The sequence below is a fragment of the Bufo gargarizans genome, unplaced genomic scaffold, assembly GCF_014858855.1.
Source record: "Bufo gargarizans isolate SCDJY-AF-19 unplaced genomic scaffold, ASM1485885v1 original_scaffold_1067_pilon, whole genome shotgun sequence".
In the NCBI taxonomy this organism is placed as follows: Eukaryota; Metazoa; Chordata; class Amphibia; order Anura; family Bufonidae; genus Bufo; species Bufo gargarizans.
The window spans coordinates 10,735-82,823 of record NW_025334222.1 but is presented as its reverse complement, the minus strand read 5'-3'; the positions used below and the strand labels follow the sequence as shown (position 1 = coordinate 82,823).

Genomic DNA, 72,089 nt, shown 5'->3' with positions numbered 1-72,089 from the left:
TCTCCCTCTACATGGTGCAGTATCACCTGATTCACACACTTACCTCGCGGATGGTGGACTTCTCCCTCTACATGGTGCAGCATCACCTGATTCACACACTTACCTCGCGGGTGGTGGACTTCTCCCTCTACATGTGGCAGCATCACCTGATTCACACACTTACCTCGCGGATGGTGGACTTCTCCCTCTACATGGTGCAGCATCACCTGATTCACACACTTACCTCGCGGGTGGTGGACTTCTCCCTCTACATGTGGCAGCATCACCTGATTCACACACTTACCTCGCGGGTGGTGGACTTCTCCCTCTACATGTGGCAGCATCACCTGATTCACACACTTACCTCGCGGATGGTGGACTTCTCCCTCTACATGGTGCAGCATCACCTGATTCACACACTTACCTCGCGGGTGGTGGACTTCTCCCTCTACATGTGGCAGCATCACCTGATTCACACACTTACCTCGCGGGTGGTGGACTTCTCCCTCTACATGGTGCAGCATCACCTGATTCACACACTTACCTCGCGGATGGTGGACTTCTCCCTCTACATGGTGCAGCATCACCTGATTCACACACTTACCTTGCGGATGGTGGACTTCTCCCTCTACATGGTGCAGCATCACCTGATTCACACACTTACCTCGCGGATGGTGGACTTCTCCCTCTACATGGTGCAGTATCACCTGATTCACACACTTACCTCGCGGATGGTGGACTTCTCCCTCTACATGGTGCAGCATCACCTGATTCACACACTTACCTCGCGGGTGGTGGACTTCTCCCTCTACATGTGGCAGCATCACCTGATTCACACACTTACCTCGCGGGTGGTGGACTTCTCCCTCTACATGTGGCAGCATCACCTGATTCACACACTTACCTCGCGGATGGTGGACTTCTCCCTCTACATGGTGCAGCATCACCGGATTCACACACTTACCTTGCGGATGGTGGACTTCTCCCTCTACATGGTGCAGCATCACCTGATTCACACACCTTACCTCGCGGATGATGGACTTCTCCCTCTACATGGTGCAGCATCACCGGATTCACACACTTACCTCGCGGATGGTGGACTTCTCCCTCTACATGTGGCAGCATCACCGGATTCACACACTTACCTTGCGGATGGTGGACTTCTCCCTCTACATGTGGCAGCATCACCTGATTCACACACTTACCTCGCGGGTGGTGGACTTCTCCCTCTACATGGTGCAGCATCACCTGATTCACACACTTACCTTGCGGATGGTGGACTTCTCCCTCTACATGGTGCAGCATCACCTGATTCACACACTTACCTCGCGGATGGTGGACTTCTCCCTCTACATGGTGCAGTATCACCTGATTCACACACTTACCTCGCGGATGGTGGACTTCTCCCTCTACATGGTGCAGCATCACCTGATTCACACACTTACCTCGCGGGTGGTGGACTTCTCCCTCTACATGTGGCAGCATCACCTGATTCACACACTTACCTCGCGGATGGTGGACTTCTCCCTCTACATGGTGCAGCATCACCTGATTCACACACTTACCTCGCGGGTGGTGGACTTCTCCCTCTACATGTGGCAGCATCACCTGATTCACACACTTACCTCGCGGGATGGTGGACTTCTCCCTCTACATGGTGCAGCATCACCTGATTCACACACTTACCTCGCGGATGATGGACTTCTCCCTCTACATGGTGCAGCATCACCGGATTCACACACTTACCTCGCGGATGGTGGACTTCTCCCTCTACATGTGGCAGCATCACCGGATTCACACACTTACCTCGCGGATGGTGGACTTCTCCCTCTACATGGTGCAGCATCACCTGATTCACACACTTACCTTGCGGATGGTGGACTTCTCCCTCTACATGGTGCAGCATCACCTGATTCACACACTTACCTCGCGGATGGTGGACTTCTCCCTCTACATGGTGCAGAATCACCTGATTCACACACTTACCTCGCGGATGGTGGACTTCTCCCTCTACATGGTGCAGCATCACCTGATTCACACACTTACCTCGCGGGTGGTGGACTTCTCCCTCTACATGTGGCAGCATCACCTGATTCACACACTTACCTCGCGGGTGGTGGACTTCTCCCTCTACATGGTGCAGCATCACCTGATTCACACACTTACCTTGCGGATGGTGGACTTCTCCCTCTACATGGTGCAGCATCACCTGATTCACACACTTACCTCGCGGATGGTGGACTTCTCCCTCTACATGGTGCAGCATCACCTGATTCACACACTTACCTCGCGGATGGTGGACTTCTCCCTCTACATGGTGCAGCATCACCTGATTCACACACTTACCTCGCGGGTGGTGGACTTCTCCCTCTACATGTGGCAGCATCACCTGATTCACACACTTACCTCGCGGGTGGTGGACTTCTCCCTCTACATGGTGCAGCATCACCTGATTCACACACTTACCTCGCGGATGGTGGACTTCTCCCTCTACATGTGGCAGCATCACCGGATTCACACACTTACCTCGCGGATGGTGGACTTCTCCCTCTACATGGTGCAGCATCACCGGATTCACACACTTACCTCGCGGATGGTGGACTTCTCCCTCTACATGGTGCAGCATCACCTGATACACACACTTACCTCGCGGGTGGTGGACTTCTCCCTCTACATGTGGCAGCATCACCTGATTCACACACTTACCTCGCGGGTGGTGGACTTCTCCCTCTACATGGTGCAGCATCACCGGATTCACACACTTACCTCGCGGATGGTGGACTTCTCCCTCTACATGTGGCAGCATCACCGGATTCACACACTTACCTCGCGGATGGTGGACTTCTCCCTCTACATGGTGCAGCATCACCGGATTCACACACTTACCTCGCGGGTGGTGGACTTCTCCCTCTACATGGTGCAGCATCACCTGATTCACACACTTACCTCGCGGATGGTGGACTTCTCCCTCTACATGTGGCAGCATCACCTGATTCACACACTTACCTCGCGGGTGGTGGACTTCTCCCTCTACATGGTGCAGCATCACCGGATTCACACACTTACCTCGCGGATGGTGGACTTCTCCCTCTACATGTGGCAGCATCACCTGATTCACACACTTACCTCGCGGGTGGTGGACTTCTCCCTCTACATGGTGCAGCATCACCGGATTCACACACTTACCTCGCGGATGGTGGACTTCTCCCTCTACATGTGGCAGCATCACCGGATTCACACACTTACCTCGCGGATGGTGGACTTCTCCCTCTACATGTGGCAGCATCACCTGATTCACACACTTACCTCGCGGATGGTGGACTTCTCCCTCTACATGTGGCAGCATCACCGGATTCACACACTTACCTCGCGGATGGTGGACTTCTCCCTCTACATGGTGCAGCATCACCGGATTCACACACTTACCTCGCGGATGGTGGACTTCTCCCTCTACATGTGGCAGCATCACCTGATTCACACACTTACCTCGCGGGTGGTGGACTTCTCCCTCTACATGGTGCAGCATCACCTGATTCACACACTTACCTCGCGGATGGTGGACTTCTCCCTCTACATGTGGCAGCATCACCGGATTCACACACTTACCTCGCGGATGGTGGACTTCTCCCTCTACATGGTGCAGCATCACCGGATTCACACACTTACCTCGCGGATGGTGGACTTCTCCCTCTACATGGTGCAGCATCACCGGATTCACACACTTACCTTGCAGATGGTGGACTTCTCCCTCTACATGGTGCAGCATCACCGGATTCACACACTTACCTCGCGGGTGGTGGACTTCTCCCTCTACATGGTGCAGCATCACCTGATTCACACACTTACCTCGCGGGTGGTGGACTTCTCCCTCTACATGGTGCAGCATCACCGGATTCACACACTTACCTCGCGGGTGGTGGACTTCTCCCTCTACATGTGGCAGCATCACCTGATTCACACACTTACCTCGCGGGTGGTGGACTTCTCCCTCTACATGTGGCAGCATCACCTGATTCACACACTTACCTCGCGGGTGGTGGACTTCTCCCTCTACATGGTGCAGCATCACCTGATTCACACACTTACCTCGCGGATGGTGGACTTCTCCCTCTACATGGTGCAGCATCACCGGATTCACACACTTACCTCGCGGATGGTGGACTTCTCCCTGTACATGGTGCAGCATCACCTGATACACACACTTACCTCGCGGGTGGTGGACTTCTCCCTCTACATGTGGCAGCATCACCTGATTCACACACTTACCTCGCGGATGGTGGACTTCTCCCTCTACATGTGGCAGCATCACCTGATTCACACACTTACCTCGCGGATGGTGGACTTCTCCCTCTACATGTGGCAGCATCACCTGATTCACACACTTACCTCGCGGATGGTGGACTTCTCCCTCTACATGGTGCAGCATCACCTGATTCACACACTTACCTCGCGGATGGTGGACTTCTCCCCTCTACATGTGGCAGCATCACCTGATTCACACACTTACCTCGCGGATGGTGGACTTCTCCCTCTACATGGTGCAGCATCACCTGATTCACACACTTACCTCGCGAATGGTGGACTTCTCCCTCTACATGGTGCAGCATCACCTGATTCACACACTTACCTCGCGGATGGTGGACTTCTCCCTCTACATGGTGCAGCATCACCGGATTCACACACTTACCTCGCGGGTGGTGGACTTCTCCCTCTACATGGTGCAGCATCACCTGATTCACACACTTACCTTGCGGATGGTGGACTTCTCCCTCTACATGGTGCAGCATCACCTGATTCACACACTTACCTCGCGGATGGTGGACTTCTCCCTCTACATGGTGCAGTATCACCTGATTCACACACTTACCTCGCGGATGGTGGACTTCTCCCTCTACATGTGGCAGCATCACCTGATTCACACACTTACCTCGCGGATGGTGGACTTCTCCCTCTACATGGTGCAGCATCACCTGATTCACACACTTACCTCGCGGATGGTGGACTTCTCCCTCTACATGTGGCAGCATCACCGGATTCACACACTTACCTCGCGGATGGTGGACTTCTCCCTCTACATGGTGCAGCATCACCGGATTCACACACTTACCTCGCGGATGGTGGACTTCTCCCTCTACATGGTGCAGCATCACCTGATACACACACTTACCTCGCGGGTGGTGGACTTCTCCCTCTACATGTGGCAGCATCACCTGATTCACACACTTACCTCACGGGTGGTGGACTTCTCCCTCTACATGTGGCAGCATCACCTGATTCACACACTTACCTCGCGGATGGTGGACTTCTCCCTCTACATGTGGCAGCATCACCGGATTCACACACTTACCTCGCGGATGGTGGACTTCTCCCTCTACATGGTGCAGCATCACCGGATTCACACACTTACCTCGCGGGTGGTGGACTTCTCCCTCTACATGGTGCAGCATCACCTGATTCACACACTTACCTCGCGGGTGGTGGACTTCTCCCTCTACATGGTGCAGCATCACCTGATTCACACACTTACCTCGCGGGTGGTGGACTTCTCCCTCTACATGGTGCAGCATCACCGGATTCACACACTTACCTCGCGGATGGTGGACTTCTCCCTCTACATGGTGCAGCATCACCGGATTCACACACTTACCTCGCGGATGGTGGACTTCTCCCTCTACATGGTGCAGCATCACCTGATACACACACTTACCTCGCGGATGGTGGACTTCTCCCTCTACATGTGGCAGCATCACCTGATTCACACACTTACCTCGCGGATGGTGGACTTCTCCCTCTACATGGTGCAGCATCACCGGATTCACACACTTACCTCGCGGGTGGTGGACTTCTCCCTCTACATGGTGCAGCATCACCGGATTCACACACTTACCTCGCGGATGGTGGACTTCTCCCTCTACATGTGGCAGCATCACCTGATTCACACACTTACCTCGCGGATGGTGGACTTCTCCCTCTACATGGTGCAGCATCACCGGATTCACACACTTACCTCGCGGATGGTGGACTTCTCCCTCTACATGGTGCAGCATCACCGGATTCACACACTTACCTCGCGGATGGTTGACTTCTCCCTCTACATGGTGCAGCATCACCTGATTCACACACTTACCTCGCGGATGGTGGACTTCTCCCCTCTACATGGTGCAGCATCACCGGATTCACACACTTACCTCGCAGGTGTTGGACTTCTCCCTCTACATGTGGCAGCATCACCTGATTCACACACTTACCTTGCGGATGGTGGACTTTTCCCTCTACATGGGGCAGCATCACCTGATTCACACACTTACCTCGCGGATGGTGGACTTCTCCCTCTACATGGTGCAGCATCACCTGATTCACACACTTACCTCGCGGATGGTGGACTTCTCCCTCTACATGGTGCAGCATCACCTGATTCACACACTTACCTTGCGGATGGTGGACTTCTCCCTCTACATGGTGCAGCATCACCGGATTCACACACTTACCTCGCGGATGGTGGACTTCTCCCTCTACATGTGGCAGCATCACCTGATTCACACACTTACCTCGCGGGTGGTGGACTTCTCCCTCTACATGTGGCAGCATCACCTGATTCACACACTTACCTTGCGGATGGTGGACTTCTCCCTCTACATGGTGCAGCATCACCTGATTCACACACTTACCTTGCGGATGGTGGACTTCTCCCTCTACATGGTGCAGCATCACCGGATTCACACACTTACCTCGCGGATGGTGGACTTCTCCCTCTACATGGTGCAGCATCACCGGATTCACACACTTACCTTGCGGATGGTGGACTTCTCCCTCTACATGGTGCAGCATCACCTGATTCACACACTTACCTCGCGAATGGTGGACTTCTCCCTCTACATGGTGCAGCATCACCTGATTCACACACTTACCTCGCGGATGGTGGACTTCTCCCTCTACATGGTGCAGCATCACCTGATTCACACACTTACCTCGCGGATGGTGGACTTCTCCCTCTACATGTGGCAGCATCACCTGATTCACACACTTACCTCGCGGATGGTGGACTTCTCCCTCTACATGGTGCAGCATCACCTGATTCACACACTTACCTCGCGGATGGTGGACTTCTCCCTCTACATGGTGCAGCATCACCTGATTCACACACTTACCTCGCGGATGGTGGACTTCTCCCTCTACATGGTGCAGCATCACCTGATTCACACACTTACCTCGCGGATGGTGGACTTCTCCCTCTACATGTGGCAGCATCACCTGATTCACACACTTACCTCGCGGATGGTGGACTTCTCCCTCTACATGGTGCAGCATCACCGGATTCACACACTTACCTCGCGGATGGTGGACTTCTCCCTCTACATGGTGCAGCATCACCGGATTCACACACTTACCTCGCAGGTGGTGGACTTCTCCCTCTACATGTGGCAGCATCACCTGATTCACACACTTACCTCGCGGGTGGTGGACTTCTCCCTCTACATGGTGCAGCATCACCTGATTCACACACTTACCTCGCGGGTGGTGGACTTCTCCCTCTACATGGTGCAGCATCACCTGATTCACACACTTACCTTGCGGATGGTGGACTTCTCCCGCTACATGTGGCAGCATCACCGGATTCACACACTTACCTCGCGGATGGTGGACTTCTCCCTCTACATGGTGCAGCATCACCGGATTCACACACTTACCTCGCGGATGGTGGACTTCTCCCTCTACATGTGGCAGCATCACCTGATTCACACACTTACCTCGCGGATGGTGGACTTCTCCCTCTACATGGTGCAGCATCACCGGATTCACACACTTACCTCGCGGATGGTGGACTTCTCCCTCTACATGTGGCAGCATCACCTGATTCACACACTTACCTCGCGGATGGTGGACTTCTCCCTCTACATGGTGCAGCATCACCTGATTCACACACTTACCTCGCGGATGGTGGACTTCTCCCTCTACATGTGGCAGCATCACCGGATTCACACACTTACCTCGCGGATGGTGGACTTCTCTCTCTACATGGTGCAGCATCACCTGATTCACACACTTACCTCGCGGATGGTGGACTTCTCCCTCTACATGGTGCAGCATCACCTGATTCACACACTTACCTCGCGGGTGGTGGACTTCTCCCTCTACATGGTGCAGCATCACCGGATTCACACACTTACCTCGCGGGTGGTGGACTTCTCCCTCTACATGGTGCAGCATCACCGGATTCACACACTTACCTCGCGGATGGTGGACTTCTCCCTCTACATGGTGCAGCATCACCTGATTCACACACTTACCTCGCGGATGGTGGACTTCTCCCTCTACATGGGGCAGCATCACCGGATTCACACACTTACCTCGCGGATGGTGGACTTCTCCCTCTACATGTGGCAGCATCACCGGATTCACACACTTACCTCGCGGATGGTGGACTTCTCCCTCTACATGTGGCAGCATCACCGGATTCACACACTTACCTCGCGGGTGGTGGACTTCTCCCTCTACATGGTGCAGCATCACCGGATTCACACACTTACCTCGCGGGTGGTGGACTTCTCCCTCTACATGGTGCAGCATCACCTGATACACACACTTACCTCGCGGATGGTGGACTTCTCCCTCTACATGGTGCAGCATCACCGGATTCACACACTTACCTCGCGGATGGTGGACTTCTCCCTCTACATGTGGCAGCATCACCGGATTCACACACTTACCTCGCGGATGGTGGACTTCTCCCTCTACATGTGGCAGCATCACCGGATTCACACACTTACCTCGCGGATGGTGGACTTCTCCCTCTACATGTGGCAGCATCACCGGATTCACACACTTACCTCGCGGATGGTGGACTTCTCCCTCTACATGGTTCAGCATCACCTGATTCACACACTTACCTCGCGGATGGTGGACTTCTCCCTCTACATGGTTCAGCATCACCGGATTCACACACTTACCTCGCGGATGGTGGACTTCTCCCTCTACATGTGGCAGCATCACCGGATTCACACACTTACCTCGCGGATGGTGGACTTCTCCCTCTACATGGTGCAGCATCACCTGATTCACACACTTACCTCGCGGATGGTGGACTTCTCCCTCTACATGGTGCAGCATCACCTGATTCACACACTTACCTTGCGGATGGTGGACTTCTCCCTCTACATGGGGCAGCATCACCTGATTCACACACTTACCTCGCGGATGGTGGACTTCTCCCTCTACATGTGGCAGCATCACCTGATTCACACACTTACCTCGCGGATGGTGGACTTCTCCCTCTACATGGTTCAGCATCACCTGATTCACACACTTACCTCGCGGATGGTGGACTTCTCCCTCTACATGGTTCAGCATCACCGGATTCACACACTTACCTCGCGGATGGTGGACTTCTCTCTCTACATGGTGCAGCATCACCTGATTCACACACTTACCTCGCGGATGGTGGACTTCTCCCTCTACATGGTGCAGCATCACCTGATTCACACACTTACCTCGCGGGTGGTGGACTTCTCCCTCTACATGGTGCAGCATCACCGGATTCACACACTTACCTCGCGGGTGGTGGACTTCTCCCTCTACATGGTGCAGCATCACCGGATTCACACACTTACCTCGCGGATGGTGGACTTCTCCCTCTACATGGTGCAGCATCACCTGATTCACACACTTACCTCGCGGATGGTGGACTTCTCCCTCTACATGGGGCAGCATCACCGGATTCACACACTTACCTCGCGGATGGTGGACTTCTCCCTCTACATGTGGCAGCATCACCGGATTCACACACTTACCTCGCGGATGGTGGACTTCTCCCTCTACATGTGGCAGCATCACCGGATTCACACACTTACCTCGCGGGTGGTGGACTTCTCCCTCTACATGGTGCAGCATCACCGGATTCACACACTTACCTCGCGGGTGGTGGACTTCTCCCTCTACATGGTGCAGCATCACCTGATACACACACTTACCTCGCGGATGGTGGACTTCTCCCTCTACATGGTGCAGCATCACCGGATTCACACACTTACCTCGCGGATGGTGGACTTCTCCCTCTACATGTGGCAGCATCACCGGATTCACACACTTACCTCGCGGGTGGTGGACTTCTCCCTCTACATGGTGCAGCATCACCGGATTCACACACTTACCTCGCGGGTGGTGGACTTCTCCCTCTACATGGTGCAGCATCACCTGATACACACACTTACCTCGCGGATGGTGGACTTCTCCCTCTACATGGTGCAGCATCACCGGATTCACACACTTACCTCGCGGATGGTGGACTTCTCCCTCTACATGTGGCAGCATCACCGGATTCACACACTTACCTCGCGGATGGTGGACTTCTCCCTCTACATGTGGCAGCATCACCGGATTCACACACTTACCTCGCGGATGGTGGACTTCTCCCTCTACATGTGGCAGCATCACCGGATTCACACACTTACCTCGCGGATGGTGGACTTCTCCCTCTACATGGTTCAGCATCACCTGATTCACACACTTACCTCGCGGATGGTGGACTTCTCCCTCTACATGGTTCAGCATCACCGGATTCACACACTTACCTCGCGGATGGTGGACTTCTCCCTCTACATGTGGCAGCATCACCGGATTCACACACTTACCTCGCGGATGGTGGACTTCTCCCTCTACATGGTGCAGCATCACCTGATTCACACACTTACCTCGCGGATGGTGGACTTCTCCCTCTACATGGTGCAGCATCACCTGATTCACACACTTACCTTGCGGATGGTGGACTTCTCCCTCTACATGGGGCAGCATCACCTGATTCACACACTTACCTCGCGGATGGTGGACTTCTCCCTCTACATGTGGCAGCATCACCTGATTCACACACTTACCTCGCGGATGGTGGACTTCTCCCTCTACATGGTGCAGCATCACCGGATTCACACACTTACCTCGCGGATGGTTGACTTCTCCCTCTACATGGTGCAGCATCACCTGATTCACACACTTACCTCGCGGGTGGTGGACTTCTCCCTCTACATGGTGCAGCATCACCTGATTCACACACTTACCTCGCGGGTGGTGGACTTCTCCCTCTACATGGTGCAGCATCACCTGATTCACACACTTACCTTGCGGATGGTGGACTTCTCCCTCTACATGGTGCAGCATCACCGGATTCACACACTTACCTCGCGGATGGTGGACTTCTCCCTCTACATGGTGCAGCATCACCGGATTCACACACTTACCTCGCGGGTGGTGGACTTCTCCCTCTACATGTGGCAGCATCACCTGATTCACACACTTACCTCGCGGATGGTGGACTTCTCCCTCTACATGGTGCAGCATCACCTGATTCACACACTTACCTCGCGGATGGTGGACTTCTCCCTCTACATGTGGCAGCATCACCTGATTCACACACTTACCTTGCGGATGGTGGACTTCTCCCTCTACATGGTGCAGCATCACCTGATTCACACACTTACCTCGCGGATGGTGGACTTCTCCCTCTACATGTGGCAGCATCACCTGATTCACACACTTACCTCGCGGATGGTGGACTTCTCCCTCTACATGGTGCAGCATCACCGGATTCACACACTTACCTCGCGGGTGGTGGACTTCTCCCTCTACATGGTGCAGCATCACCTGATTCACACACTTACCTCGCGGATGGTGGACTTCTCCCTCTACATGGGGCAGCATTGTCTGGCCGGTTGCTGCCCTCGCTCTCCGGTTCATCCTCCCGCTCCTCTACTTCTCGTGTTTCCTTCCAGTATTTTATTCCTTTCCCTTTCTTTCCTCCTTTGGTTATTCTCCTCTGTGTATTTGTTATCAGGCAGTGGGGTGATGTCACTTCCTCTCCCTTGTGATGTCACTTCCTCTCCCTTGTGATGTCATCTTCCATCTGTTTGTAGTATTCTTACTATGTTGAGGTTTCTTATGTAGATTATTATCCTGGATTTGGCTTTATTTTTTCCTGCATTACTTTTGATTCTTCACCACCTTCTTCAGGGTCATGACTGTGATGAGTCAGCCTGAAGAAGACGCGGACCGCGCTTGAAATGCGCAGCATATGTCGTTTTTTATGTCTGTATTATTTTAAAAACTAAATTTTACATGAAAATTCTGGTGCAGCAGTAATAGATGTTCCTGTAGTATAAGGTGTGGATCTCATGGCTGATCACATGTCATTATATCAGTGATGTCATCAGCAGGGGGAGGGGCTGTGACAACCTCTCAGACAGGATATACAGGCAGGTTGTCAGCAGTAATAGATGTTCCTGTAGTATAAGGTGTGTGATCTCATGTCTGATCACATGTCATTATATCAGTGATGTCATCAGCAGGGGGCGGGGCTGTGACAACCTCTCAGACAGGCTATACAGGCAGGTTGTCAGCAGTAATAGATGTTCCTGTAGTATAAGGTGTGTGACCTCATGTCTGATCACATGTCATTATATCAGTGATGTCATCAGCAGGGGGCGGGGCTGTGACTACCTCTCAGACAGGATATACAGGCAGGTTGTCAGCAGTAATAGATGCTCCTGTAGTATAAGGTGTGGATCTCATGTCTGGTCACATGTCATTATATCAGTGATGTCATCAGCAGGGGGCGGGGCTGTGACTACCTCTCAGACAGGATATACAGGCAGGTTGTCAGCAGTAATAGATGTTCCTGTAGTATAAGGTGTGATCTCATGTCTGATCACATGTCATTATATCAGTGATGTCATCAGCAGGGGGCGGGGCTGTGACTACCTCTCAGACAGGATATACAGGCAGGTTGTCAGCAGTAATAGATGTTCCTGTAGTATAAGGTGTGGATCTCATGGCTGATCACATGTCATTATATCAGTGATGTCATCAGCAGGGGGAGGGGCTGTGACTACCTCTCAGACAGGATATACAGGCAGGTTGTCAGCAGTAATAGATGTTCCTGTAGTATAAGGGGTGGATCTCATGTCTGATCACATGTCATTATATCAGTGATGTCATCAGCAGGGGGCGGGGCTGTGACTACCTCTCAGACAGGATATACAGGCAGGTTGTCAGCAGTAATAGATGCTCCTGTAGTATAAGGTGTGGATCTCATGTCTGGTCACATGTCATTATATCAGTGATGTCATCAGCAGGGGGCGGGGCTGTGACTACCTCTCAGACAGGATATACAGGCAGGTTGTCAGCAGTAATAGATGTTCCTGTAGTATAAGGTGTGATCTCATGTCTGATCACATGTCATTATATCAGTGATGTCATCAGCAGGGGGCGGGGCTGTGACTACCTCTCAGACAGGATATACAGGCAGGTTGTCAGCAGTAATAGATGTTCCTGTAGTATAAGGTGTGGATCTCATGGCTGATCACATGTCATTATATCAGTGATGTCATCAGCAGGGGGAGGGGCTGTGACTACCTCTCAGACAGGATATACAGGCAGGTTGTCAGCAGTAATAGATGTTCCTGTAGTATAAGGGGTGGATCTCATGTCTGATCACATGTCATTATATCAGTGATGTCATCAGCAGGGGGAGGGGCTGTGACTACCTCTCAGACAGGATATACAGGCAGGTTGTCAGCAGTAATAGATGTTCCTGTAGTATAAGGTGTGGATCTCATGTCTGATCACATGTCATTATATCAGTGATGTCATCAGCAGGGGGCGGGGCTGTGACTACCTCTCAGACAGGATATACAGGCAGGTTGTCAGCAGTAATAGAGGTTCCTGTAGTATAAGGTGTGTGATCTCATGTCTGATCACATGTCATTATATCAGTGATGTCATCAGCAGGGGGCGGGGCTGTGACTACCTCTCAGACAGGATATACAGGCAGGTTGTCAGCAGTAATAGATGTTCCTGTAGTATAAGGGGTGGATCTCATGTCTGATCACATGTCATTATATCAGTGATGTCATCAGCAGGGGGCGGGGCTGTGACTACCTCTCAGACAGGATATACAGGCAGGTTGTCAGCAGTAATAGATGTTCCTGTAGTATAAGGGGTGGATCTCATGTCTGATCACATGTCATTATATCGGTGATGTCATCAGCAGGGGGCGGGGCTGTGACAACCTCTCAGACAGGATATACAGGCAGGTTGTCAGCAGTAATAGATGTTCCTGTGGTATAAGGGGTGGATCTCATGTCTGATCACATATCAGTATATCAGTGATGTCATTAGCAGGGGGCGGGGCTGTGACAACCTCTCAGACAGGATATACAGGCAGGTTGTCAGCAGTAATAGATGTTCCTGCAGTATAAGGTGTGTGATCTCATGTCTGATCACATGTCATTATATCAGTGATGTCATCAGCAGAGGGCGGGGCTGTGACTACCTCTCAGACAGGATGTACAGGCAGGTTGTCAGCAGTAATAGATGTTCCTGTAGTATAAGGTGTGGATCTCATGTCTGATCACATGTCATTATATCAGTGATGTCATCAGCAGGGGGAGGGGCTGTGACAACCTCTCAGACAGGATATACAGGCAGGTTGTCAGCAGTAATAGATGTTCCTGTAGTATAAGGGGTGGATCTCATGTCTGATCACATGTCATTATATCAGTGATGTCATCAGCAGGGGGCGGGGCTGCGACTACCTCTCAGACAGGATACACAGGCAGGTTGTCAGCAGTAATAGATGCTCCTGTAGTATAAGGTGTGATCTCATGTCTGATCACATGTCAGTATATCAGTGATGTCATCAGCAGGGGGCAGGGCTGTGACTACCTCTCAGACAGGATATACAGGCAGGTTGTCAGCAGTAATAGATGTTCCTGTAGTATAAGGTGTGGATCTCATGTCTGATCACATGTCATTATATCAGTGATGTCATCAGCAGGGGGCGGGGCTGTGACTACCTCTCAGACAGGATATACAGGCAGGTTGTCAGCAGTAATAGATGTTCCTGTAGTATAAGGGGTGGATCTCATGTCTGATCACATGTCATTATATCAGTGATGTCATCAGCAGGGGGCGGGGCTGTGACTACCTCTCAGACAGGATATACAGGCAGGTTGTCAGCAGTAATAGATGTTCCTGTAGTATAAGGGGTGGAACTCATGTCTGATCACATGTCATTATATCAGTGATGTCATCAACAGGGGGCGGGGCTGTGACTACCTCTCAGACAGGATATACAGGCAGGTTGTCAGCAGTAATAGATGTTCCTGTAGTATAAGGGGTGGATCTCATGTCTGATCACATGTCATTATATCAGTGATGTCATCAGCAGGGGGCGGGGCTGTGACTACCTCTCAGACAGGATATACAGGCAGGTTGTCAGCAGTAATAGATGTTCCTGTAGTATAAGGGGTGTGATCTCATGTCTGATCACATGTCATTATATCAGTGATGTCATCAGCAGGGGGCGGGGCTGTGACAACCTCTCAGACACAATATACAGGCAGGTTGTCAGCAGTAATAGATGTTCCTGTAGTATAAGGTGTGTGATCTCATGTCTGATCACATGTCATTATATCAGTGATGTCATCAGCAGGGGGCGGGGCTGTGACTACCTCTCAGACAGGATATACAGGCAGGTTGTCAGCAGTAATAGATGTTCCTGTAGTATAAGGTGTGATCTCATGTCTGATCACATGTCATTATATCAGTGATGTCATCAGCAGGGGGCGGGGCTGTGACTACCTCTCAGACAGGATATACAGGCAGGTTGTCAGCAGTAATAGATGTTCCTGTAGTATAAGGTGTGGATCTCATGTCTGATCACATGTCATTATATCAGTGATGTCATCAGCAGGGGGCGGGGCTGTGACAACCTCTCAGACAGGATATACAGGCAGGTTGTCAGCAGTAATAGATGTTCCTGTAGTATAAGGGGTGGATCTCATGTCTGATCACATGTCATTATATCAGTGATGTCATCAGCAGGGGGCGGGGCTGTGACTACCTCTCAGACAGGATATACAGGCAGGTTGTCAGCAGTAATAGATGTTCCTGTAGTATAAGGTGTGGATCTCATGTCTGATCACATGTCATTATATCAGTGATGTCATCAGCAGGGGGCGGGGCTGTGACTACCTCTCAGACAGGATATACAGGCAGGTTGTCAGCAGTAATAGATGTTCCTGTGGTATAAGGGGTGTGATCTCATGTCTGATCACATGTCATTATATCTGTGATGTCATCAGCAGGGGGCGGGGCTGTGACTACCTCTCAGACAGGATATACAGGCAGGTTGTCAGCAGTAATATATTTTTTAATGCCCGAAGCTGGCACAGCACAGCAACCAATTAGAGCACAGCTTTCATGTCATTTTCTGGCTCTGTTAATTGAAAGCCGTGCTGTGATTGGTAGCTGTGCGCTGCTCTGCTATTGGCTACTTTCAGAGATCTGCCCTCCCCCGGATATGTGGCGTTGCTGCCTTAAGAGCAGGGGCTGTGGCTGGTGGCCGCTTTAAGAGAAGGCTGAACCGCGAGAGAGGAAGTGATAGCGACCCAGAGACAGAGAGAGAGACGGGGCAGGTGGGAGAGACAGACAGGGAGAGAGAGAGAGAGACACACGGACAGGAAGCAGGTGGGAGAGAGAGGGGCAGGAGACAGCCGGTGAGTGCAGGCAGCGCCGCTTGGTGCGGACGGGCGGCTCCGGACAGCTGGGGGTTACTTCCTGCTATGCGCTGATAGCCGAGGGGCCGCACAGGTGAGCAGCTCCCATTCCTACCAGCAGGAGGCGCCGCCAGGATGAGGTGAGAGCCGAGCGGGGGCGTCCTCTACACCCCGAGCCTGTGTGATAGAGAGATAGATATATATACTGTACTGTGTGTGTATATACTGTACTGTGTGTATATACTGTACTGTACTGTGTGTGTATATACTGTACTGTGTGTATATACTGTACTGTACTGTGTGTGTGTGTGTACTGTGTGTGTGTATACTGTACTGTGTACTGTACTGTGTGTATATAGTGTACTGTGTACTGTACTGTGTGTGTACTGTGTGTATACTGTACTGTGTGTGTACTGTACTGTGTGTGTATATAGTGTACTGTACTGTGTACTGTACTGTGTGTGTACTGTACTGTGTGTACTGTACTGTGTGTGTACTGTACTGTGTGTGTATATAGTGTACTGTGTGTGTACTGTACTGTGTGTGTACTGTACTGTGTGTGTACTGTACTGTGTGTATATAGTGTACTGTGTGTGTACTGTACTGTGTGTGTACTGTACTGTGTGTGTACTGTACTGTGTGTGTATATACTGTACTGTGTGTATATAGTGTACTGTGTGTGTACTGTACTGTGTGTATATAGTGTACTGTGTGTGTACTGTACTGTGTGTGTATATAGTGTACTGTGTGTATATATAGTGTACTGTGTGTATATACTGTACTGTGTGTGTACTGTACTGTGTGTGTGTACTGTACTGTGTGTGTATATAGTGTACTGTACTGTGTGTATATACTGTACTGTGTGTGTACTGTACTGTGTGTGTATATAGTGTACTGTACTGTGTGTGTACTGTACTGTGTGTGTACTGTGTACTGTACTGTGTGTGTACTGTACTGTGTGTATAGTGTACTGTACTGTGTGTGTATATACTGTACTGTGTGTGTATATAGTGTACTGTACTGTGTGTGTACTGTACTGTGTGTATATAGTGTACTGTGTGTACTGTACTGTGTGTATATAGTGTACTGTGTGTACTGTACTGTGTGTATATAGTGTACTGTGTGTGTACTGTACTGTGTGTGTATATAGTGTACTGTGTGTATATACTGTACTGTGTGTGTACTGTACTGTGTGTATATAGTGTACTGTGTACTGTACTGTGTGTGTATATAGTGTACTGTACTGTGTACTGTACTGTGTGTGTACTGTACTGTGTGTATATAGTGTACTGTGTGTATATAGTGTACTGTGTGTATACTGTACTGTGTACTGTACTGTGTGTGTACTGTACTGTGTGTATATAGTGTACTGTGTGTACTGTACTGTGTGTATGTACTGTACTGTGTGTGTATATAGTGTACTGTGTGTATATACTGTACTGTGTATATACTGTACTGTGTGTGTGTACTGTACTGTGTGTGTATATAGTGTACTGTACTGTGTGTATATACTGTACTGTGTGTGTACTGTACTGTGTGTGTATATAGTGTACTGTACTGTACTGTGTGTGTACTGTACTGTGTGTGTACTGTACTGTGTGTGTACTGTGTGTGTACTGTACTGTGTGTGTACTGTACTGTGTGTGTACTGTGTGTGTACTGTGTACTGTACTGTGTGTGTACTGTACTGTGTGTATATAGTGTACTGTGTGTGTACTGTACTGTGTGTATATAGTGTACTGTGTGTGTACTGTACTGTGTGTATATAGTGTACTGTGTGTGTACTGTACTGTGTGTGTACTGTACTGTGTGTGTACTGTGTACTGTACTGTGTGTGTACTGTACTGTGTGTATATAGTGTACTGTGTGTGTACTGTACTGTGTGTGTACTGTACTGTGTGTATTTACTGTACTGTGTGTATATAGTGTACTGTACTGTGTGTATACTGTACTGTGTACTGTACTGTGTGTGTACTGTACTGTGTGTATATAGTGTACTGTGTGTACTGTACTGTGTGTATATAGTGTACTGTGTGTATACTGTACTGTGTACTGTACTGTGTGTACTGTACTGTGTATATAGTGTACTGTACTGTGTGTATATAGTGTACTGTGTGTATACTGTACTGTGTGTACTGTACTGTGTGTATATAGTGTACTGTGTGTGTACTGTACTGTGTGTGTACTGTACTGTGTGTGTACTGTACTGTGTGTATATAGTGTACTGTACTGTGTGTGTACTGTACTGTGTGTATATAGTGTACTGTACTGTGTGTATACTGTACTGTACTGTGTGTGTACTGTACTGTGTGTATATAGTGTACTGTGTGTACTGTACTGTGTGTATATAGTGTACTGTGTGTATACTGTACTGTGTACTGTGTGTGTACTGTACTGTGTATATAGTGTACTGTGTGTACTGTACTGTGTGTATATAGTGTACTGTACTGTGTGTGTACTGTGTGTGTACTGTACTGTGTGTATATAGTGTACTGTGTGTGTACTGTACTGTGTGTGTACTGTACTGTGTGTACTGTACTGTGTGTGTGTACTGTACTGTGTGTGTATATAGTGTACTGTACTGTGTGTGTATATACTGTACTGTGTACTGTACTGTGTGTGTACTGTACTGTGTGTATATACTGTACTGTGTACTGTACTGTGTGTGTACTGTACTGTGTGTATATAGTGTACTGTGTGTGTACTGTACTGTGTGTGTACTGTACTGTGTGTGTACTGTACTGTGTGTGTACTGTACTGTGTGTGTATATACTGTACTGTGTGTATATAGTGTACTGTACTGTGTGTATACTGTACTGTGTACTGTACTGTGTGTGTACTGTACTGTGTGTATATAGTGTACTGTGTGTACTGTACTGTGTGTATATAGTGTACTGTGTGTATACTGTACTGTGTACTGTACTGTGTGTGTACTGTACTGTGTATATAGTGTACTGTGTGTACTGTACTGTGTGTATATAGTGTACTGTGTGTATACTGTACTGTGTACTGTACTGTGTGTGTACTGTACTGTGTGTATATAGTGTACTGTGTGTACTGTACTGTGTGTATATACTGTACTGTGTGTGTACTGTACTGTGTGTATATACTGTACTGTGTGTGTACTGTACTGTGTGTGTATATAGTGTACTGTACTGTGTGTGTGTATACTGTACTGTGTGTATACTGTACTGTGTGTATATACTGTACTGTGTGTGTATATACTGTACTGTGTGTGTACTGTGTGTGTATATAGTGTACTGTACTGTGTGTGTACTGTACTGTGTGTGTACTGTACTGTGTGTGTACTGTACTGTGTATACTGTGTGTGTACTGTACTGTGTGTGTACTGTACTGTGTGTATATAGTGTACTGTGTGTACTGTACTGTGTGTATATAGTGTACTGTGTGTACTGTACTGTGTGTATATAGTGTACTGTGTGTACTGTACTGTGTGTATACTGTACTGTGTGTATACTGTACTGTGTGTATATACTGTACTGTACTGTGTGTGTACTGTACTGTGTGTGTACTGTACTGTGTGTGTACTGTACTGTGTGTGTATATAGTGTACTGTGTGTGTATATAGTGTACTGTGTGTGTATATAGTGTACTGTGTGTATATACTGTACTGTGTGTGTACTGTACTGTGTGTGTACTGTACTGTGTGTGTACTGTACTGTGTGTGTACTGTACTGTGTGTGTACTGTACTGTGTGTATATACTGTACTGTGTGTATATACTGTACTGTGTGTATATACTGTACTGTGTGTGTATATACTGTACTGTGTGTGTGTACTGTACTGTGTGTGTATAGTACTGTGTGTGTGTACTGTACTGTGTGTGTGTACTGTACTGTGTGTGTGTACTGTACTGTGTACTGTACTGTGTACTGTACTGTGTGTATATAGTGTACTGTGTGTATATAGTGTACTGTGTGTGTACTGTACTGTGTGTGTACTGTACTGTGTGTGTATTGTACTGTGTGTGTATATACTGTGTGTGTATTGTACTGTGTGCTGTACTGTATGTGTATACTGTACTGTGTAGTGTACTTTGTGTACTGTGTGATAGAGAGAGAGATATATGTACTGTACTGTGTGTGTATACTATACTGTGTGAGAGATGTGTATAGATATATATACTTGTCTGGGTATACTGTACTGTGTGTGTGTGTGTGTATATATATATATATATATATATACACACACTGTACCTGCGCGGTGCGTGTGTGTACTGTACCTGCGCGGTGCGTGTGTGTACTGTACCTGCGCGGTGCGTGTGTGTACTGTACCTGCGCGGTGCGTGTGTGTACTGTACCTGCGCGGTGCGTGTGTGTACTGTACCTGCGCGGTGCGTGTGTGTACTGTACCTGCGCGGTGCGTGTGTGTACTGTACCTGCGCGGTGCGTGTGTGTACTGTACCTGCGCGGTGCGTGTGTGTACTGTACCTGCGCGGTGCGTGTGTGTACTGTACCTGCGCGGTGCGTGTGTGTACTGTACCTGCGCGGTGCGTGTGTGTGTACTGTACTGTACCTGCGCGGTGCGTGTGTGTGTACTGTACTGTACCTGCGTGGTGTGTGTGTGTACTGTACCTGCGCGGTGTGTGTGTACTGTACCTGCGCGGGTTATGGTCCGTGGTAGCAGAATCCATAGCGCAATTCAGTAAAAAAAACAACACAAACTGAAAACAAATTTCAAAATATAAAATTCACTTATCCCTACCATTGACCTGACGCCCCCGCAGTGTAACCCCCGGGTGAGGGTGACCTGACGCCCCGCAGTGTAACCCCCGGGTGAGGGTGACCTGACGCCCCGCAGTGTAACCCCCGGGTGAGGGTGACCTGACGCCCCGCAGTGTAACCCCCGGGTGAGGGTGACCTGACGCGCCCCGCAGTGTAACCCCCGGGTGAGGGTGACCTGACGCGCCCCGCAGTGTAACCCCCGGGTGAGGGTGACCTGACGCGCCCCGCAGTGTAACCCCCGGGTGAGGGTGACCTGACGCGCCCCGCAGTGTAACCCCCGGGTGAGGGTGACCTGACGCGCCCCGCAGTGTAACCCCCGGGTGAGGGTGACCTGACGCGCCCCGCAGTGTAACCCCGGGTGAGGGTGACCTGACGCGCCCCGCAGTGTAACCCCCGGGTGAGGGTGACCTGACGCGCCCCGCACTGTAACCCCCGGGTGAGGGTGACCTGACGCGCCCCGCACTGTAACCCCCGGGTGAGGGTGACCTGACGCGCCCCGCACTGTAACCCCCGGGTGAGGGTGACCTGACGCGCCCCTCACTGTAACCCCCGGGTGAGGGTGACCTGACGCGCCGCTCTCTATAACCCCCGGGTGAGGGTGACCTGACGCGCCGCTCTCTATAACCCCCGGGTGAGGGTGACCTGACGCGCCGCTCTCTATAACCCCCGGGTGAGGGTGACCTGACGCGCCGCTCTCTATAACCCCCGGGTGAGGGTGACCTGACGCGCCGCTCTCTATAACCCCCGGGTGAGGGTGACCTGACGCGCCGCTCTCTATAACCCCCGGGTGAGGGTGACCTGACGCGCCGCTCTCTATAACCCCCGGGTGAGGGTGACCTGACGCGCCGCTCTCTATAACCCCCGGGTGAGGGTGACCTGACGCGCCGCTCTCTATAACCCCCGGGTGAGGGTGACCTGACGCGCCGCTCTCTATAACCCCCGGGTGAGGGTGACCTGACGCGCCGCTCTCTATAACCCCCGGGTGAGGGTGACCTGACGCGCCGCTCTCTATAACCCCCGGGTGAGGGTGACCTGACGCGCCGCTCTCTATAACCCCCGGGTGAGGGTGACCTGACGCGCCGCTCTCTATAACCCCCGGGTGAGGGTGACCTGACGCGCCGCTCTCTATAACCCCCGGGTGAGGGTGACCTGACGCGCCGCTCTCTATACCCCCGGGTGAGGGTGGCCTGACGCGCCGCTCTCTATAACCCCCGGGTGAGGGTGGCCTGACGCGCCGCTCTCTATAACCCCCGGGTGAGGGTGACCTGACGCGCCGCTCTCTATAACCCCCGGGTGAGGGTGGCCTGACGCGCCGCTCTCTATAACCCCCGGGTGAGGGTGACCTGACGCGCCGCTCTCTATAACCCCCGGGTGAGGGTGACCTGACGCGCCGCTCTCTATAACCCCCGGGTGAGGGTGACCTGACGCGCCGCTCTCTATAACCCCCGGGTGAGGGTGACCTGACGCGCCGCTCTCTATAACCCCCGGGTGAGGGTGACCTGACGCGCCGCTCTCTATAACCCCCGGGTGAGGGTGACCTGACGCGCCGCTCTCTATAACCCCCGGGTGAGGGTGACCTGACGCGCCGCTCTCTATAACCCCCGGGTGAGGGTGACCTGACGCGCCGCTCTCTATAACCCCCGGGTGAGGGTGACCTGACGCGCCGCTCTCTATAACCCCCGGGTGAGGGTGACCTGACGCGCCGCTCTCTATAACCCCCGGGTGAGGGTGACCTGACGCGCCGCTCTCTATAACCCCCGGGTGAGGGTGACCTGACGCGCCGCTCTCTATAACCCCCGGGTGAGGGTGACCTGACGCGCCGCTCTCTATAACCCCCGGGTGAGGGTGACCTGACGCGCCGCTCTCTATAACCCCCGGGTGAGGGTGACCTGACGCGCCGCTCTCTATAACCCCCGGGTGAGGGTGACCTGACGCGCCGCTCTCTATAACCCCCGGGTGAGGGTGACCTGACGCGCCGCTCTCTATAACCCCCGGGTGAGGGTGACCTGACGCGCCGCTCTCTATAACCCCCGGGTGAGGGTGACCTGACGCGCCGCTCTCTATAACCCCCGGGTGAGGGTGACCTGACGCCCCGCTCTCTATAACCCCCGGGTGAGGGTGACCTGACGCCCCGCTCTCTATAACCCCCGGGTGAGGGTGACCTGACGCCCCGCTCTCTATAACCCCCGGGTGAGGGTGACCTGACGCCCCGCTCTCTATAACCCCCGGGTGAGGGTGACCTGACGCCCCGCTCTCTATAACCCCCGGGTGAGGGTGACCTGACGCCCCGCTCTCTATAACCCCCGGGTGAGGGTGACCTGACGCCCCGCTCTCTATAACCCCCGGGTGAGGGTGACCTGACGCCCCGCTCTGTAACCCCCGGGTGAGGGTGACCTGACGCCCCGCACTGTAACCCCCGGGTGAGGGTGACCTGACGCCCCTCTCTCTAACGCCCGGGTGACAGACGGGGCAGTGACGTGTGGTGTCTGACTTGCTGTTACTCCTGTTACGTCCTTAGTTCCTCCCTTCTCTCATTTTTTGTGGTATCTCCCATCAGCTTCTTATAGCCTTATATGGAGAAAACCACAACACACGGCGGGGGGAGCAGGGACAGAGGGAGCTGCGGGGAAACCACATTTTTATTTTTGTCCTGTGTCTGGCGCTGTAGATTATATGGGAGGCGTCCAATGCTTGGCGCAGCCGAGTGCCCTACGCTGTCCGCCATTACTCCCGCAGGCTGGCACCTTGAGTCTCATATAAGGGCTCGTGCTCGCGGACGTTGGGTGTTTTGCCGTCCACAAGTCACGGATACTGGCGTGGTGCATTACGCATTTTGCGGTGAATGGTTCTGCATACGGGCTGCAAAAGAAACGCGGAAAATACCACTGTGTGCATGAGCCCGAATTTATAGGTCCCAGTCACTAATCACACGAGCCAGGTCTACAGATCCAGGGAACGTGGGGTGTGATGTCATCGCTTCTTGTATGATGTCATCGCTTCTTGTATGATGTCAGCTTATGTGCCGCGCTGTGCAGGGTGTGATGTCATCGCTTCTTGTATGATGTCGGCTTATGTGCCGCCCTGTGCAGGGTGTGATGTCATCGCTTCTTGTACGATGTCGGCTTATGTGCTGCCCTGTGCAGGGTGTGATGTCATCGCTTCTTGTACAATGTCAGCTTATGTGCCGCCCTGTGCAGGGTGTGATGTCATCGCTTCTTGTACGTTGTCAGCTTATGTGCCGCCCTGTGCAGGGTGTGATGTCATCGCTTCTTGTATGATGTCGGCTTATGTGCCGCCCTGTGCAGGGTGTGATGTCATCGCTTCTTGTATGATGTCGGCTTATGTGCCGCCCTGTGCAGGGTGTGATGTCATCGCTTCTTGTATGATGTCAGCTTATGTGCCGCCCTGTGCAGGGTGTGATGTCATCGCTTCTTGTACGATGTCGGCTTATGTGCCGCCCTGTGCAGGGTGTGATGTCATCGCTTCTTGTACAATGTCAGCTTATGTGCCGCCCTGTGCAGGGTGTGATGTCATCGCTTCTTGTACGATGTCGGCTTATGTGCCGCCCTGTGCAGGGTGTGATGTCATCGCTTCTTGTACGATGTCAGCTTATGTGCTGCCCTGTGCAGGGTGTGATGTCATCGCTTCTTGTATGATGTCAGCTTATGTGCCGCCCTGTGCAGGGTGTGATGTCATCGCTTCTTGTACGATGTCAGCTTATGTGCTGCCCTGTGCAGGGTGTGATGTCATCGCTTCTTGTATGATGTCAGCTTATGTGCTGCCCTGTGCAGGGTGTGATGTCATCGCTTCTTGTATGATGTCAGCTTATGTGCCGCCCTGTGCAGGGTGTGATGTCATCGCTTCTTGTATGATGTCAGCTTATGTGCTGCCCTGTGCAGGGTGTGATGTCATCGCTTCTTGTATGATGTCAGCTTATGTGCCGCCCTGTGCAGGGTGTGATGTCATCGCTTCTTGTACGATGTCAGCTTATGTGCTGCCCTGTGCAGGGTGTGATGTCATCGCTTCTTGTATGATGTCAGCTTATGTGCCGCCCTGTGCAGGGTGTGATGTCATCGCTTCTTGTACGATGTCAGCTTATGTGCTGCCCTGTGCAGGGTGTGATGTCATCGCTTCTTGTATGATGTCAGCTTATGTGCTGCCCTGTGCAGGGTGTGATGTCATCGCTTCTTGTATGATGTCAGCTTATGTGCCGCCCTGTGCAGGGTGTGATGTCATCGCTTCTTGTATGATGTCAGCTTATGTGCTGCCCTGTGCAGGGTGTGATGTCATCGCTTCTTGTACGATGTCAGCTTATGTGCCGCCCTGTGCAGGGTGTGATGTCATCGCTTCTTGTACGATGTCAGCTTATGTGCTGCCCTGTGCAGGGTGTGATGTCATCGCTTCTTGTATGATGTCAGCTTATGTGCCGCCCTGTGCAGGTTGTGATGTCATCGCTTCTTGTATGATGTCAGCTTATGTGCTGCCCTGTGCAGGGTGTGATGTCATCGCTTCTTGTATGATGTCAGCTTATGTGCTGCCCTGTGCAGGGTGTGATGTCATCGCTTCTTGTATGATGTCACCCTGCTGCTCTGCGCAGGGTGTGATGTCATCGCTTCTTGTATGATGTCACCCTGCTGCTCTGCGCATGCTACGGTTTTTCATGGAGGGGTCGTTCTGACAACCTGGCGGTTCACGTGTACATACCTGCTCATCCAGCGGCACAGATCATTGGTCTTGGAGACCCTCCTGTTTGTCAGGTAATGTTGGGAGTTGTAGTGATAATGGTCTTGTTCTTCTCTGCAGTGAGACAGCGGTGGTCGCCGCCAGGGCCACCGTCATGGTGTATGATGATTCCGGTAAGAAGTGGATCAATGCTGGGGCTGGCCCCACCGGACACAGCCGAGTCCAGCTGTACTACAGCCCGGGGCCCCAGACCTACCGCGTGGTGGGGCGGAAGATCTCCGATCAACAGGTATGGCTCGTGTGTGTCCATCACGTAGGTTACACGTATGTATTGGGTATTGCAGTCGTGCATGTTATTTGGGGTGACACTGGGGACCTTGTTGCTGGAGGACGTTGGGTGAGGGTTGATATTTGAGGCGTTGCTGGGGTTACTGTATAAGAGACCTGAAGCCCAGGGATGATGAGAGTCTTCCTTCCCTGGAGACCCTCCAGGCTGTGGTTCTGACAGGGACCAGGAGGATGAGTTATTTCAGGAATGTGTCCCCCGCCTGGGGGCAGGAGGGTGAACTAAAGGGGCCCCCCTCCTCCACTCTCCTGAGCATCTTCATGCTGTGTGGACACGGGAAGGACGTGTTGTAACAGATGGTGGTGATTGCGCAGCTCAGGGGGCCGCCCTGTAGGAGAGAGTGACTGTAATGAGAGGAGTCCAGGGTGGTGTGGGCAGCCCCTCATCACAGCGCCCCCTGCAGGCTGTCTCTGGACATGGAGGACTTGGGGGCAGCCCCTCATCACAGCGCCCCCTGCAGGCTGTCTCTGGACATGGAGGTCTCGGGGAGCAGCCCCTCATCACAGCGCCCCCTGCAGGCTGTCTCTGGACATGGAGGTCTCGGGGGCAGATCCTCATCACAGCGCCCCCTGCAGGCTGTCTCTGGACATGGAGGACTTGGGGGCAGCCCCTCATCACAGCACCCCCTGCAGGCTGTCTCTGGACATGGAGGACTTGGGGGCAGCCTCTCCTCACTGCGCCCCCTGCAGGCTGTGTCTGGACATGGAGGTCTCGGGGGAAGCTCCTCATCACAGCGCCCCCTGCAGGCTTTCTCTGGACATGGAGGTCTCGGGGGCAGCCCCTCATCACAGCGCCCTCTGCAGGCTGTGTCTGGACATGGAGGTCTCAGGGGAAGCTCCTCATCACAGCGCCCCCTGCAGGCTGTCTCTGGACATGGAGGTCTCGGGGGCAGCCCCTCATCACAGCGCCCCCTGCAGGCTGTGTCTGGACATGGAGGTCTCAGGGGAAGCTCCTCATCACAGCGCCCCCTGCAGGCTGTCTCTGGACATGGAGGTCTCGGGGGTAGGGTGGTAGGGGCAGCCCCTCATCACAGCGCCCTCTGCAGGCTGTCTCTGGACATGGAGGACTTGGGGGCAGCCCCTCATCACAGCGCCCTCTGCAGGCTGTCTCTGGACATGGAGGACTTGGGGGAAGCCCCTCATCACAGCACCCCCTGCAGGCTGTCTCTGGACATGGAGGTCTCGGGGGTAGGGTGGTGGGGGCAGCCCCTCATCCTAGCTCCCCCTGCAGGCTGTCTCTGGACATGGAGGTCTCGGGGGCAGCCCCTCATCACAGCACCCCCTGCAGGCTGTCTCTGGACATGGAGGTCTCAGGGGGTAGGGTGGTGGGGGCAGCTCCTCATCACAGCGCCCTCTGCAGACTGTCTCTGGACATGGAGGTCTCGGGGGCAGCCCCTTATCACAGCACCCCCTGCAGGCTGTCTCTGGACGTGGAGGTCTGGGGGGCAGCCCCTTATCACAGCACCCCCTGCAGGCTGTCTCTGGACATGGAGGTCTGGGGGGCAGCCCCTTATCACAGCGCCCCCTGCAGGCTGTCTCTGGACATGGAGGTCTCGAGGGCAGCCCCTCATCCCAGCTCCCCCTGCAGGCTGTCTCAGGACATGGAGGTCTCGGGGGCAGCCCCTCATCACAGCGCCCCCTGCAGGCTGTCTCTGTCTGGACATGGAGGTGTCGGGGGGGCAGGTCTCGGGGGTAGGGTGGTGGGGGCAGCCCCTCATCCCAGCGTCCCCTGCAGGCTGTCTCTGGACATGGAGGTCTCGGGGGGGGTAGGGTGGTGGGGGCAGCTCATCATCACAGCGCCCTCTGCAGGCTGTCTCAGGACATGGAGGTCTCGGGGGCAGCCCCTCATCACAGCACCCCCTGCAGGCTGTCTCTGGACATGGAGGTCTCAGGGGGTAGGGTGGTGGGGGCAGCTCCTCATCACAGCGCCCTCTGCAGGCTGTCTCTGGACATGGAGGTCTGGGGGGCAGCCCCTTATCACAGCACCCCCTGCAGGCTGTCTCTGGACATGGAGGTCTCAGGGGGTAGGGTGGTGGGGGCAGCTCCTCATCACAGCGCCCTCTGCAGGCTGTCTCTGGACATGGAGGTCTGGGGGGCAGCCCCTTATCACAGCGCCCCCTGCAGGCTGTCTCTGGACATGGAGGTCTCGGGGCAGCCCCTGATCACAGCGCCCCCTGCAGGCTGTCTCTGGACATGGAGGACTCGGGGGCAGATCCTCATCACAGCGCCCCCTGCAGGCTGTCTCTGGACATGGAGGTCTCGGGGGCAGGGTGGTGTGGGCAGCCCCTCATCACAGCGCCCCCTGCAGGCTGTCTCTGTTGCACCAGGCAGACGTCTCAATGATTCCTCTCTCTCTTTTTCAGGTTGTTATTAATTGCCCCCTGGTCCGTGGATTGAAGTACAATCAGGCCACGCCTAATTTCCACCAGTGGCGGGATGCGCGGCAGGTGTGGGGGCTGAACTTTGGCAGTAAGGAGGAGGCCGGACAGTTCGCTGCTGGGATATTGCAGGCGCTCGAGTGTCTGGACACAGGTAAGGTTCTGTGTGTTTGGGGCGAGTGCCCTCTGGGACCTCCACAGTCACCGTCTGAGTCCGGCCTCTTCTCTGCAGGTGCTGCCTGGCCCAGTCAGAATGGACCCAAAGTGGAAGAGCAGGAGCCACCCAGGAAGTGAGTTCAGCCGCCTGCTCCATCTCCCCCTCCCCCAAATACTTGGTGTATGAGAGCTAAGGCCGGGGTCCTGTGACCCTTGTGTGGTGGGGATTGTGGGCCGGATTGTTCTGACCAGTAACTCATCTCCTCTGTCCACAGACTGCAGCCAGAACTGGAGGCCAGAATCCAGAGTCCAGGTAAGGGGTCCGCCGGGGCTGGACGGGCATGCCTCCTAGGCTCTAATGTTAGATCCCACCAGGAGTGGACCTTTCAGATAATCCCTGGCTCTGCATGCCTAGTAGTGGACCTCATTTTGTGTTCTTAGATTTCCCATTGGCCGATGAGCGTTATCCTCTCCTGTCATTCACACATTGGGAGTCTCAGGCACTGGGGCAGCTTCTGTGTGGGGTTTCGGGGAGAGTAAAATGGCTGCCTCTCACCCTTCACTTCTCCTCTAGTTGCGCCAGTGACCCCAGCATCAGCTGGACCTCCTGCACCGCCGGGACCTCCTGCACCACCAGGACCTCCTCCACCACCAGGACCACCACCTCCTTCTGGGGCTCCACCAGCTCCTCCTGGGGGTGGACCTCCCCCTGCTCCCCCTCTGCCTTCAGGAGGTGGAGCTGTGACCAATGGAGGAGGCCTGGCCGCCGCATTAGCTGCCGCCAAGCTGAAGAAAGCGTCAAAGGTGAGAAGTATGGCGGGGTGAGGGGGCTGGGCGAGGGGTAGATTGTGGGGGTTCTGCTGATTTCATTAGCACAAGCTGTCAATTTTTTCCCACTTTTTTACAACAGGATGAGTCGGGGGGCTCCTCTCCCAGTAGTGGGGTGCCGTCCAAACCAGACATTAGCCGCACCAGTGGAGGAGCATCGACAGGCGGCGGAGGTGGAGGACTCATGCAGGAGATGAATCAGATGCTGGCCCGCAGGTAACAACTGTGTCACATTCATGTCCGCCTGTCCCACGAGGGTCAGGCAGGTGTCTGGGGGGCGGTGAGGTCGCCGGCCCCGGTGGCGTGTCTGGGGGGCGGTGAGGTCGCAGGTCCCGGTGGCGTGTCTGGGGTGCGGTGTGGTCGCCGGCCCCGGGGCGTGTCTGGGGGGGGGGGGGGGGGGTGGTGATGAGGTCGCCGGCCCTGGGGCGTGTCTGGGGGGGGGGGTGAGGTCGCCGGCCCCGGGGCGTGTCTGGGGGGCGTTTCTGGGGGGGGGGGGGGGGGGGGGGAGCGGTGTGGTCGCCGGCCCCGGGAGTGTCTGGGGGGAGGGGCGGTGAGGTCGCCATACATTATGAGTGAGCTCCTATCTCCTGGCTTCTGTCTTATAGGAAGAAGATGACTGATCGCCCAACCCCCACTGCCACACAGGACGATAATGACATCAGCAGTGGGCGGAGCCAGGCTGGTGAGTTACATTACATAGTTAATATGGTTGAAAGATGACATAAGTCCATCAAGTTCAACCGGGTCCCGAGTCCGAATACTCCACCGATTCACAGCTCTTACAGTAAAGAAGCCTTGATGCCTGAAAAGTGGCCCTTGTGTTTTGAGGGGATTTTGCATGGAACAGCTTTTCAGAGTATTTGTATGTTTGTAAAGGTTAATCACGTCCCCCCTTAGACAATCTACACCACTCTCAAAACGTCCAGGATATTTGTCTTGTGGGTGAGATTTCAGGATGACCCTAAAATGCCCTCTGACCTTTACAGGGGAACTTAATGTCACCTTCTCTAACCTTCTGAATGTCCAACTGGTCAATGTTTCAGGACTTTTTGCACAACTTGCTGTTCTCTAACAAGGAGCTTAGCAGCAAAATTCACACCAGGTGTTTGATCCGTGAATCGCCCAATAGATTTCCCGATTTAATTAGAATTGGTATTAAACCGTCCTCCTCATCATGCTGCTCACATTGTGACATCATGAGACCAAGACGACACCTAATGATTGATGAACAGTACCTCGTTATTGTGAGGCTTCAAGCAGGATGTTCTCAGACTGTGGTGGGCACTGAGGTTAGACAGTCACAGAAAGGCAGAGAAGTGGACGTCCTCTGGCCACATCCCACACTGATGACCACTTCATTGTGAACAATGCCCTGCAGAACCGGATGATGAATGCCGCACAACTCCAGGCACAGGGAGGTGACAGGCACCAAATGTCACGTCAGACTATTGGAAACTGTTTACATCAGCGCGGTCTGCGTGCTAGACGACCGGCAGGGGTACCTGACTGCACAGGCGTCATCGTCTTGTATCGGCCAGGGAGCATCTTTGCTGGACGAGGGACCAGTGGCCTCAGTGCTGATCACTGATGAAAGGCGATTCACGCTGAGCAGAAACGATGGCCGCCAACGATGTTGGAGACGTCCAGGAGAGCGCTCTGCATCATCCACTGTGGTGACCAGACGATCCTGTGGTGGTGGTGTCACAGTGTGGGCAGGTGTCTCGTCAGTACAGAAGTGCCCTACACTGTGTGACTGGTCCAGTGACGAGCCCAAACTACCTGAACATCTTTAATCCGGTCATTGTGCCTCTGTAGGAACAACACCGGCCTAATGTCATCTTCATGGAGGACAATGCTCCAGCTCATCGAGGTCACATTATTAGTGAACGGCTGCTGGAGACTGTGGGACCTCAAATGGAGCGATCTGCACTTTCTCCAGACCTGAATCCAATTGAAAATGTAGAGGCTGGTAACTCTGTACCTCAGAACCTCAATAACCTGAGGCCTGCCCTTCATAAAGAGTGGGATGCCTCAGCAGAAAATAAGGCATAGTTTTCCTAAATCCTTTCCCATTTGGTGTATTACTCCAGGAACATCAACCCTGTTACAAATCTTTGTGTCATCAGCAAAGACCCACCTTACCATCGAGGCCTTCTGCAATGTCGCTGATAAAGATATTAAACAATATGGGTCCCAGAACAGATCCCTGAGGTCCCCACTGGTAACAAGACCTTGGTCTGAATATACTCCATTGACTACAACCCTCTGTTGTCTGTCCCTCAGCCACTGCCTAATCCATTCAGCAATATGTGAGTCCAAGCCCAAAGACTGCACTTTATTGATAAGCCTTCTATGTGGGACAGTATCAGAAGCCTTACTGAAGTCCAGATAAGCGATGTCTACTGCACCTCCGCCATCTATTATTTTAGTCACCCAATCAAAAAAATCAATAAGATTAGTTTGCCATGATCTCCCTGAAGTAAACCCATGCTGTTTGTCATCTTTCAATCCATGGGATTTTAGATGTTCCACAATCCTCTCCTTGAGTATGTTTTCCATTAATTTCCCCACTATTGATGTCAGGCTTACTGGCCTATAGTTGCCCGATTCCTCCCTACTACCTTTCTTGTGAATGGGCACAACATTTGCTAATTTCCAATCTTCTGGGACGACTCCTGTTGCCAGTGATTGGTTAAATAAATCTGTTAATGGTTTTGCTAGTTCCCCGCTGAGCTCTTTTTTAATAATTTGTAGTAATTCTAGACAGCTGACTTAGAACCTCTTCCTCTGTAAAGACACATGCGTCAAAAGATTCATCAGTCTTCCTCCCTAACTGAGGTCCTTTTGCTTCATTTTCCTTTGTATAAACTGAACAGAAGTGTTCATGGAGGCAGTCAGCTAGTTCTGTATCTTCTTCCAGATACCTTCCTTCTTTTGTTTTTAATTTGGTAATTCCTTGTTTTAGTTTCCTTTTGTCATTTATGTATCTGAAGAATGCCTTATCGCCTTTTTTCCCTGACTGAGCTCATTTCTCTTCTGCCTGGGCTTTAGAAGCTCCTATAACTTGTTTGCCCTCTCTCTGCCTAATCTTATAAATTTGCCTGTCATCCTTGTGTTTTTTTTTTATAATTCCTAAATGCTATCTTTTTGTTTTTAATGATTTTGGCCACTTCTGCTGAGTACCACAGGGGTCTCCTCCTTTTTTTGCTTTTACTGACAAGCCTAATGCAATTACCTGTTGCCTTCAATAGTGCCACTTTTAAGTAGTCCCATTTCTCCTGGACTCCAGTGAAACTGTTCCAGTCTGATAGGGACTCGTGTACCACTAATCTAATTTTTGAAAAGTCAGTTTTTCTAAAACTTTTGTTTTTGTGTGGTGTGACTCAGTCACTGTACTTATAGTAAACCACACTGACTGGTGATCACTAGATCCCAAGCTTTCCCTACAGTAATATCAGATACCAAATTCCCATTTGTTAATACTAAATCTAAAATGGCCTCCTTCCGGGTTGGCTCCTCCACTACTTGCTGTAGAGATAATCCCAGTAGGGAGTTTAGAATATCTGTGCTCCTGGCAGAACTAGCTATTTTGGTTTTCCAGTTTACATCTGGAAGATTGAAGTCTCCCATAATGATGACTCCGGTTCTGCGAAGGCCTCAAACAGGCCAGGGCCATCACAATCCTCACCCTCGGGTCTGTCGTGCTCAGCCATCCAGGGGGAGTGCCGAATCGCATACCACCAGAGTGCCTGGTAGGTTATGTCTAGCCAAAGCTCCTTCCATACCAGGCTCTCCAGTTCTGTCACCCACTCATCCAGGGGCTGCTCTCCTAGAAGGGGCATTCGCAGGGCCACTCACATCTGCAACTGCTGCTCCTCACCGGGGAGACTCTCGCCCCGCCAACGCTGTATGTCTTCCAGGGCCTCGTGCCAGACTCCATCCCTCCAGTCCGGGTCATCATCCTCCTCGTAGTGGAACACTGTCCGAAGACTAGCCGATTCCACCCTGCTGTAGCCAGGGGCGCTGTATGGATACTAGCTTTGCCCTCAACTTTGTAAATCCACGAACGGTGTCTCCGAGCTGCTTCTCCTCACACTAGGACGCCATCCCACTGCTTGCCACCAATTTAACTGATCTCCTGGCACCCCGAATGGGTACTTCCGTTGATGGATGCTCCTAGTGCTTCCCGAGGACTCCAAACACTCCACTTGACACCGTAACCACTGCCGACCCCACGAACCACCAAAGCTTGGTTGGGATCTTAACTCCCCTCTGGGCACTGTACAGGGGAGTTCCTGGGCTCCAGAGAAGGATATTAACGCCCCTCTGGGCACTGTACGGGGGAGTTCCTGGGCTCCAGAGAAGGATATTAACGCCCCTCTGGGCACTGTACGGGGGAGTTCCTGGGCTCCAGAGAAGGATATTAACGCCCCTCTGGGCACTGTACGGGGGAGGTCCTGGGCTCCAGAGAAGGATATTAACGCCCCTCTGGGCACTGTACGGGGGAGTTCCTGGGCTCCAGAGAAGGATATTAACGCCCCTCTGGGCACTGTACGGGGGAGTTCCTGGGCTCCAGAGAAGGATATTAACGCCCCTCTGGGCACTGTACGGGGGAGTTCCTGGGCTCCAGAGAAGGATATTAACGCCCCTCTGGGCACTGTACGGGGGAGTTCCTGGGCTCCAGAGAAGGATGTTAACGCCCCTCTGGGCACCTTGGACACTCATTTGCATAACATAAAAAGTGGATTTTATCGCCAATGAAACCATGAAATAAAAAATGACAACACCAAGAAATGAGGTATTTTATTGTACAAGCAGTAGTAACACCTTAATATGCTCAAACCAGATGACAGACTCCCATTACGGGGGTACTGAGCACTTAGACCCCCTAAGTGTTTTACAGAATTTGGAAACACTTGGCCGTGAAAAAAAATGGCTGTTTTGACCCCTTTTTTTTTTTTTACGGAGTTTACTTTATTTTGGGAAAAGGATGTTTTTTATTTTTTTCTTGCTTGAATTTTATTTTTTTTGTATAACTTAGCAGCCGGACCCCTGCCGCTGATCGGGTGGGCCTCCTGGATTTCTGTCCCAGTTACCCAACGGGTTATTATAGCATAGGATGTAGTGGGAAGCGGGAAAAAAATCCAAATGGGGGGCAATTGGAAAAATAAAAATTCCTCCCCTAGTTTTACATCTTATTTTTTATTGCGTTCACTGTGTGGTAAAACGGACTATTCTTCATTCTCCAGGTCAGTACCAATCGGGCGATACCTCATATGTATAGTGTTGTTTTTTACATTGCCAAATTCTGACCCCCATAACTTTTTGTTATACTTATGTCTACAGAGCTCCATGGGGGCTCATTTTTTGCGGGATGATGTGTACTTTTTATTGATCCTCGAGTGTATGTTTTTTTTTTTTTTTTTTTTAAATCATAGTTTATACATTTTTGAGGTTTAAGAGACGCAATGAAAAAATGTTACATCGGCCCTTCGCTGCATGGGATAAATAGTTTTATATTTTAATAGTAAAATAGTTTTCTGACCCGGAGAGGCCCATGATGTTTAGATTTATTCATTTTTTTATTCTAGGGGACAAGGGGTGAGATTTCTTGCAGCTTGTGCTGTATTTCCATAGCCGTACAGTATAGCCTCCAATTGCTGTTATCCCACGTTGGCCTGACACAATGTATTAGAATCGGTGACCGGCTTTCCCGATCGTCACACGGTGGAGCTGCTCTTACCCCAGGAGCGCCCTTGACCATGGTATCTAAAGGCTTAAATACCTCCGATCAGCACGCCAGTCGCATCCTCTGTACACGCGAGGCACATATGTATGATGCTGGGAGCCTATGGGTTAATGGGGATAAACTGCAAATATGAACTTAAATGTAAAGCCCCGACGGCCGTAACCGGGGAACCTGCTAGAATCGGGCAAACAATGCACAAGAAAAATCTGACGCCTTGGTTCCTATGTCCGTGTCTGGAACTTTGCCGCACTCGCAACACCTGAAGCTCAAACAGAATCGGACCGTAGGAGCCCGTCTGGTGGTGAGAGTAGCATTCTGTAACATCTTCTCCATCCACTGGGGGGAGATGCAAGTTGTGGCACTGTTATATCAGCAGGGGGCGGGGCTGTGACAACCGCTCAGACATTACTTGTACATCTCTCACCTTTTGTCTCTCAGACTCGGCTCGTCGTCCTTGGGACAGGGGAAGCACCACGTTGCCGAGGTGAGTTTAAGCAGGTCTCCAGAAATGATATGTCTGCCAGCAGCCTGTCCCAGAATGTGAGCGGTGGCCTCGCTGCTCTCCGATAGGTGGTGAGCCTAGGATATGCCATCATGGCTGAGCAGCCTGGCAGGACGGTATGACCGCCCCGAGTGCAGGGAGGCCACCAGACCTGCTAGGACAGGTTTATATCATTCCGGGGGTTTCTGTAACCGCTCTGTGCCCCTTACAGGATGAAGTCCACAGTCAGCAGCCCCGATGTGGCCCCAAGCGCCGAGGAGTCCGATTCAATGGAGAGGATTAAGCAGGTAATGTGATGAGGCGGCCTCCATAGTGTCTGCATCTCCACTTGTGGTCTAGGGGCAAGTGAGAAAGGAGAGATTATACCCTCTATGACGGAGCTGCTGGGGTGGGGGGGGGGATTATACCCTCTATGACTGAGCTATTGGGGGGGATTATACCCTCTATGACTGAGCTATTGGGGGGAGGTTATAACTCCTGTGACTGAGCTATGGGGTGGGGGGGATTATACCCTCTATGACTGAGCCATTGGGGGGAGGTTATAACCCCTGTGACTGAGCTATGGGGGGAAGGGGGGGAGGAGGAATTATACCCTCTATGACTGAGCTATTGGGTGGGGGGGATTATACCCTCTATGACGGAGCTGCTGGGGTGGGGGGATTATACCCTCTATGACTGAGCTATTGGGGGGAGGTTATAACCCCTGTGACTGAGCTATGGGGGGGAAGGGGGGGGGAGGAATTATACCCTCTATGACTGAGCTATTGGGTGGGGGGGATTATACCCTCTATGACTGAGCTATTGGGGGGGGGGGGGGGGGGGAGGGGAGAAGAGAGAATTATACCCTCTGACAGATCTAGGCGGGGGGATTATAACCCTATGACTGAGCTATTGGGGGGAGGTTGTTATAATGTGTGTGACTGAGCTATTGGGGGGGGGGGGGAATTATAACCCCTGTGACTGAGCTATGGGGGAGGGGGGGATTATAATCCATGTGACTGAGCTATACTATAATTTATGGGGGGGATTGAGGTCGCTGTTTAGGAATGAAGTGACTGCTGTTGGTGCGCTGCGCGGTCCTGCGCTCCTCACCGCTGACAGGCACCTGAAGCTGCACTCTGTCACTGCCGACGAAAAGGTTTCATGTGTGAGCTGGAGCGTAACGGGGAGAACGCCCCCTCAGCGCTGCACAACCAGACTGTGTATGTCGGTATAAAGGGAAAACGTAAACGGTTACTAAAGCACTAATGTATCACGAGGTGCACACAGATATAAAGTATATATAAGGGCGAGCGCCACACAACGAATGGACACTAAATATACACGGACAATATGGAGAGAACTATTGAGACCTAGGTCTTATCCTTGACCTCAGGTGTGTCATTCAGTCCATCTTCACAGGTGTATAACATCCAGCCTCTAGCCGTGCAGTCTACCATTACCACAGTGTATAACATCCAGCCTCTAGCCATGCAGTCTGCCATTACCACAGTGTATAACATCCAGCCTCTAGCCATGCAGTCTGCCATTACCACAGTGTATAACATCCAGCCTCTAGCCATGCAGTCTGCCATTACCACAGTGTATAACATCCAGCCTCTAGCCATGCAGTCTACCATTACCACAGTGTATAACATCCAGCCTCTAGCTGTGCAGTCTACCATTACCACAGTGTATAACATCCAGCCTCTAGCTATATAGTCTGCCATTACCACAGTGTATAACATCCAGCCTCTAGCCGTGCAGTCTACCATTACCACAGTGTATAACATCCAGCCTCTAGCTGTGCAGTCTGCCATTACCACAGTGTATAACATCCAGCCTCTAGCCGTGCAGTCTGCCATTACCACAGTGTATAACATCCAGCCTCTAGCCGTGCAGTCTACCATTACCACAGTGTATAACATCCAGCCTCTCGCCGTGCAGTCTACCATTACCACAGTGTATAACATCCAGCCTCTAGCCATGCAGTCTACCATTACCACAGTGTATAACATCCAGCCTCTAGCCGTGCAGTCTACCATTACCACAGTGTATAACATCCAGCCTCTAGCCGTGCAGTCTACCATTACCACAGGTGTATAACATCTAGCCGTGCAGTCTACCATTACCGCAGTGTATAACATCCAGCCTCTAGCCGTGCAGTCTGCCATTACCACAGTGTATAACATCCAGCCTCTAGCCGTGCAGTCTGCCATTACCACAGTGTATAACATCCAGCCTCTAGCCGTGCAGTCTGCCATTACCACAGTGTATAACATCCAGCCTCTAGCCGTGCAGTCTACCATTACCACAGTGTATAACATCCAGCCTCTAGCTGTGCAGTCTACCATTACCACAGCTGTATAACATCCAGCCTCTAGCCGTGCAGTCTACCATTACCACAGCTGTATAACATCCAGCCTCTAGCCATGCAGTCTACCATTACCACAGGTGTATAACATCTAGCCGTGCAGTCTACCATTACTGCAGTGTATAACATCCAGTCTCTAGCTATATAGTCTGCCATTACCACAGTGTATAACATCCAGCCTCTAGCTATACAGTCTACCATTACCGCAGTGTATAACATCCAGCAGGAGATGTACACTTTTGATTGGTCTTCACATGATCAGGGACCTCACAGAAATGTCCATGGCACTGGGCTGTGTGCAGCTACTTATGGGCATCAGAGGCTATGCTGTTTGTATATTTAGCCAGTCCACGTACGGGGTGCACACTGCTGGGGATGACGATCTGGCCTCCTGTCCCTGCAGCCTCTATCCTGCGCTCCACTGTCATGTGGATAGCGGAATGTTCTCCACCGTCGTGTGTGGCGCCTCCTGCTGACGAGGTTTTCATAGCAGCGTCTGTCTCTTTCCACAGGAGTTATTGGAAGAAATGAGGAAGGAGCTGCAGAAGGTGAAGGAGGAGATCATAGAAGGTGAGACCCTCAGTGGTGGCCACTCCGCTTCTCCCACCGACCTGCCCTTTAAACACCAGCTCCATGTGTCCGCGCCCTCATGTCATACTGGTGGTCACTGGGAGAGGAGGGCACCGCAGGATCATTTCCTTGTTCCCTCTGGGCATCTTTAGCCAAAAGCAGACCCAAGTCAGACATACGTGACCCTCCACTCCATTCACAGCCAAAGCTGTGTTTGCAGTTCTGCTGCTATTACCACTGTGCTGATCCCAGAATGCCCCGCTAGACGGGGACTACTTCTCTCACAGTGCACTAGTGGAATAGTGACTGCAGCTCTGGCTGTGACTAGAGTTTAAGATGCGTGGTGTATAAGGGCTCATGCACACAGTCACGTTTTATAGAGCCGTGATTTCAGTATGCCAGAATCGGGGGGGGGGATTTACAGCATGGGTCTATCCCCAATGCCTGGCTGTTCTCGTAACTCCCAAAGAAGTAATAGGAGGATTGTGGGAGTTGTAGTGCGAGAACAGCCGCTGTAGGTGCGGTCTGGCAGAGAATGCAGCCTCCTCACTTTCTATCCTGTCTTCAGCCTTCATGCAGGAACTGCGCAGGACCAGCACCTCGTGATTCTGGCGACCACCTACTGTGAAGTCTCAGGCTCCACCCACTGCGCTGCAATCATTCCCATGCTGGGGGCGACAGGCCCGTCAATCGAGGTCTATGGGCGACCTGTACCCTTCACAGCCCTGTATTGCTGCTGGGCCCGCTGGCTCCTACTGTACTAACACATGCTCTGTGCCTCTCCTAAGGCTGTTCCTCCTCTGCCCCACCTCCTCCCAAGCTGCTCCTCCTCCTCTCCCCCGAGCTGCTGTTGCTCTCCTCTGCCCCCACCTCCCCCCAAGCTGCTGCTCCTCCATCCCCTCTTCCTGAGCTGCTTCTGCTCCTCCTCCATCCCCTCTCCCCATGCTGCTGTTGCTTCTCCTCAAGATGCTTCTGCTCCTCCTCCATCCCCTCTACCCTGGCTGCTGTTTCTCCTCCTCCATCCCCTCTACACTGGCTGCTGTTGCTCCTCCTCCATCCCCTCTTCCCTTGCTGCTGTTGCTTCTGCTCCTCCTCCATCCAATCTCCCCATGCTGCTGTTGCTTCTCCTCCATCCCATCTCCCCCTCCTGCTGTTACTTCTCATCAAGATGCCTCTGCTCCTCCTCCATCCCCTCTTCCCTTGCTGCTGTTGCTTCTCCTCCATCGCATCTCCCCATGCTGCTGTTGCTTCTCCTGGAGATGCTTCTCCTCCATCCCCTCTACCCTGGCTGCTGTTGCTTCTCCTCCATCCCCTCTACCCTGGCTGCTGTTGCTTCTTCTCCATCCCATCTCCCCATGCTGCTGTTGCTTCTCCTGGAGATGCTTCTGCTCCTCCTCCATCCCCTCTTCCCTTGCTTCTGCTGCTCCTCCTCCACCCCCTCTTCCTGAGCTGTCTCTGCTCCTCCTCCACCCCCTCTCCCCAGGATGCTCCTCTTTAACATTCCCACCACCCTCCAGTAAGGCTCCTGTCCCCTGCACTCAGCTGAGTGTCTCTGAATGGGTCTGCAGAAGCTGCAAGCTTTAACCAATAGGATTCTGATGAGATAATTGACGGGTTTTTTTTATTGATATTTTTAAATCATTTCAATTTTTGTACAAATTTTGTAGCAGAATTGGTTGCTCTGTTTTGGGTGGCGGGTCCTTCTCACAGGATTGTAGGTGGCGGGTCCCTTTGCTGAGATGGCAGGTTGGGGGTAGTAGTGTCACACTGGAGGTAGTGGGGGTTGGTTTTGGACTACTTTGCGCTGATATCTATATATATTGGACTGTTTTTTTTGTAAGCGGTTTTCTAGAAATAAAACGTTTTGCCTGTTGTGTGGAGTGATGGCTGCGCAGACATCCCAGCAATGTCCTTTATTCCCTGCATATACACATCCCTGCACCGGAGGCGCCCGGCCTCTCCCCACTCCTCAGGCGGCACGTCCCTGGGTTCTGTGGCCGGAGCGGACACCAGGCTGGTGGCAGCTTCACCGCAAGTCTCACTTTGCCAGTAGCTGCCTCTCTGCGGCTCGGGCGCGAGCGTCCAGCTCATCTGTCAGGAGACCCAGCCTCGCGATCTCACCCTCCATGCTGCTTAGTCTGGCCTCCAGCTCCTCCTCTTTCCGGCGGGAGTTGGTGGACTGTCGCGAGTACTCTGCTACCAAACAAGCTCCTCCAATCAAAAAGACGGTGGCTTCCCCTAGAAGCTCCGCCCCCAGTTCAGCCGCCACCTCCTCGTTCAGTGGCTTAATGGCGGCTCCGCGGAAACCCATGATCCTCATCTTCGCTCGCATCTCCACCCAATGGTACACTGCAACGAGAAGACAAGGCTGTGAAAGGCGCCCAGCAGGGGGCGGAAGAGACGCAGAAGATTCCAGGCCAGTACTGGGGAACGGGGCCAAAATCTACCACTGAGGGAGCCCAATGGGTCAAGTCCACCATCGCCACTGGAGGGCGCTGCTCCCTCTGTACGTACCCCGCGCGTCACACGCTGTGCCTTCTGTGTACACCCTGCACATCACACACTGTGCCCTGTGTACATACCCCGCACATCACGCTGCACCCTCTGTACGTACCCCGCACATCACACACTGTGCCCTGTGTACATACCCCGCACATCACGCTGCACCCTCTGTACGTACCCCGCGCGTCACACCCTGCACATCACACACTGCGCCCTGTGTACATACCCCATGCATTACATGCTGCACCCTCCGTGTATACACCCCACATGCTGCGCCCTCTGTGTACACCCAGCACCCTCTGTACGTACCCCGCGCGTCACACGCTGTGCCTTCTGTGTACACCCTGCACATCACACACTGCGCCCTGTGTACATACCCCATGCATTACATGCTGCACCCTGCGTACGTACCCCATGCATTACATGCTGCACCCTCCGTGTATACACCCCACATGCTGCGCCCTCTGTACGTACCCCGCGCGTCACACGCTGTGCCTTCTGTGTACACCCTGCACATCACACACTGCGCCCTGTGTACATACCCCATGCATTACATGCTGCACCCTCCGTGTATACACCCCACATGCTGCGCCCTCTGTGTACACCCTGCTCCCTCTGTACGTACCCCGCGCGTCACACGCTGTGCCTTCTGTGTACACCCTGCACATCACACACTGCGCCCTGTGTACATACCCCATGCATTACATGCTGCACCCTGCGTACGTACCCCATGCATTACATGCTGCACCCTCCGTGTATACACCCCACATGCTGCGCCCTCTGTACGTACCCCGCGCGTCACACGCTGTGCCTTCTGTGTACACCCTGCACATCACACACTGCGCCCTGTGTACATACCCCATGCGTTACATGCTTCACCCTGTGTACGTACCCCCCACATGCTGCGCGTTCTGTGTACACCATGCACCCTCTGTACGTACCCCGCGCGTCACACGCTGTGCCTTCTGTGTACACCCTACACATCACACACTGCGCCCTGTGTACATACCCCATGCATTACATGCTGCACCCTGTGTACGTACCCCGCGCATCACGCTGCACCCTCTGTGTATACACCCCACATGCTGCGCCTTCTGTGTACACCATGCACCCTCTGTACGTACCTCGCACGTCACACACTGTGCCTTCTGTGTACACCCTGCACATTACACACTGCGCCCTGTGTACATACCCCATCCGTTACACGCTGCGCCCTCTTTGTACACCCCACACGTCACACGCTGCGCCCTCTTTGTACACCCCACACGTCACACGCTGCGCCCTCTTTGTACACCCCACACGTCGCGCCCTCTTTGTACACCCCACACGTCACACGCTGCGCCCTCTTTGTACACCCCACACGTCACACGCTGCGCCCTCTTTGTACACCTCACACTGCGTCCTCACACCCTGCGCCCCTCTTTGTACACGTCACACGCTGCGCCCTCACCCCCCACACGTCACATGCTGCGCCCTCACCCCCCACACGCTGCGCCCTCACACCCCACATGTCACCACGCTGCGCCCTCACCCCCCACACGCTGCGCCCTCACACCCCACATGTCACACGCTGCGCCCTCTTTGTACACCCCACACGTTGCGCCCTCTTTGTACACCCCACACGCTGCGCCCTCTTTGTACACCCCACACGTCACACGCTGCGCCCTCTTTGTACACCTCACACTGCGTCCTCACACCCTGCGCCCTCTTTGTACACCCCACACGTCACACGCTGCGCCCTCACCCCCCACACGCTGCGCCCTCACCCCCCCACACGCTGCCCCCTCACACCCCACATGTCCCACGCTGCGCCCTCTTTGTACACCCCACACGTTGCGCCCTCTTTGTACACCCCACACGTCACACGCTGCGCCCTCTTTGTACACCCCACACGTCACACGCTGCGCCCTCACCCCCCACACGCTGCGCCCTCACCCCCCACACGTCACACGCTGCGCCCTCACCCCCCACACGCTGCGCCCTCACCCCCCACACGCTGCGCCCTCACCCCCCACATGCTGCGCCCTCTTTGTACACCTCACACTGCGTCCTCACACCCTGCGCCCTCTTTGTACACCCCACACGTCACACGCTGCGCCCTCACCCCCCACACGTCACACGCTGCGCCTCACACCCCACACGCTGCCCCCCTCACACGTCACACGCTGCGCCCTCACCCCCCCACACGCTGCGCCCTCTTTGTACACGTCACACCCTGCGCCCTCTTTGTACACGTCACACGCTGCGCCCTCACCCCCCACACGTCACACGCTGCGCCCTCACCCCCCACACGCTGCCCCCTCACCCCCCACACGCTGCGCCCTCACCCCCCACACGCTGCGCCCTCTTTGTACACCTCACACTGCGTCCTCACACCCTGCGCCCTCTTTGTACACCCCACACGTCACACGCTGCGCCCTCACCCCCCACACGTCACACGCTGCGCCCTCACCCCCCACACGCTGCCCCCCTCACACGTCACACGCTGCGCCCTCACCCCCCACACGCTGCGCCCTCAACCCCCACACGCTGCGCCCTCACCCCCCACACGCTGCGCCCTCACCCCTCACACGCTGCGCCCTCTTTGTACACCCCACACGCTGCGCCTCTTTGTACACGTCACACCCTGCGCCCTCTTTGTACACGTCACACGTCACACGCTGCGCCCTCACCCCCCACACGCTGCCCCCCTCACACGTCACACGCTGCGCCCTCACCCCCCCACACGCTGCGCCCCTCACCCCCCACACGCTGCGCCCTCACCCCACACACGCTGCGCCCTCACCCCTCACACCGCTGCGCCCTCTTTGTACACCCCACACGCTGCGCCCTCTTTGTACACGTCACACCTGCGCCCTCTTTGTACACGTCACACGTCACACGCTGCGCCCTCACCCCCCACACGTCACACGCTGCGCCCTCACCCCCCACACGTCACACGCTGCGCCCTCACCCCCCACACGTCACACGCTGCGCCCTCACCCCCCACACGTCACACGCCACACGCTGCGCCCTCACCCCCCACATGTCACACGCTGCGCCCTCACCCCCCACACGCTGCCCCCTCACACGTCACACGCTGCGCCCTCACCCCCCACACGTTGCGCCCTCACCCCCACACGCTGCCCCCTCACCCCCACACGCTGCGCCCTCACCCCCCACACGCTGCGCCCTCACCCCCCCACACGCTGCGCCCTCACCCCCCCACACGCTGCGCCCTCACCCCCCCACACGCTGCGCCCTCACCCCCCACACGCTGCGCCCTCACCCCCCCACACGCTGCGCCCTCACCCCCCACACGCTGCGCCCTCACCCCCCACACGCTGCGCCCTCACACGTCACACGCTGCCCCCTCACACGTCACACGCTGCCCCCTCACACCCCACATGTCACACGCTGCGCCCTCTCACCCCACACGTGGCAATTACAGAGAGAACACTATAACGGTCTCCTATGGGGTGCTGGGGGCAGTATCACCAGCTACGACTCCGCGGTGCCTCCAGAGCTGAGGGCCCCTCACAGATCTCCCAGGGGCCCACACACTCCAACCTGTACATCAGGGTGACCTCTCGCAACACACGCAGCTGCCCTGTTATTGGCTGGCGGCGTTCACTGCCGAGCTCCCATTGGCGGACTCCCTGCAGGTCCCAGACAAGGCGGGGCCGTTACCGTGTATACTCACCTTGAGCGGGCGGCAGACAGACGTAGGTGCGGAAGAATTCGCTGCGCCGAGCCCCCGCCTTGATCCGGTTGGCGAGCGGCTTACTGATCTGCCGGATCCCCAGGTACAGGAGCTTCGCGATGGGAAAAGCGCCCACCACCATCTTTGGTGACGTCACACACCGGAGCCCCACCTCCCGTCACGCTACGTCTTTCCCGTATAAGCCCCGCCTCTTCAGCTTCAGCCAATGGAAGAGAAAGGCGGGAAGTGCAAGCTGTACCTGGAGTCTGTGCGACTATAAAAGGTGACCAGGAGGATACAAGCAGCAGAAGTGTGAGGAGGCCGTGAGACCATAAAGAAGGTGATCAGGATACATACAGCAGAAGTGTGAGGAGGCTGTGAGATGTGAGACCATAGAGAACGTGACCAGCATACATACAGCAGAAGTGTGAGGAGTCTGTGAGACCATAGAAGGTGACCAGCATACATACAGCAGAAGTGTGAGGAGGCCGTGAGACCATAAAGAAGGTGACCAGGATACATACAGCAGAAGTGTGAGGAGGCCGTGAGACCATAAAGAAGGTGATCAGGATACATACAGCAGAAGTGTGAGGAGGCTGTGAGATGTGAGACCATAGAGAACGTGACCAGCATACATACAGCAGAAGTGTGAGGAGTCTGTGAGACCATAGAAGGTGACCAGCATACATACAGCAGAAGTGTGAGGAGGCCGTGAGACCATAAAGAAGGTGACCAGGATACATACAGCAGAAGTGTGAGGAGGCTGTGAGACCATAGAGAACGTGACCAGCATACATACAGCAGAAGTGTGAGGAGTCTGTGAGACCATAGAAGGTGACCAGGATACACACAGCAGAAGTGTGAGGAGGCCGTGAGACCATAAAGAAGGTGATCAGGATACATACAGCAGAAGTGTGAGGAGGCTGTGAGATGTGAGACCATAGAGAACGTGACCAGCATACATACAGCAGAAGTGTGAGGAGTCTGTGAGACCATAGAAGGTGACCAGCATACATACAGCAGAAGTGTGAGGAGGCCGTGAGACCATAAAGAAGGTGACCAGGATACATACAGCAGAAGTGTGAGGAGGCTGTGAGACCATAGAGAACGTGACCAGCATACATACAGCAGAAGTGTGAGGAGTCTGTGAGACCATAGAAGGTGACCAGGATACACACAGCAGAAGTGTGAGGAGGCTGTGAGACCATAAAGAAGGTGACCAGGATACATACAGCAGAAGTGTGAGGAGGCTGTGAGACCATAGAAGGTGACCAGCATACATACAGCAGAAGTGTGAGGAGGCCGTGAGACCATAAAGAAGGTGACCAGGATACATACAGCAGAAGTGTGAGGAGGCTGTGAGACCATAGAGAACGTGACCAGCATACATACAGCAGAAGTGTGAGGAGTCTGTGAGACCATAGAAGGTGACCAGGATACACACAGCAGAAGTGTGAGGAGGCTGTGAGACCATAAAGAAGGTGACCAGGATACATACAGCAGAAATGTGAGGAGGCTGTGAGACCATAGAAGGTGACCAGGATACACACAGCAGAAGTGTGAGGAGGCCGTGAGACCATAGAGAACGTGACCAGGATACATACAGCAGGAGTGTGAGGAGGCCGTGAGACCATAAAGAAGGTGATCAGGATACATACAGCAGAAGTGTGAGGAGGCTGTGAGACCATAGAGAACGTGACCAGCATACATATAGCAGAAGTGTGAGGAGTCTGTGAGACCATAGAAGGTGACCAGGATACACACAGCAGAAGTGTGAGGAGGCTGTGAGACCATAGAAGGTGACCAGCATACATACAGCAGAAGTGTGAGGAGGCCGTGAGACCATAGAGAACGTGACCAGCATACATACAGCAGATGTGTGAGGAGTCTGTGAGACCATAGAAGGTGACCAGGATACACACAGCAGAAGTGTGAGGAGGCCGTGAGACCATAGAGAACGTGACCAGGATACACACAGCAGAAGTGTGAGGAGGCCGTGAGACCATAAAGAAGGTGACCAGGATACATACAGCAGGAGTGTGAGGCGACTGTGAGACTATAAAAGGTGACCAGAATACACACAGCAGAAGTGTGAGGAGGCCCTGATAGATATAGCTCTGATTGTCTCTTATGTTATAAAAATCTGTTTGTCTGTCTGTCTGTAAAGACGTTCTTTATGTGCGACTGGACCGATCTTCACCAAATTTGGCACACAGGTACACCAGGTGTCCGGGAAGGTTTTATTGCGGGTCTCAGCTCTCTAGGACATACCGTTACTGAGATAGTCCTAAAAAATGAACTGCATTAGCCAATACAAGCCTGTAAGTCTTTCACTCATATCCCAACTGCCATACACACGGTCACATGACTCATCATCCAATACAAGCTCGCAGGCCCTTAGTCTCCACATACACACAGTTTTACTCCAGGTTTCCATAACAACCCGGCCATTTTTCTTCACTGCTGTAGGTCAGCTTTTGGCTAGGGCTACACTATGACGACACATAGCGCACAACTACATTGATGTTGCACAACAATTTTTATAATAGTCTATGGTGTTGCACTGTGACAGTCACAGAAAAATCCATCTTGGATGGACGCAAACGCAGCATGTCGCAGTGCAATACCATAGCCGGTCATAAAAATTGTTGCACAACATTGATGTGATAAAATGTATCGTTGTGTAGCCCTAGCGTTAAAGGGGCAGGGCGCTGTGGAGGTCACTGTTAAGGTGGCAGGGGACACTAATAAAGGGGCAGGCACTGTGGAGGTCACTGTTAAGGTGGCAGGGGACACTAATAAAGGGGCAGGCACTGTGGAGGTCACTGTTAAAGGGGAGTTCATAGTGGATGTTACTGTTCAGGGGCAGGCCGCTATGGAGGTCACTGTTAACCTTCCTAGCGGTATTCCCGGGCGTGACTCGGGGTTAATTTTCGCTGCCAGGAGCGGTAACCCCGAGTCACGCTCGGGGTAACATTGAAAAGTTGTCAGCGAAGTCCCCTTACCTTCTCCGCTGTGATCGCAAGCGAGTGCGCCGGCCGGCATCTGACTTCCTGGTTCCGTTCCCTGCGAGCACCTGCGGCGCATGGGAGCGGAACTGGGCGGGAAATTCAAAATTTTAAAGTGACACACACACATAAGAGGTAATACATTGTAATCTGAGAGAATTGCACTGTATCACCTCAGATCTGACAGTTGATTACTGTAAAGTGCCATTTTACTGCCATTTGTGCTTATTTATAACATACAATACATAACACCAAATTTCCATGCAAAAAAATGGTACCACTTTTGGTACAAAATTCCTGACATAATCATACCGCCAGGGAGGTTAAGGGAAAGGGATACTGTGGCAGTCACTGTTAAAGGGACGGGGCCCCTGAGGAGGTCATTGTCAAGGGAGTGGGGTGCTGTCAAAGTTAAGGGGATGGGCTGCTGTGGAGGTCCCATTTTAAGGAAGCGGGGCACTGTGGGGGGGTCAGTGTTAACCGCCTAAGGCATGATCGCGTTCCGGAGGCAGCTCACTCAGGCAAAGTCACGCATTGGCGCGTCATCTCGCGAGACGCAAGATTTCCTGTGAACGCGCACACAGGAACTGCAGGTAAGCGGCGATCGTTCGCTGGCAGGCTGTAGATGCGATTTTATTTTTTTAACCCCTAACAGGTATATTAGACGCTGTTTTGATAACAGCGTCTAATATACCTGGTCCCTTTTGCTTGGATCGACCACCAGAGGACACAGGCAGCTTTGTAATAAGTAGCACTACACTACACCCCCCCTGTCACTTATTAACCTCTGATCACCGTATATAGACTCCCTGATCACCCCCCTATCATTGATCACCCCCCTGTAAGGCTCCATTCAGATGTCCGTTTGTATTTTGTGGATCCGCAAAACACTGACACCGCTGATCCGCAAAACACATACGGACGTCTGAATGGAGCCTTACAGGGGGGTGATCACCCATATACACTCCCTGATCACCCCCCTGTCATTGATCATCCCCCTGTAAGGCTCCATTCAGATGTCCGTTTGTGGATCCGCAAAACACATACGGACGTCTGAATGGAGCCTTACAGGGGGGTGATCAATGACAGGGTGGTGATAACCCCATATAGACTCCCAGATCACCCCCCTGTAAGGCTCCATTCAGACGTCTGTTTGTGTTTTGTGGATCCACAAAACACTGACACCGCGGATCCGCAAAACGCATACGGACGCCTGAATGAAGCCTTACAGGGGAGTAATCCCCCCCCCCCCCCCCCCCCCCCCCCATATAGACTCCCTGATCACCCCCCTGTCATTGATCACCCCCCTGTAAGGCTCCATTCAGACATTTTTTGGGCACAAGTTAGTGGAAATGGATTTTCATTTTTTTTGTCTTTTCTTACAAAGTCTCATATTCCACTAACTTGTGTCAAAAAAATAAAATCTCACATGAACTCGCCATGCCCCTCACGGAATCCAAATGCGTAATTTTTTTTAGACATTTATATTCCAGACTTCTCACGCTTTAGGGCCCCTAAAATGCCAGGGCAGTATAAATACCCCACATGTGACCTCATTTTGGAAAGAAGATACCCCAAGGTATTCGCTGAGGGGCATATTGAGTCCATGAAAGATTGAACTTTTTGTCCCAAGTTAGCGGAAAGGGAGACTGTGAGAAAAAAAAAAAATCAATTTCCGCTAACTTGTGCAAAAAAAAAAGATAAAGAATTCTATGAACTCGCCATGCCCCTCATTGAATACCTTGGGGTGTCGTCTTTCCAAAATGGGGTCACATGTGGGGTATTTATACTGCCCTGGCATTTTAGGGGCCCTAAAGCGTGAGAAGAAGTCTGGGATCCAAATGTCTAAAAATGCCCTCCTAAAAGGAATTTGGGCCCCTTTGCGCATCTAGGCTGCAAAAAAGTGTCACATCTGGTATCGCCGTACTCGAGAAGTTGGGCAATGTGTTTTGAGGTGTCTTTTTACATATACCCATGCTGGGTGAGAGAAATATCTCTCTAATGACAACTTTGTATAACCAAAATGGGAAAAGTTGACTTTTAGAGAGATATTTCTCTCACCCAGCATAGGAATATGTAAAAATACACCCCAAAACACATTGCCCTACTTCTTCCGAGTACGGCGATACCACATGTGTGACACTTTTTTGCAGCCTAGGTGGGCAAAGAGGCCCAAATTCTAAAGAGCATCTTTAGGATTTCACAGGGCATTTTTTACACATTTTCTTACAAAGTCTCATATTCCACTAACTTGTGACAAAAAATAAAAACTTCCATGAACTCACTATGCCCACTTAAATGCCGCTTAAATGTTTGGTGAAATGAAAGAAAAACAACAGTAGAACTCAGGGCTATGTTTTAATAGTGAAAGTAAGAGCATTTCCACACGCACAATGCGAAGGGAACTCAAGGAATTGGGACTGAACAGCTGTGTAGCCGTAAGAAAACCACTAATCAGTGAGGAAACCAGAAAAAAGGCTTCAATTTGCTCGGGAGCATAAAGATTGGACTTTGGAGCAATGGAAGAAGGTGATGTGGTCTGATGAGTCCAGATTTACCCTGTTCCAGAGTGATGGGCGCATCAGGGTAAGAGGAGAGGCAGATGAAGTGATACCCCCATCATGCCTAGTGCCTCCTGTACCAGCCTGTGGGGGCAGTGCTATCATCTGGGGTTGCAGTTGGTCAGGTCTAGGTTCAGCAACAGTATGTGCTCCAAGAATGAGGTCAGCGACCACCGTAACATACTGAAGGACCAGGTTATTCCAGCAATGGATCTGTTCTTCCCTGATGGCACGGGCATATTCCAAGATGACAATGCCAGGATTCATCGTGCTGAAATTGTGAAATAGCGGTTCAGGAGACATCATTGTCACAAATGGATTGGCCACCACAGAGTCCAGACCTTAACCCCATTGAGAATCTTTGGGATGGGCTGGAGAAGGCTTTGTGCAGCGGTCAGACTCTACCATCATCAATGCGAGATCTTGGGGAAAAATTACTGCAGCACTGGATGGAAATAAATCTTGTGACATTGCAGAAGCTTATCGGAACAATGCCACAGTGAATGTGTGCCGGAATCACAGCTAAAGGCTTTTTTTTTTTTGGGACAGGCAGTGTATCTACAGTATATTTATGAGGGGAGGAGGACATGAGATTATATATATATATATACATATATATATTTCATACTACTAATGTTTGTGTGTGTCGTTAAAAGATATCAACAGTATCCACTATAGCAGTGACATCTACAGTGCGAGCCCCTTTAACAGTGACCTCCACAGTACCTCGTCTCGTTAACAGTGATTTCCACAATATCCCGCCCCCTTAACAGTGTCCTTCATAGAGCCCTATTCCCTTAAAATGTGACCTCCACAACACCCCGTCCCCTTAACAGTGACCTCTACAGCCATCTGCACCTTTTAACACTGACCTGCACGCTGGATCACACTGCCGCAAGTGTGAAAGTAGCCTTGCAGTGTCATCCACAGCGCCCTGCCCCTTTAACCCCTTAGGGACTTAGGACATACCGGTACGCCATGTTTGCCGAGTCCTTAAGGACCCAGGACGTACCGGTACGTCCTAACTTTAAAACGGCACTGCGGCGGGGATTAATCGCAACAGGATGTCCGCTGAAATCATTCAACGGGCATCCTGTCGCAACGCTGGGGAGGGTCATGTGACACCCCCCCCCCCCGCATCGGCGATCGCCGCAAACCGCAGGTCAATTCAGACCTGCGGTTTTACTTTATCCGGCGGTGCCATCGTGTCCCCATGCGGCTGTAGGGGGGAACCGATGGCATGGAAGGCAGCGCGCTGCCTTTCGGTGATGAGCCTGTGAGATCCAACCCCCTGGATCTCACCGGCCAGAAGCTGTATGAGTAATGCACACAGTATTACTCATACAGCCAATGCAGAAGTATTGGAATGCATTGTAAAGGATTAAACCCCCAAAAGTTCAAGTCCCAAAGTAGGACAAAAAATAAAGTGAAAAAATAAATGTTTCCCCCATAAAATTAAAAGTTTCAAGTAAAAATAAACAAAAACGTACTTTTCCCCAAATAAAGTTTAAAAAATTGGTAAAAAAAATAGGGGGAAAAAAAAGTATACATATTAGGTATCGCCGCGTCCGCTATATAAACATATCACATGAACTAACCCCTCAGATGAACACCATAAAAAATAAAAACTGCTAAATAAACCATTATTTTGTCACCTTACATCACAAAAAGTACAACAGCAAGCGATCAAAAAGGCGTTTGCCCACCAAAATAGTACCAATATAACCGTCACCTAATCCTGCAAAAAATGAGCCCCTACCTGAGACAATCGCCCAAAAAATAAAAATAAACTATGGCTCAGAATATGGAGACACTAAAACATCATTTTTTTGTTTTAAAAAAGCTGTTACTGTGTAAAATTTGCATAAATAAATAAAAAAGTATACATATTAGGTATTTCCGCGTCCGTATCAACCGGCTCTATAAAAATATCACATGACTTAACCCCTGAGGTGAACACCGTAAAAAAATACTAAAAAATGTGCTAAATAAACAATTTTTTGTCACCTTACATCACAAAAAGTGTAATAGCAAGCGATCAAAAAGTCACAAGCACCCCAAAATAGTGCCAATAAAACAATCATCTAATCCCGCAAAAAATGAGACCCTACCTAAGATAATCGCCCAAAAACTGAAAAAAACTATTGCTCTCAGAATATGGAGACACTAAAACATGTTTTTTATCTTCAAAAATTATATTATTGTGTAAAACTTACATAAATAAATAAAAAAGTAGACATATTAGGTATCGCCGTGTCCGTATCGACCGGCTCTATAAAAATATCACATGACCTAACCCCTCAGGTGAATACCGTAAAAAAAAAAAAAAACAATGTAAAAAAAAAGCCATTTTTTGTCACCTTACATCACAAAAAGTGTAATAGCAAGCGATCAAAAAGTCACAAGCACCCCAAAATAGTGCCAATAAAACCGTCATCTCATCCCGCAAAAATCATACCTTACCCAATGTAATCACCCAAAAACTGAAATAAATTATGGCTCTCAGACTATGGAGACACTAAAACATGATTTCTTTTGCTTAAAAAATGAAATAATTGTGTAAAACTTACATAAATAAAAAAAAGTATACATATTAGGTATCGCCGCGTCCGTAACAACCTGGTCTATAAAAATATCACATGATATAACCTGTCAGACGAATGTTGTAAATAACAAAAAATAGAAACGGTGCCAAAACAGCTATTTCTTGTTACCTTGCCTCACAAAAAGTGTAATATAGAGCAACCAAAAATCATATGTACCCTGAACTAGTACCAACTATACTGCCACCCTATCCCGTAGTTTCTAAAATGGGGTCACTTTTTGGGAGTTTCTACTCTAGGGGTGCATCAGGGGGTCTTCAAATGGGACATGGTGTCAAAAAAACCAGTCCAGCAAAACCTGCCTTCCAAATACCGTATGGCGCTCCTTTCCTTCTGCGCCCTGCCGTGTGCCCGTATAGCGGTTTATGACCACATATGGGGTGTTTCTGTAAACTACAGAATCAGGGCCATAAATATTGTTTTGTTTGGCTGTTAACCTTTGCTTTCTAACTGGAAAACATTTATTAAAATGGAAAATCTGCCAAAAATGTGAAATTTTGAAATTGTATCTCTATTTTCCATTAATTCTTGTGGAACACCTAAAGGGTTAACAAAGTTTGCAAAATCAGTTTTGAATACCTTGAGGGGGTGTAGTTTATAGAATGGGGTAATTTTTGGGTGGTTTCTATTATGTAAGCCTCACAAAGTGACTTCCGACCTGAACTGGTCCCTAAAAATTGGGTTTTTGAAAATTTCTGAAAAACTTCAAGATTTGCTTCTAAACTTCTAAGCCTTGTAACATCCCCCAAAAATAAAATATCATTCCCAAAATGACCCAGACATGAAGTAGACATATGGGGAATGTAACGTAATAACTATTTTTGGAGGTATTACTATGTATTATAGAAGTAGAGAAATTGAAACTTGGAAATTTGCAATTTTTAAAACTTTTTGGGTAAATTTGGTATTTTTTATAAATAAAAATTTTTTTTTTTTACTTCATTTTACCAGTGTCATGAAGTACAATATGTGACTAAAAAACTATCTCAAAGTGGCCTGGATAAGTCAAAGCGTTTTAACCACTTCAACCCCGCTAGCTGAAACCCCCTTAATGACCAGACCACTTTTTACACTTCTGCACTGCACTACTGTCACCGTTTATCGCTCGGTCATGCAACTTACCACCCAAATGAATTTTACCTCCTTTTCTTCTCACTAATAGAGCTTTCATTTGGTGGTATTTCATTGCTGCTGACATTTTTACTTTTTTTGTTATTAATCGAAATTTAACGATTATTTTGCCCAAAAATTAAATTTTTCACTTTCAGTTGTAAAATTTTGCAAAAAAACGACATCCATATATACATTTTTCGCAAAATTTTTTGTTCTACATGTCTTTGATAAAAAAAAATGTTTGGGTAAAAAAAAAAAAATGGTTTGGGTAAAAGTTATAGCGTTTACAAAAATGTGAATTTCCACTTTTTGAAACGGCTCTGACTTTCTGAGCACCTGTCATGTTTCCTGAGGTTCTACATTGCCCAAACAGTACAAACACCCCCCAAATGACCCCATTTCAGAAAGTAGACACCCTAAGGTATTCGCTGATGGGCATAGTGAGTTCATAGAACTTTTTATTTTTTGTCACAAGTTAGCGGAAAATGATTTATTTTTTATTTTATTTTTTTCTTACAAAGTCTCATATTCCACTAACTTGTGACAAAAAATTAAAAATTCTAGGAACTCGCCATGCCCCTCACGGAATACCCTGAGGTGTCTTCTTTGCAAAATGGGGTCACTTGTGAGTTAGTTATACTGCCCTGGCATTCTAGGGGCCCATATGCGTGAGAAGTAGTTTGCAATCAAAATCTGTAAAAAATGACTGGTGAAATCCGAAAGGTGCTCTTTGGAATGTGTGCCCCTTTGCCCACCTAGGCTGCAAAAAAGTGTCACACATCTGGTATCTCCGTACTCAGGAGAAGTTGGGGAATTTGTTTTGGGGTGTCATTTTACATATACCCATGCTGGGTGAGATAAATATCTTGGTCAAATGCCAACTTTGTATAAAAAAATTGGAAAAGTTGTCTTTTGCCAAGATATTTCTCTCACCCAGCATGGGTATATGTAAAATGACACCCCAAAACACATTCCCCAACTTCTCCTGAGTACGGCGATACCAGATGTGTGACACTTTTTTGCAGCCTAGGTGGGCAAAGGGGCCCACATTCCAAAGAGCACCTTTCGAATTTCACCGGTCATTTTTTACAGATTTTGATTGCAAACTACTTCTCACGCATTTGGGCCCCTAGAATGCCAGGGCAGTATAACTACCCCACAAGTGACCCCATTTTGGAAAGAAGACACCCCAGGGTGTTCCGTGAGGGGCACGGCGATACCACATGTGACACTTTTCTGCAGCCTAGATGCGCAAAGCGGCCCAAATTCCTTTTAGGAGGGCATTTTTAGACATTTGGATCCCAGACTTCTTCTCACGCTTTCGGGCCCCTAAAATGCCAGGGGAGTATAAATACCCCACATGTGACCCCATTTTGGAAAGAAGACACCCCAAGGTATTCAATGAGGGGAATGGCGAGTTCATAGAATTTTTTTTTTGGGCACAAGTTAGCGGAAATTGTTTTTTTTTTTTGTATTTTCTCACAAAGTCTCCCTTTCCGCTAACTTGGGACAAAAATTTAAATCTTTCATGGACTCAATATGCCCCTCACGGAATACCTTGGGGTGTCTTCTTTCCGAAATGGGGTCACATGTGGGGTATTTATACTGCCCTGGCATTTTAGGGGCCCTAAAGCGTGAGAAGAAGTCTGGGTATAAGTCTGAATATAAATGTCTAAAAAATTTTACGCATTTGGATTCCGTGAGGGGTATGCTGAGTTCATGTGAGATTTTATTTTTTGACACAAGTTAGTGGAATATGAGACTTTTTTTTTTTTTTTTCTTACAATTTCCGCTAACTTGGGCCAAAAAAATGTCTGAATGGAGCCTTACAGGGGGGTGATCACCCATATAGACTCCCTGATCACCCCCCTGTCATTGATCACCCCCTGTAAAGCTCCATTCAGACGTCCGTATGATTTTTACGGATCCACGGATACATGGATCGGATCCGCAAAACACATACGGACATCTGAATGGAGCTTTACAGGGGGGTGATCAATGACAGGGGGTGATCAGGGAGTGTATATGAGTTGATCACCCCCCTGTAAGGCTCCATTCAGACGTCCGTATGTGTTTTGCGGATCCGATCCATGTATCCGTGGATCCGTAAAAATCATAAGGACCTCTGAATGGAGCCTTACAGGGGGGTGATTAATGACAGGGGGGTGATCAGGGAGTCTATATAGGGGCATGAGGGGTTCATAAGGGGTTAATAAGTGACGGGGGGGGGGGGGTAGTGTAGTGTAGTGTAGTGCTCGGTGCTACTTACAGAGCTGCCTGTGTCCTCTGGTGGTCGATCCAAACAAAAGGGACCACCAGGTAGCAGGTATGTCAGACGTTGTTATCAAAACAGCGTCTAATATACCTGTTAGGGGTTAAAAAAATCACATCTCCAGCCTGCCAGCGAACGATTGCCGCTGGCAGGCTGGAGATCCACTCGCTTACCTTCCGATACTGTGAACGCGTGCGCGCGTTCACAGGAAATCTCGGCTATCGCGAGATGATGCACGGATGCGTCCAGGAGGAATGAATCAACCACCTTCCGGACGCATCCGTGCGTTAGGCGGTCCGGAGGTGGTTAAAGTTATCAGCACTTAAAGTGACACTGGCCAGATTTGCAAAAAATGGCCAAGTCCTTAAGGTGAAATAGGGCTTAAGGGGTTAAAGCTGACCTACAGCTGTGAAGAAAAATGGCTGGGTTGTTATGGAAACCTGGTTTAAAACTGTGTGTATGTGGAGACTAAGGGCCTGTGAGCTTCTATTGGCTGATAAGGGTCATGTGACCAGGCTTCTATTGGCTAATGCATCTTTGGGAATATCTCAGGAACGGTACGTCCTAGAGAGCTAAAACCCGGTCTAAAACCTTCCCAGACACCTGATGTACCTGTGTGCCAAATTTAGCGATTGTAAATGCGACAGTGCGATTTCGTTTAGAGGACATACATACACACACACATACATACACACACGCATACATACACTCAGATATATATATTTACAGCAGATGTATGAGGAGAGGTTAGACAGTAGGATGAAGGTAGGGTGGTAGACAGAGATGAGGAGGAGATGTAGGGGGTGCAGCACTGTGGAGAGTACAGGTAGGGTGGTAGACAGAGATGAGGAGGAGATGTAGGGGGTGCAGCACTGTGGAGAGCACAGGTAGGTGTCACGGACCTACCGAGACATACGGACGTGACAGTGAGTGGCAGGAGATCTTTGAGACTGGCAACATGTGGTTTGGTTTGACATGTTTACTTTGTGGATCAATAGGCGTCTGTGTTATTTCTGGTACTGGCCACACCCTTAACCTCCAGGTGTTGCTATTGTGGTCATTTAACTTTCCCATTTATAGTTGTCTCTCCCATAATGCTGTGCAGTTTATAGCTTCAGTTGGACCTCTGGGTAGCTGGTGTTTGGATCTCGGCTGAAATCCTGGTGCTGCTGTAGCTTCTTGGAAGTTAAAGAGGACCTTTCATCAGAAAAAAGTATCTAAACTGACTATACCGACGTGTAGAGCGGCGCCCAGGGATCCCCCTGCACTTACTGTTATCCCCGGGCGCCGCTCCGTTCTCCGGTTATAGCCTCCGGTATGTTCCTAGTTAGGCTCCACCCAGGGGAACCTGCTGCGGTCTCCTTCTCCTATGCTGTAGCGCTGGCCAATCGCAGCGCTCCGCTCATAGCCTGGCTATAACCGGAGAACGGAGCGGCGCCCGGGGATAACAGTAAGTGCAGGGGGATCCCTGGGCGCCACTCTACATGTCGGTATAGTCAGTTTAGATACTTTTTCCTGGTGAAAGGTCCTCTTTAAGTGTTTCCTTTCCCTTTTGTACTTTATTTTGACTTTTCTGTGTTGCATTTCTTTGTTGTTTTGTATTAGGCCTCAGGGAGACTCCTGTTCATCCTTCATTTTGGAGGAACAGGATGTCTCATTCCTGTGATTAGTACCAGGGTCATTTAGGGTTAGATAGGACTTTAGGTATTCCTGTGTATGAACTCACCTACTTTTGGGGTCTGTTCATGGGGTCTGTTCATACTGGTAGTCAGTCACGGCTTTGGTTAGGGTTTTCCCTAGGAGGTGTCCATCTTCCTTCCCTAGTTCTCAGGCCTCATTTCCTTTTACCTTTCCCTCCTATGCTCTGTGTGGTGTTTTCCTTCCACATTAGAGCGTGACAAAACCACCAAAACCGTTTTTTGTTTTTTTTACCTGCTTGTGTGCAGCCATGGATCCTTTCGCCTCACTGGCCGGACAGATACAAGGGCTCAATCTCCGCACGACGTCTTGCAGATGCAGACACCACAGCCTATCTGGAGCCTAAAGTTGCCCTCCCGGACAGATTTTCTGGGGGACGTGATAGTTTTATTTTTTTAGGGAGATGTACAAACTGTATTTTAGGCAAGTCGGTGTGGTTATTTCCTTGCTTAAGGGGGATGCGCACTCATGGGCTTTTTCTCTGCCGACCAGATCGCAGTCTCTCCAGTCGGTGGATGAATTTTTCAAAGTCTTATCTATGATGACCCAGATCGGACATTCCTGGCCAAAACCAAGCTGCGCGGCCTTCGCCAGGGTGATCGTTCCGCTGAGATTTATTGCTCTGAGTTTAGGAGGTGGTCTACGAATACGGAGTGGAACGATCCTGCTCTCCGTAGCCAGTTTTGTCAGGGGTTATCAGAGCGGCTGAAGGACGCTTTGGCCTTTCATGAAACCTTAGTGTCTCTGGAAGCTGCTATGTCTCTTGCTATAAGCATTGATAGACGCCTGAGAGAGATCTAGGGCCCCCACTCTCAGGACGTTCTGTTACATGATGTATCGTCCTCCTCTGATACTGTGGGTGAAGATACTCCTGGGTTTATGTCTGGGGACGAACCCATGCAATTAGGGGGAGCTACTCCTGGATCCGCTTTAAGGCATACTGGTAATAGGAAGGGAGTGTGTTTTTTCTGTGGAATGGAGTGTCATTTTATCGGAGTATGTCCATACATTCAGCGTAAAAAAGGGGGACATCTAATTCCCATCTGACTCTTGGAGGGGTGAGAAGAGTCAGAAAATGTGCATTTGTTTTTGACTGGTAGTACCCAATTTCTCCTGACTGCTGAGGTGGCGCTAGAGTCAAAAACTGTGGGGATTGAGGTGTTTATTGACAGCGGGCCGGGGTGAACCTGATTGATGCTCAGTTCGTCCGTATGCACGGGTTGTCACCGAGTGCATTAGAGAAAAACATTTCCATTTTTGCTATTGAAAGTGTTTATCTCAGATGGTGCATGACATCCGATTAAGGCCTCATGCACATGGCCATTGTTTTGTTCCACTTCCGAGCCACAGTTTTTGCGGCTCGGATGCGGACCCATTCACTTCAATGGGGCTGCAAAAGATGCAGACAGCACTCCTTGTGCTGTCTGCATCCATTGCTCCGTTCCGTGGCCCCACAATTGTTTTTTAATCTGTTCTATTCTTTTCCGTTTTGCGGACAAGAATAGGCAGTTAGTCAATGGCTGTTCGTGCTGTTCCGCAAATTGCGGAAAGCACACGGATGCCATCCGTGTTTTGCGGACCGCAAAACACACAAAGGTCATATGCATGTAGCCTAAGAGTGGGTGACTGTCATCAGGAATTAATCTTGTGTTTTGTGTTGGAGGGTCTCCCTGCTCCGGTGGTTCTGGGTTTACCATGGTTAAGCAAACACAATCCAACCATCGATCGGCGAGACGGACTCTGGATTGGGGTGATTATTGCACTGACAATTGTCTGAATACGTCTTTTTCTGTTTTAACCACTAAGACATTACCCTCTTACATGTTTTCGGAGAGTGGGTGTCAGGATTTACCTCCACATCGGGAATATGATTGTCCTTATTCCCGGACCTAAGTTGCCCAATTCTAGGTTGTATAACCTTTCTGGACCTGAAAGAACGGCCATGAGAGAGTATATTACCGAGAGTTTGGCTAAAGGACACATAAGACCTTCCAAGTCTCCAGTGGCTGCAGGGTTTTTCTTTGTTAAAAAAAGGACGGAGGCCTTCAACCATGTCTGGATTTCCGTGAACTCAATCGGATTACTGCCCGTGATCCTTACCCTCTTCCTTTGATTCCCGATTTGTTTAACCAGATTGTTGATGCCAAGGTGTTCTCCAAGTTGGACTTAAGGGGGGCTATAATCTAGTCAGGATCAAGGAAGGGGATGAATGGAAGACGGCTTTCAATACCCCTGAGGGGCACTTTGAGAACCTGGTCATGTCTTTCGGGTTGACCAATGCCCCTGCGGTTTTCCAGCAAAATGTGAATGACATTTTTCATCTCCTTGTGGGGAGGTTTGTAGTTGTGTATTTGGATGACATTCTAATTACTCTCCAGACTAGGGCTGAAACAGTTCATCGATTTAAAGGGAACCTGTCACCAGGATTTTGGGTATAGAGCTGAGGACATGGGCTGCTAGATGGCTGCTAGCACATCCACAATACCCAGTCCCCATAGCTCTGTGTGCTTTTATTGTGCAAAAAAAAACCCGATTTGATACATATGCAAATTAACCTGAAATGAGTCCTGTAGGTGAGATGAGTCAGGGACAGGACTCATCTCAGGTTAATTTGCATATGTATCAAATCGTTTTTTTTACACAATAAAAGCACACAGAGCTATGGGGACTGGGTATTGCGGATGTGCAGGCGGCCATCTAACAATGTGCCCACCACAGCCGGGTTTAGGGCAGGTAAGTATATATGACTTTTCTGTTTCAGTAGGCCGACTGCAAGCACTTCCTAAAAAAATAGTAAGCAGTGGTGCAGCAGGGAGTCGTCGGCCCCCTGCCATCGGTAGTAGAGCACAGGTAGGCGAGATACAATGACGTAATCACGTCTGCTTTGCTGAGCCCAGACTGGAGCAGACGTGCTCCGCTCTGTTCATTGGGGGAACATTGGGTGGGTGAGTATTCAAACTGGAGGCAGTAAGGGGCATCACCATTACAGTCAATGGGCTTCCAGCTATGACAGATGGAGCCGGTGTACTCCGCCAGTCTGATCTTCCACCGGAACAAACTGCTTCACAACATAGCCTTAGATACACATTCTGGCAGAAGAACAGCCTGCAGGAGTATACAGTATTGGGCATAGCCGGATACAGCCAGCTATATGCTCTAATTGACTATAATGTGGTCCAGGCCATCTGGCCATGTTCTGGCATACATGCTGCGTATCAGCCAAAGCTTTTTCTTTTTGTCCGGCCAAAACCCAGCCTGAATGCTGTAACAAGGCCGGACCCCATTACAGCCAATCGCTGCAGCAGCCTCCAGCTACACCCGATACGGCACATTCCGGCTGTTCTTCTGACACAATGTATATTGCTGCTGTGACAGAAGCCTTATGTGTGCCATTATCTGCTATACCACTGCAAGAAATGCAAATATTGTTTTTATAAAGCAAAACGGTTTTTCTTATTAGAGTACTCAATTAATCGTAAAAATAATCGATAGAATACTCGATTACTAAAATAATCATTTGCTGCAGCCCTACTCCAGACGCGGCCACTCATCAGGATCACGTTGGACAGGTGTTACAGATCCTAAGAAATAATAAACTGTACTCAAAATTAGAGAAATGTGTTTTTGCGGCACACAAGGTGCAGTTTTTAGGCTACCTGTTGTCACCTTCGGGTTTTCGAATGGATCCAGAGAAAGTCCGTGCTGTATTGGACTGGGATCGACCCGAAAACCTGAAGGCTCTTATGTGCTTTTTGAGATTCACCAATTATTACCGAAAATGTATTAAGTACTATTCGACAATAGTAAAACCCTTAACGGACATGACTAAGAAAGGGACGGATGTCTCAGTGTGGTCTGATTTGGCGTTGCGAGCCTTTTCTGCGGTTCAGGAATGCTTCTCTTCCGCCCCTATATTGGTGCCGCCGGATGTATCACAACCTTTCATTGTGGAAGTGGACGCATCCGAGGTGGGGCTAGGAGCAGTCTTATCGCAGGGCCCGTCACCTGGTAAATGGCGCCCATGTGCATTTTTCTCTAAAAAACTCTTTGCCGCAGAGAGAAATTATGATGTGGGTAACAGAGAGTTACTGGCCATTAAGTTGGCTTTTGAGGAATGGCGTCATTGGTTGGAAGGGGCGATTCATCCGATCATGGTGTTCACAGATCACAAAAATCTGGCTTATCTGGAGTCGGTAAACGACTGAACCCGAGGCAGGCCAGATGGTCTTTGTTTTTCACCAGATTTAATTTCACTGTCGACTATCGTCCTGGGATTAAGAACTTCAAGGCAGATTCCTTATCAAGTAGTTTTCCTGGAGGTGGTGATTTAGAAAATCCGAGTTCGATACTGTTGGAGTGGTGGTGATATCCGCCCTCTACCCTGACCTAGAGGTGAAGGTGTTAGAGGCCCTGGGAGACGCATCGGATTATTTTCCCTCTGGGAAACTGTTTGTGCCATCGGAATTAGATCATAAGGTGTTTCAGGAACATCACTGTACGGTTTTTACAGGACACCCTGGGAGTAGATCCACTGCCGACCTTATCTCTCGTAGACTGGTGGCCGGGGTTGTGTAAGCGTGTTGAGTATTATGTGTCGGCCTGTAGCGTCTGTGCGCGTGCTAAGGTGACACATATTCGGCCTTCCGGATCTTTACTTCCGTTGCCCATCCCGTCCGGACCATGGACTCACTTATCTATGGATTTTATTACTGATCTACCTAATTCATCAGGAAAGACAGTTATTCTGGTGGTAGTTGATCGCTTTAGTAAAATGGTGCAGGTTATAGGGTTCCCAGACCTACCTAATGCTAAAACATTTGCACAAAATGTTTGTCGACAACATTGTAAAACTCCATGGCATTCCCTCTAACGTGGTCTCGGATCATGGGACTCAGTTGGATTCTGGAAGGCGTACTTGAGATGGTTTTTTCTCTGAGAACCAGGAGAAATGGTCCTCGTTTTTATCTTTGGCAGAGTTTGCCATAAATAATCGTAGTCAGGAGTCCACTGGGAAGTCGCCGTTTTTTGGGGCTTATGGGTTTTCATCCGCAGTTTGGCACATTTTCTGGTACATATATTTCTGGTATTCCTGAGAAGGAACGCTTTTCGTCATCATTGTCATCTATATGGCGGAAAAATCTAAATAACTTGATGAATATGAGCAATAAGTATAAACGTGTGGCTGACAGGAAATGTATGAAAGGTCCGGACCTGAGAGTGGGTGATTCTGTGTGGCTGTCCACTAGAAACATTAAGTTGAAGCTGAAGGTACCTTCTTGGAAGTTAAGTCCAAAGTTTATTGGTCCATATAAGATCACCGCCATTATTAACCCCTTCACGACTGCAATATGTTTATATACGTGATATTTGCACATGCCCCGTGCAGTTATCACGTATATAAACGTTCTGGCAGCTCTTTAATCCAAGTGCTGCAAAGCGCTTGGATTAAAGCTTCTGCCCCTGCACTGCTGCTGTCACGAACAGCATATAGTGCAGTAATGCCGGCAAGGGACCAATCAGAGTGGCCCCTTGCCGGCAATCGATCCGATTGGTTAGTCTGTGCAGACTAACCAATCGGATTGCGGCAGTGTTAAAATGCCGGTTTCAGGCTCTGATCTGCGCTCTGCAGATCAGAGCCTGAAATCAGTGTCTCTGTGCGCCAAGCCCCCCTTGTGTCCGCCTGCCGCTCATCTCCTGCTCCTGCGCTCATCTCCTGCCCTGATGCGGTCCTCCGTCCCCTCCCCGCCCCATTCATTCTCCCCGCCCCTGCTGGCCGTACATCCCACCCGCCACCCCCCCCCCCCTTTCCAGCCCCACTGGATCTTCATGATCCAAGAGGGACTTGATAAAAAAAATAAAGTGAAAAAAATTAAAATGAAAAATAAAAAAATTTATATAAATGTAAATTAAAAAAAGAAATTGCCTTTTCCTATAAAAAAAAATGAAAAAATAAAATACACATATTAGGTATCACCGCGTCCGTAATGACCGTCTCTATAAATATATCACATGATAGACCCTGTCCGATAAACACCATAAAAAAAAAGCTATTTTTGTCACTTTACATCACAAAAAGTGCAACAGCGAGCGATCAAAAAGGCTTATGACCCCCAAAATAGTACCAATCAAACAGTCACCTCATCCCGCAAAATATGATACCCTATTTAAGACAATCGCCCAAAAAATAAAAAAACTATGGCTCTCAGACTATGGAGACACCAAAACATCATTTCTTTGGCTTCAGAAATGCTATTATTGTGTAAAACTTAAATAAATAAGAAAAAGTATACATATTAGGTATTTCCACGTCCGTAACGATCTGCTATATAAAACTATCACATGACCTAACACCTCAGATGAACGCTGTAAAAATAAATAACTGAAAACTGTTCCAAAACAGCCAATTTTTGGGTCACCTTGCCCCATAAAGTGTAATAATGAATGATCAATAAATCCTATGTACCCAAAAATGGTACCAATAAAAACCTCAACACTTTCTGTAAAAAATTAGCCCATATGGCTTTCAGAAAACCAATCCAGCAAAATCTGCCTTCCAAAAACCGTTTGGCATTCCTTTCCTTCTGCGCCCTGCCGTGTGCCCGTACAGCAGTTTACAACCACATGTGGGTTGTTTCTGTAAACTGCGGAATCAGGGTAATAAATATTGAGTTTTGTTTGGCTGTTAACCCTCAATGTGTTAAAGAAAAGAATTTAATCAAATGGAAAATCTGCCAAAAAAAGTGAAATTTAGAAATGTCATCTCCATTTTCCTTTAATTCTTGTGGAACACCTAATGGGTTAACAAAGTTTGTAAAATCAGTTTTGAGTAACTTGAGGGGTGTAGTTTCTACAATGGGGTCATTTATGGGAGTATCCACTATGTAAGCCTCACAAAGTGACTTCAGACCTGAACTGGTCCTTAAAAAGTGGGTTTTGGAAATTTTCTTAAAAATTGTAAGAATTGCTTCTAAACTTCTAAGCCTTCTAACGTCCTAAAAAAATAAAATGACATTTCCAAAATGATGCCAACATAAAGTAGACATATGGGGAATGTTACGTAATAAATATTTTATTAGGTATCACTTTCCAAATTGTGGGTACATTTTGGATTTTTTCATAAATAAAGGTGAAATATATTGACTCAAATATATGACTGTCATGAAGTACAATGTGTCACGAGAAAACAATCTCAGAATGGCTCGGATAAGTAAGTGTTCCAAAGCTATTACCACATAAAGTGACGCATGTCAGATTTGTACATTTTGACCTGGACAAGGGGGCATCAATGACCCTTCGTCATGAAAGGGTTAATCCTGTAGCTTTTCGTCTTGAACTTTCTCTGGTTCTGGAAATACATAATGTGTTTCATAAATCTTTGTTGAAGAGATATGTTGAACCTTTGGAACCGTTTTCCTTGCCACCCACTCCTGTCATGTGGATGGTAGTTTGGAATTTCAGATCGCCAAGATAATTGACTCCCAGGTTCTCCATAGATCTTTTCAGTATCTTGTTCACTGGAAGGGTTAGGGACCTGAGGAGAGGATGTGGGTACCGGCATCTGACGTGCCGGTACCCACAGGTTTCACCCAGTCAAGGTTGATCCTGGGTGCCCGGAGGTCACCCGTAGAAGCTGGGTCCTGTCACGGACGTACCGAGACATACGGACATCCCGAGGACAATGAGTGGCAGGAGATCTTTGAGACTTGCAACACTTGGTTTGAATTGACAGCTTTACCTTGTGGATCAATAGGCGTCTGTGTTATTTCTGGTACTGGCCACACCCTTAACCTCCAGGTGTTGCTATTGTGGTCATTTATCTTTCCCTATTTATAGTTACTTTTCCCACAATGCTGTGTGGTTTATAGCTTCAGTTAGACCTGTGGATAGCTGGTGTTTGGCTCTCGGCTGAGTTACTGGTCCTGCCATAGCTTCTTAGAAGTCCTCCAGTCACTGTCTGTCCTCTGTAACCTCATGTCCTCCAGTGACTGTCTGTCCTCTGTAACCTCATGTCCTCCAGTGACTGTCTGTCCTCTGTAACATCATGTCCTCCAGTGACTGTCTGTCCTCTGTAACATCATGTCCTCCAGAGACTGTCTGTCCCGTGTAACATCATGTCCTCCAGTGACTGTCTGTCCTCTGTAACATCATGTCCTCCAGTGACTGTCTGTCCTCTGTAACCTTATGTCTTCCAGTGACTGTCTGTCCTCTGTAACATCATGTTCTCCAGTGACTGTCTGTCCTCTGTAACATCATGTCCTCCAGTGACTGTCTGTCCTCTGTAACATCATGTCCTCCAGTGACTGTCTGTCCTCTGTAACCTCATGTCCTCCAGAGACTGTCTGTCCTCTGTAACCTCATGTCCTCCAGAGACTGTCTGTCCCGTGTAACATCATGTCCTCCAGTGACTGTCTGTCCTCTGTAACCTCATGTCCTCCAGTGACTGTCTGTCCTCTGTAACCTCATGTCCTCCAGTGACTGTCTGTCCTCTGTAACCTCATGTCCTCCAGTGACTGTCTGTCCTCTGTAACCTCATGTCCTCCAGTGACTGTCTGTCCTCTGTAACATCATGTCCTCCAGTGACTGTCTGTCCTCTGTAACATCATGTCCTCCAGTGACTGTCTGTCCTCTGTAACCTCATGTCCTCCAGAGACTGTCTGTCCTCTGTAACCTCATGTCCTCCAGAGACTGTCTGTCCCGTGTAACATCATGTCCTCCAGTGACTGTCTGTCCTCTGTAACCTCATGTCCTCCAGTGACTGTCTGTCCTCTGTAACCTCATGTCCTCCAGTGACTGTCTGTCCTCTGTAACATCATGTCCTCCAGTGACTGTCTGTCCTCTGTAACATCATGTCCTCCAGTGACTGTCTGTCCTCTGTAACCTCATGTCCTCCAGAGACTGTCTGTCCTCTGTAACCTCATGTCCTCCAGAGACTGTCTGTCCCGTGTAACATCATGTCCTCCAGTGACTGTCTGTCCTCTGTAACATCATGTCCTCCAGTGACTGTCTGTCCTCTGTAACCTCATGTCCTCCAGTGACTGTCTGTCCTCTGTAACATCATGTCCTCCAGTGACTGTCTGTCCTCTGTAACATCATGTCCTCCAGTGACTGTCTGTCCTCTGTAACATCATGTTCTCCAGTGACTGTCTGTCCTCTGTAACATCATGTTCTCCAGTGACTGTCTGTCCTCTGTAACATCATGTCCTCCAGTGACTGTCTGTCCTCTGTAACATCATGTTCTCCAGTGACTGTCTGTCCTCTGTAACATAATGTCCTCCAGTGACTGTCTGTCCTCTGTAACATCATGTCCTCCAGTGTCTGTCCTCTGTAACATCATATCCTCCAGTGACTGTCTGTCCTCTGTAACATCATGTTCTCCAGTGACTGTCTGTCCTCTGTAACATAATGTCCTCCAGTGACTGTCTGTCCTCTGTAACATCATGTCCTCCAGTGACTGTCTGTCCTCTGTAACATCATGTCCTCCAGTGACTGTCTGTCCTCTGTAACATCATGTCCTCCAGTGACTGTCTGTCCTCTGTAACATCATGTCCTCCAGTGTCTGTCTGTCCTCTGTAACCTCATGTCCTCCAGTGACTGTCTGTCCTCTGTAACCTCATGTCCTCCAGAGACTGTCTGTCCCGTGTAACATCATGTCCTCCAGTGACTGTCTGTCCTCTGTAACATCATGTCCTCCAGAGACTGTCTGTCCCGTGTAACATCATGTCCTCCAGTGACTGTCTGTCCTCTGTAACATCATGTCCTCCAGTGACTGTCTGTCCTCTGTAACATCATGTCCTCCAGTGACTGTCTGTCCTCTGTAACATCATATCCTCCAGTGACTGTCTGTCCTCTGTAACATCATGTCCTCCAGGGACAGTCTGTCCTCTGTAACATCATATCCTCCAGTGACTGTCTGTCCTCTGTAACCTCATGTCCTCCAGTGACTGTCTGTCCTCTGTAACCTCATGTCCTCCAGTGACTGTCTGTCCTCTGTAACCTCATGTCCTCCAGTGACTGTCTGTCCTCTGTAACCTTATGTCTTCCAGTGACTGTCCGCTGCCTGTAACATCATGTCCTCCAGAGACTGTCTGTCCTCTGTAACATCATGTCCTCCAGAGACTGTCTGTCCTCTGTAACATCATGTCCTCCAGTGACTGTCTGTCCTCTGTAACATCATGTACTCCAGAGACTGTCTGTCCTCTGTAACATCATGTACTCCAGAGACTGTCTGTCCTCTGTAACATCACGTCCTCCAGGGACTGTCTGTCCTCTGTAACATCATGTCCTCCAGGGACAGTCTGTCCTCTGTAACATCATGTCCTCCAGTGTCTGTCTGTCCTCTGTAACCTCATGTCCTCCAGTGTCTGTCTGTCCTCTGTAACCTCATGTCCTCCAGTGACTGTCTGTCCTCTGTAACCTCATGTCCTCCAGTGACTGTCTGTCCTCTGTAACATCATGTCCTCCAGTGACTGTCTGTCCTCTGTAACATCATGTCCTCCAGTGTCTGTCTGTCCTCTGTAACCTCATGTCCTCCAGAGACTGTCTGTCCTCTGTAACCTCATGTCCTCCAGAGACTGTCTGTCCCGTGTAACATCATGTCCTCCAGTGACTGTCTGTCCTCTGTAACATCATGTCCTCCAGTGACTGTCTGTCCTCTGTAACCTCATGTCCTCCAGTGACTGTCTGTCCTCTGTAACATCATGTCCTCCAGTGACTGTCTGTCCTCTGTAACATCATGTTCTCCAGTGACTGTCTGTCCTCTGTAACATCATGTTCTCCAGTGACTGTCTGTCCTCTGTAACATCATGTCCTCCAGTGTCTGTCCTCTGTAACATCACGTCCTCCACTGACTGTCTGTCCTCTGTAACATCATGTCCTCCAGAGACTGTCTGTCCTCTGTAACATCATGTTCTCCAGTGACTGTCTGTCCTCTGTAACATAATGTCCTCCAGTGACTGTCTGTCCTCTGTAACATCATGTCCTCCAGTGACTGTCTGTCCTCTGTAACATCATGTCCTCCAGTGACTGTCTGTCCTCTGTAACATCATGTCCTCCAGTGACTGTCTGTCCTCTGTAACCTCATGTCCTCCAGAGACTGTCTGTCCTCTGTAACCTCATGTCCTCCAGTGACTGTCTGTCCTCTGTAACCTCATGTCCTCCAGTGACTGTCTGTCCTCTGTAACCTTATGTCTTCCAGTGACTGTCCGCTGCCTGTAACATCATGTACTCCAGAGACTGTCTGTCCTCTGTAACATCATGTCCACTGTTGGACATGAGGTTTCAGAGGACAGACAGTCACTGGAGGACATGATGTTACAGGCAGCGGACAGTCACTGGAAGACATAAGGTTACAGAGGACAGACAGTCACTGGAGGACATGATGTTACAGAGGACAGACAGTCACTGGAGGACATGAGGTTACAGAGGACAGACAGTCACTGGAGGACATGAGGTTACAGAGGACAGACAGTCACTGGAGGACATGAGGTTACAGAGGACAGACAGTCACTGGAGGACATGAGGTTACAGAGGACAGACAGTCACTGGAGGACATGAGGTTACAGAGGACAGACAGTCACTGGAGGACATGAGGTTACAGAGGACAGACAGTCACTGGAGGACATGATGTTACAGGGGACAGACAGTCAGTGGAGGACATGAGGTTACAGAGGACAGACAGTCTCTGGTGTTCTGTAGTACAGCACGGGTGATAAGAAGAAGTGTACATCTGTTGTCGGCATAGAGATGGTGCTGGAAACCAAATCTGCTGATAGTCTGTCCAGTAGGGGCTGTGTAGAGAGAAAAGCGTAAAGGACCTAGGACTGAGCGCTGAGGACACCAGCAGCAAGAGGGAGAGGAGAGAGGTAGAGCCGTCAAATTATAAACTGAAAGAGCGGCCAGAGAGTTAGGAAGAGAGCCAAGAAAGAATGGTGACCTTAAGGCTGATAGATTGGAGTATGGTGAGGAGAAGATGGTGGTCTACAGGGTTGAATGTAGCAGACAGATTGAGGAGAATTAGAGAGAGTAGTCACCGTTGAATTTAGCTGTCAGGAGGTCATTGGTCACTTTAATGAGGGCAGTTTCTGTAGAATGTTGGATGTGAAATCCGGATTGTAATGGATCAAGGAGAGAGTTAGTGGAGAGATAGCGGGTGAGGTGAGAGTAGACCAGATGCTCCAGGAGTTTAGAGATGAAGGGAAGATTGGAGACTGGTCTCTAGTTAGTTGCACAGGATGGGCCGAGAGGTTTTTTAATAATGGGGTTATAACAGTGTTTGTGTTCAATGGTGCCGCAAAAGATGCAGACAGCACTCCGCGTTCTATTGTGGGCCGGCCTTTTCATTCTTCAAAATGCAGAATGCACATGGCCGGTATCCATGTTTTACAGCTTATAGTGGACGGATCTTTTTTGCGAAGATAACAGCTTTTAGCGTCCTATGGACGAATCCTTTCATCTCCGCTGTAGAGGGTACGGCTTATAGCGTCCTATGGACAGATCCTTCCATCTCCTCTGTGGAGGGTACGGCTTATAGCGTCCTATGGACGGATCCTTCCATCTCCTCTTTGGAGGGTACGGCTTATAGCGTCCTATGGACAGTTCCCTCCATCTTGGCCAGCTTGGAGCTCCTTCGGGTTTTAGTGGGGTTTTTTTTATGTCCTCCTTGCCCAGTCTGCGGCCCCTTCTCTTAGAGCTCTGGCAGCCTCTTCTCTTCAAGCTCTGGCAGCCCCTTCTCTTGGAGCTCTGGCGGCCCCTTCTCTTCAAGCTGTGGTGGCCCCTTCTCCTGGCGCTCTGGTGGCCCCTTCTCCTGGCGCTCTGGTGACCCCTTCTCCTGGCGCTCTGGTGACCCCTTCTCCTGGCGCTCTGGCGTCCCCTTCTCCTGGCTCTCTTTGTTTACCCCCTTCTCCTGGCTCTCTGGTGACCCCCTTCTCCTGCCGCTCTGGTGACCCCCTTCTCCTGCCGCTCTGGTGGCCCCTTCTTCTGGCGCTTTGGTGGCCCCTTCTCCTGGAGCTCTGGTGGCCCCTTCTCTTGTTGCTCTGACCACTTCTCCTGGCGCTGTTGTGGCCCTTTCTCCTGGTGCTCTGGTGGCCCCTTCTCCTGGCGCTGTGGTGGCCCCTTCTCCTGGCGCTGTGGTGGCCCCTTCTCCTGGCGCTGTGGTGGCCCCTTCTCCTGGCGCTGTGGTGGCCCCTTCTCCTGGCGCTGTGGTGGCCCCTTCTCCTGGCGCTGTGGTGGCCCCTTCTCCTGGCGCTGTGGTGGCCCCTTCTCCTGGCGCTGTGGTGGCCCCTTCTCCTGGCGCTGTGGTGGCCCCTTCTCCTGGCGCTGTGGTGGCCCCTTCTCCTGGCGCTGTGGTGGCCCCTTCTCCTGGCGCTGTGGTGGCCCCTTCTCCTGGCGCTGTGGTGGCCCCTTCTCCTGGCGCTGTGGTGGCCCCTTCTCCTGGCGCTGTGGTGGCCCCTTCTCCTGGTGCTGTGGTGGCCCCTTCTCCTGGCGCTGTGGTGGCTCCTTCTCCTGGCGCTGTGGTGGCCCCTTCTGTCTCTGCTCTGTCCTATAAAGAGTCCAGGGTGTAAGCACTAGGGGGGTGAATACTTTTGTAAGGCGCTGTATAGTTGTCTTCTGGGACTTCGGGAATCCACTGAGTTAACTTGTTTGGATGTTGTGGCCCTTCCTACCCCCATTAGGCCCCCATGTTGGCTCTCTGGATCTCAAGGAAGTGGGGGAGCAGAAATCTGCGTCTTTATTAGGCGATAGCGGCGTGGCGGATTACATTAGAAATTCCTGGATTGTGAGGACGCTGACATTTACACGGCTGAAGATGAAAGCGAATATT

At 50.7% G+C, this 72,089-nt stretch overlaps 2 protein-coding genes across 2 annotated transcripts; one reads left to right on the top strand and one right to left on the bottom strand.

Moving 5' to 3' along the window:
* The first annotated feature begins 16,376 nt into the window (after positions 1-16,376).
* Positions 16,377-40,704, top strand: LOC122922928 (vasodilator-stimulated phosphoprotein-like). Its single transcript, XM_044273696.1, has 12 exons — positions 16,377-16,663; positions 26,071-26,239; positions 28,659-28,827; positions 28,906-28,963; positions 29,105-29,142; positions 29,404-29,633; positions 29,740-29,873; positions 30,263-30,339; positions 35,845-35,890; positions 36,120-36,195; positions 38,774-38,831; positions 39,400-40,704. Exons 1-12 carry the CDS (start codon positions 16,659-16,661, stop codon positions 39,435-39,437), a joined length of 1,098 nt encoding a protein of 365 aa, XP_044129631.1. The 5' UTR covers positions 16,377-16,658; the 3' UTR covers positions 39,438-40,704.
* LOC122922929 (optic atrophy 3 protein homolog) lies at positions 40,434-45,201 on the bottom strand. Its single transcript, XM_044273697.1, has 2 exons — positions 45,016-45,201; positions 40,434-41,180 (listed from the first exon to the last, which is right to left on the bottom strand). The coding sequence occupies exons 1-2, from the start codon at positions 45,155-45,157 to the stop codon at positions 40,870-40,872; spliced, it is 453 nt and encodes a 150-aa protein (XP_044129632.1). The 5' UTR covers positions 45,158-45,201; the 3' UTR covers positions 40,434-40,869.
* Between the last annotated feature and the right edge of the window lie 26,888 nt (positions 45,202-72,089).

Excerpts from the sequence above, each read along its gene's own strand:
- LOC122922928 (XM_044273696.1), top strand. Across the intron at positions 29,634-29,739 it reads AGCTGAAGAAAGCGTCAAAG|GATGAGTCGGGGGGCTCCTC; the intron begins GTGAGAAGTATG and ends TTTTTACAACAG. Across the intron at positions 30,340-35,844 it reads CAGTGGGCGGAGCCAGGCTG|ACTCGGCTCGTCGTCCTTGG; the intron begins GTGAGTTACATT and ends TTTGTCTCTCAG.
- LOC122922929 (XM_044273697.1), bottom strand. The coding sequence starts at position 45,157 with ATGGTGGTGGGCGCTTTTCCCATCGCGAAGCTCCTGTACCTGGGGATC. Across the intron at positions 41,181-45,015 it reads CTGTCTGCCGCCCGCTCAAG|TGTACCATTGGGTGGAGATG; the intron begins GTGAGTATACAC and ends TTCTCGTTGCAG.